The sequence below is a fragment of the Phyllobates terribilis genome, unplaced genomic scaffold (assembly GCF_046119375.1).
Source record: "Phyllobates terribilis strain yellow unplaced genomic scaffold, ASM4611937v1 Scaffold_4674__1_contigs__length_58322, whole genome shotgun sequence".
In the NCBI taxonomy this organism is placed as follows: Eukaryota; Metazoa; Chordata; class Amphibia; order Anura; family Dendrobatidae; genus Phyllobates; species Phyllobates terribilis.
The window spans coordinates 1-58,323 of NW_027367423.1; the positions used below are offsets into that span (position 1 = coordinate 1).

Here is a 58,323-nt window from a genome sequence, read left to right on the forward strand (position 1 = left end):
GGTGTAGATTAGTATGATATGCTCTTTATATAAATAACTCTTGAATAGCCTTGCTTTCCATACTCTATTGTGCTATGACTTGGTGCCATACCTGAGCTGTATTTACTTATGATTTCCTTGCATACATTTTACAGTCTCGCTAGAGTAGTTGCACATGTTTTCATAAAGGTTTCTTCTATCCCAAAATATTCCTCCTGGTGATTTTTTAACCCATACTACAAGCCCAAATGATGGAGGAAATCTACTGCCTTCTCTAGCCTCTTATAACACAACGTCCTATGAGTCGGTTTTACGTACATTAATAGGGCACTTCGTGTTATAATGATAAAACATACTCATATATGATATTGATTGATTCTATGTAATGGTCTTCTTGTGATACCACTTCAGGTATGTTTCCCATTCCTTACACACCTACACTATCAGTATTGCCACGGAGGGAAGGGTCCGTACAGAGGTATGTTGCAAATTCAGAACATTGAGCAGAGAAACATCTTCCTGACTCGGTAAGAAAAGGGGAAGAATCTAGAAAAGAAAAAGGCAGAAAATGTTTGAAATTTTGACAAGAAAGAAAATCCGGGAAATCTTGTTGATTTGACGGTTGTAGGGGCAATGATGGCCTCGATTTTCCGAAAATGATTTATCAGCCATTTAGATTTGAGGAAAGAATATGAGTCGTCTAGATGTATGCACCAACTTGATGATTAAAACCGGGCTTTGTCTCCCTCACAACTCAGAACCTCACTTTCTTCAACCCATAAATCCGAAATCTCTCTCCCTTCCAAAACCCTGAATCAATGGAGTCGATCAATCTCGACGAGAACACTAAGAAAGTCCTTGCGCAACTCGGTATGGACCTCTCTGTCGTTCTTGCCACCACCAAATCCACCACGTCCAATCCTAGCCCGGTCGCCGAACCCACATACAAACCCAAACCCCAATCTGGGGAGCACATAGACGACATGGTACTGGTCCTTGACGAGCGTTTTGAGATGTTGATTGAGCGGTTCGAGCGTATGAATGAGCTCGTAGTTGGGTTATCAAGACAGGTGGACAAGCTCAGTAGGAAGATTGTGAGCGTTCACAAAGATGTAACTGCCCTACGTGCCTCTCACCCAGACGAGGAAGCCCGCTCCGTCCTTGAAGATGCCACAGACTCTTCTTAGGACTCTTCTCTTAGATGCTACTGACACCATCATTATCCCTTCCCACAACTTCCTCCTCTTTTCTATTTTTTTACTATAACTTTTGTGAACTGATCTGCTCTACTTTGGTGAAATGTTATCTGTTTTGCATGTGTTTGAACCGGTTTTAATGGTTGTGATGTTTTGGCACTATTTCATATCTTTGCACTGTTACCGTGCTTGCTTGGTTATTCTAGACTTATTATTATAGTGGGTTTATGCTGTTTTTTTATGATGCCAAAAGGGGGAAGATATAGGGTAGTACTTTTTGAGGGAGAATGATTTACTAGGCTCTAGGAGATATTGATGTTAGGGGGAACTGTTCACATCTTAGGATGCCTTTTCTAGTCTTAGTCTAGGTGTAGACTTGGACGTATAGTTTAAAAAGTAAAGGGTGTTTGTCACCATCAAAAGGGCGAATTTGTTATGTTTTTTGTTTTGATGGTAACAAACATTCTGCTAAGGATGTTTCCCTGAGTGTTGTTTTACAGGTTACTATATGTAGAAAGTTTCCATATATAGGAACCTTCCATGTCTAGGAACTTTTCATATATGTTACAATGAGTAATTTGAGCAGAGTGTGAGCCAAACATAGGAGCGTGCTTGAGTCTATGCATAGATAGCATTATCTTAGAAGATCTGTGGAGCGAGCTGGCGAGAAGATCTTCAGTGTAATCAAATAAGAAAAGATGTACAAGTGAAGATAAATTTCTAGTAAGGAAAAGATCACAAACGCGCACAGCCTGACATAATCTGAACAAAAAGATCACAAGGGATACAACTGGTGTGGTCCCAACGGATTAATCTGTTATCTTTAGGAGCGTTTAGATTCTTGCTTCTATGTCTAGTAATATATGTGAACATTATATTATTAAAATGTTAGAAGATCTTTCGGTTACCATGTTTAATAATATATGTGAACATTCTATTATTAAACAAAGAGATTCGGCCAAAGCTAGGTTAATTGTCTTGGCCCACTATATATATTGAATTGTTCATCTTCATAAAAAGGTTGAACGTTGATGAGATATTCGAGAGAGCACTGTAGAGCAAAACACCTTTAGGTTAGCGTTTGAGTGAAAGACGAGAGGAGTGTTTTTGTAATCCAAGCTCTCATCTTGTAAGAAAACAAAGATCTATAAAGGTTATTTTCAAATCCTTCTAGTGAGAAACAAGAAGGTAGTGGTTTTACGCAGTGTGTAGTTTTCACACTGTGGCTTCCACTCTAAATACGTTGTTCAATCTTTTCGCAATTGTTATTCCGCTGCAAAAAGTTTCAGAGAAGGACTTCACCTTTTCCTGTGACGTTTTCACGACTAACCAATCCAACACTTCTAAACAAGATAATATGCGCTTCTTTGGGAAGCTACCCATCTGGCATTTGACAACTCGGAGGTGGACATGTTGACTAGGCGGCATGAATTCTTATCCTCCAGCATTCATCTGAATTAGTTAGGAATTTCTTTGCAATCATGTTTACTAGTAACTTAGGCCGATTTGATCGTAAAAAAAAAAGTTCAAGAACATATTTCCCCTTTCCATGTATTGGGTTGGCTAGTAGAAGGTCCGAGTTTGAACTTTTTAAGAATATAGCACACTATATAGCAGTGAATTGCTAGCAGATCAATCTCCTCACCACAATTTTGGAACATTAAACATCAAGCAAGACTGACCCAGTAAACACTAAAACTGGACAGATGGTGGAATAAAGAATAATCCTTAATTAAGATGCTTGATTACTTCCAAAACAAAAGGGGGCCCATTTGTTCTTCTTATACAGTAGATCTTGTAGCTAAGAATGTAGCTTGAAACACAAGGTTAGACTTTTTTTAACATAATCTGTTCATTAACTGTGCATGTGTCGATCAGATCAAGTTTGCAGGTGTATGGTTGGGGATTTGGATCCTTGTTTCACAAGGTAAAAAGGTGTTGAAAAAGACTTGCCACCAAAACCAAATATGAATTGCATGATTACATTACAAGGGAGTTGGAAAATGGCTGAAGAGCAGTTACTTTTTTGTACTTCACCATTGTTTAAGCAAGCAAGCATTTCCACTCACTCTCTTCACCTTCTTCTCCCTTTTAAGTCTCCAAATCCCTTCTCTCATTATGACTTATGAGCAACACCCATCTCTTCCTTCATGGGATGGCTAAAATCCCTCTTCTCTCCATTCAAGAAGCTCTGATTCGCCTCCACTCGACTCATAACAAGAGTACGTACGTCTTTTAACCATTTCTCTAATCTATTTTCTAAGTATTGTTGTCAGTGACGGATCTGGAATTTGAGTTCAGTGGGAGTTAAATTGTTATGATGAGTTTTCATCAAATCAATTCAGAATATAGGATAATGTAATGGGAGTCAACCAAGTCAGGATCTCATCCTAAAACCAATTCAGAATTTACCAAATTATATAGCATTTTCTTATTATCTTATCTTGAAATACAGCAAAGGGGATATACATTTTGTATGAGGATGTGCAGTCATGCCAATATGAAGATGTTCATGTTCTATGGTCACTACTCGTGGAGTCGCATGCACCAGATAGGAGGCTTATATGCAAATAAGCCCAAACATGTCATTACACATAATTTATTAATCGACATTTGTAAATATTCACCTTGCTACTATTTTTCTTACAGACATTTTGCTATATATACATTGCCTCCCTTTATGGTTGGTTAGTTGATTTGTCAAACTTCAAGAAACATGACAAGCAATTGTTACACGTTCGCCAATAGTCAAAATCAGATGAAAATAGCTGAAATTGAAGATAAATTCCAGTTTTTCTATTTAGGGCATTCCAAAACGTCTTTTGTGAGTAAAACTCCGCCTAGAAAAAATTCATCTACCTTCTACAAATTCCATCTTAATCTCTCAATTTTCAACTAAAAAAAATTCATCAACCCTTATTTCATTTACCATTTTATCTACTTTTTTTCAAGTACCACTTTCCATCTAGATGAAAAGAAAGTTCATATAAGTATACCGAACTTATCCAAAATCATAGATGACAATGAGCTTGTGAGAAATCTGAAAATAAGACGCCGATGTCCGTGATAGAACTTCATACTTTTCATGTTGAGCACTGTCATAACATTAATGACTCGTATATCATAAATTAGACCATACCATGCATATAAGAGAAGTGCAAAGTTTGTTATTTTTTCGTATTAAACAATTTTAACATCTTACATACCCAATTCATGAACAAATTCCTACTAGAATAAAGCAATCTATATGCTTCAATTTACTTGTCACAACGATGATGAACTACCTTTCGTTACACCTGCTAAACAATTCTTCAAGTATGTATATGACACAGAATCCACATTCGAGAGGAGCCCAAGAGGGTCACTGTTATCTGTAAAAGCATTACCATAAATATATTAGAACCAAAATTAAGTATATAATCTGCAGCAATATATATCACATCACATACATATCCTTGTTTGAGATACTGCAAATCAAGATCATCTTCAGAAAATCGCACACCTTTCCCCTGCAATATTACAGCGAAAATGATTTTTATTCTTACAATATCAAAATGAAAATGATGCAGCTATTCCTCGTATCAACCTTTTTTGAAATACAAGTATTGTGTGTGATGAGATGGTTTAACCTCAGCGGAGCTCGCGTCCATGGGCTCCACATCCATCTCCATAGTTGACAGCAATTTGGTTCTTGTGTACCTGCACTCACTCTAACCCACCCTGTTTTGTATATACTTTTACCCTGGCTGGTTAATCTATAGCCCTGTTTGTAAACAAATCAACAAGTCAAGATAATTGGAAAATGAGTAATGACAGAAAATTAGAGTATACCTTATGATGCTTAATATCCGTCGGTAGATTAACATTGAGAGTGCAAGAACTAGGAAAAGTTTTGTTTTCTATGTCAGATAAAACGGAGGTTATGATTGGTAAGCATGCCTCTGCAGCTAATTTAAAATCATTAACCGTGCTTCTACCGGAAAACCTAGATGATCCACGATACATAGAAACTGTAAATGTCAATTAACAGATAAGTTATGTCGAATTATTTCACAGAGGAATTAAAAATACCAGTCGTAAGACAATGCTATAGAAGGTACGTCGTGGATTAAGGCCTCTCGAGCACCAGCGACTGTACCCGAATACATACTGCCAGGTTATGATGCATTTATGCAAAAGTTAGAGACTCAAATAAGGGTTTGTTAATGGAAGGGAAAATCTACAATAGCATATAATTTAAGAAGGGAAAAGAGTGAGCTATGAACTAAATATAGCGGCAAATAAGCAAACACCAAGTTCAGAAAAAGAAAAAAAACAAGGGATGTATATATAACTAACACATGGTAGCCCCAGTTGCAACCCATATTTATGCCACTGAGTACCTGTAAAGAAAACATCAGAAAGAAAATGACAGACGTGATTTTAGATCACCTAAAAAGAATGGAAATAATAAATCCAATTCGACATTTATGGGTTGATATTGTCACACAGTAGCAAAGAGGACATAGAGGCAGTGCAGAACTTTTTTATCATTGTATATTTGCTTCAGGGTAATTTCGGTTACTGGTGACAAGCAGCGTAAACAGTTGGATTCTTTTTATACTTCTTATCACCACGATTTGTTCTGACCCAAAGGCAGGTACCGAATACAATAGCCAAACCTGGGTAATAATATAGCATGCTAGATTTTTAGGCATACACTAGTTTAAACCCGCGTGTCATGCACGCGATTTATCCAATATTTTTTATATTTAAAATTAAATAATATATAGATATATTATAGTTTTTAAATATATATCAATAAGTAATGCTAATAAAATATATTAATCACAATATAAAGAAATATCTTTCTCATAGATCACAAATAGCAATTGTGTTTATATAAGACTTTGTTTGTAATTGTGACTCTGTGTATTATTTATTTTAGTAATTTCCTATTTCTCTTTATAAGATATCTTTATAATCAAATATAAAGGATAATATAATGCTAGATTTTTTCCTTGTATAAAATAGAAGATTTTGTTTCCAATTGAGATAATAAGTTAAATGATATTCTCAAAAATAATAATTCTCTAAATTACATTGCTTTATTTTATTAAGTCAAAGTATACTAGTCATATAATAGCAACATGTCTGTCAAATTGGATCCAATTTGGCTATAGTCCAAAAATTAACAACGCTCTTAAATTTGACACATGTAAAAAACTGTTCAAAATTAATGAGAATATGACATGTGTCCAAATTAATGAGAGACTGTCACATAAGTTGGTTTTGATGTTGCTTTAGTATTATATAGATAGATTATTGATGAGTTACAAGGTGTGTTATTGCTTATTGTGCATACTGATACTGTCCATGTCACTTCATTTCTTTATCTAACCCAAAAGAGATTATATGTGATAAAGGTCAAACTCAGGGAGACTTTAGGAATATTTTAGTTCATATTACATATTTCTTTCAAAACATATGACAAGAAGTAATAAGCGGTGGGAATTATTGTTAATATTGAATCTCAAGAAGGAAGAATAATTAGAGGGAGGAGAGAAAAGATTAGAACATTACCAGATCCGCTTTTGATGGAAACAGAGCTCCTGATAGGCCCAAAGAAGTACAATCAGCAGGAGTGCTGCAAAGACATATCAGAATCGGTATTGCAATAAACCCAAACAGTGATGCAACATTTTCGCTCACATAAAGATGAAACTTTGGGGGATTTAATGTGACTCTAGATAACAGAAGATTTAAATTTCAAGATAAGTCAAAGATGAATTTCCATTTTACAAGAGTAGTAAAATGTTACAAGTTCTTTTCCAATTTGCCAATTTTTGTCAGAACAAGTCAATTGCTAAATCTGGTGATAGCTAAAACGAATATCATCAGTCTTGCTTTTCTCATTTTTAAGAAGATAGTCTGATTTGTATGCACAAAGGGACTCCACAATGCAAAATAAATTGCAACTTTTCTGCTAAGTTGTGAGTTACAAAAAATTCAATCACTCACTACTACAAGCATTGAACCATTCCAGCACAATGCAGAATGAACAATAACAAGCTAAAAAACTAGAAATTGGAATTTTTAGTTGACAGTACAAACCAGAAACTGCTGCTGCAACTGCACCATCAATCTTGACTTCCTGAACAGATAGAGGGTGTTGCCAAGTTATACTATGACTAGCTGCAGACTTCTCCCTGTAACAATTACCTTATTAGGTCATGGCATGGTGAAAAAATGCATATAGAAAAAATGACAAAGATAATCTTAATTGCATAAACGGAATTTAATTGTCCAAGAACTATATTTCAGCTTTCGAAGAAGAATATGCCAAACCACTGTATACATTGATCAGAAACCAATTAGTATATCATTATTTTCTTCATCAATCATATATCGACGAACTGTTAAACATGTACCAAGTAGAGCAAACTAAGATATTGAATAGCCCTAATTATGAAATAACTAATATTGCAGTTGATCTAGCTGTTACTAACTGAAGATCATATGGATTAGAACGACGAACACAGCATGTGACTTTCGATTGTTGCAGTCAATTGATAATTTCAGAGCTCGATATGGTCTTAGTGGAAAGTTCCTAGGGCTTGGAGGTAGAAATTGACCGAAAATACTGAGAGAGTAGGAGGGAAAATCACATTGCAAGGATGAAAATTTAAGAAACTCACGAATTTGGGGCGCAAACCTGCACGTTGTAGCGATTGGTGGAGACCAAAACGCAAACCAGGTGTAATAATCCGGGCGCTTCAATTCCGTCGTCGTTGGTCACCATTATCGTCGGCCGATCGTCCATTCTTCTTGAAAACAAAACAGGCGAGGCCGTACAAACAACATTACCCACTAGGCCTGTGTCAGCGTTTTATGTCCTTACTGGCGTCGGGTCGGAAAGGTCATGTTCGGGTTTGAGTGTTTTAAATTCTTGTTATTTCGAGTCACTTTATTTTGGAATTTTAGTTAAATTACAAATGGGTCGGTTATTAAAAGTTTAAGGATGTTTTTCGGGTAGAAATAACGTTTATGGTGTAAAATGAGAATTAATCTAGATTGTCAACTATTTTAAAAAAATGTAAGCTGGAGGTCCAAAATGCAGGTCAGAGACCAAAAAATGCATGTCAATAAAAATGGAAGCTGGAAGCTAAAAAATGCATGTAAATAAAAATGCATGCCGGAGGTCTTTTTATGCATGTATATTTTGCATGCAGTTTTAACACATAAGCATGCATTTTTCGCACATAAGCATGCACTTTCATTTTTAATCAAAATGAAAATTCATGTGTTGAAAATGCATACTTATGTGCGAAAAATGCACGTTTATGTATGAAAAGTGCATGTTAATGTGTTAAAAATGCATGTAAAATATAGATGCATAAAAGGGTCTCCGACTTGCATTTTTATTGATTTTGGGTCTCCGACATGCATTATTATTGGCATGCATTTTTAGACCAACTGGCATGCATTTTTTGGCCTCCGGCTTGCATTTTCTTGAAATTATATGATTATTTAAATTTGTTCTCATTTTACACCATAAGATTTGTTTGCATCTGATACTTTTCCAAAGTTTAATATCCAGTTGATTTAACATATTGGTTTATGTGGATATTTTTTTGTTTTTTAGAATTGTTTTCATTTGAAGACAGGTAGGGATTTGTTAGGCTTGAGTATTTATAAAAAAAATCATTATTTATAAAGAGGGTTTTAATAATAAGTTTTTTTAATTAAAAAGTACTTTTTATATTTTTTTAGATAAATTAGAGTATGGGAAGATAAATAAAAGTAATTAATTACATATTTTTTTGAAAAGAAGAAAAGTACTTTTTTAGAATAAAGTCTTTATAAAGAATAAATATTATTTACCAAACGTAGCCTAGATGCTCAACGTTTTTAACTCATACACCATTTTCTACCTGCATTTAAGATGTTTGTTGATTTTTATAAATATTTTCTACATGCATTTAAGATGTTTGTTGACTTTTATAAATATTTTCTACACTCATAATTGATATATGTTGGGGGAGAGGTCTGATTAATTGTATATTAGAACGACCAAAAATATAAATCAAATAAAAGATTTATTTTTGATATATGTTGGGGTAGAGGCAGGCTTCGTACAACAAAAATTATGGTAAGACGATAGTATTAATGTAAGCTATTAGATTACAGAAAATGGATGAGCAAATTCTAATTAAATAAATAGGTTGAGGTAAGTTGAATTACTTTTAATTTAAAAATAAATCAATAAGGAGATATTGTAAGGGAGTTTAAAGATTGGATAGAGCAAGATTCTACAAAAATGCTATGCGGATGCTAGGCGGTGAGGAGGGCTAGCGCCTAGACGGATCTGTATTATTACACTTATTTTTGTGTTTTGACACCATTTCCTTATATGAAAATTAAAAAAAGACATATTTGATTCATAATTGTCATAGTAATTCATAGTTTGACTATGTAAATTGCGATATAAGTATATAATATGTTAATTAATCATCCAAAATTTATAAACTTTATATAGTCTTCTTCATAAAGAAGATCTACAAGACTATAACAACAACAAAAAAAGCTACAATTTTCAACTTAGATTTCAACTAAATAAAATAGAAATATAATGTAATCCTCCCGTCTCTTCTAGGGCTGAGCACAGATCGGGTAAACCGAATTTTTTACCCGAACCAAACCGGTCCAAATCGAAACCAATTATTTCGGTTCGGGTATCGGTTTAGGAATCCTAGAAATTCGGTTTTTGGATCGGTTCGGATTTCTTCGGATCGGTTCGGATAAAACCGAAATTAAAAAAATAAATGAAATACTATGAATTATAATAATCACTTGAAATTTGGGCACACAATACTAGGTCTATGAATATACATACTTAAGTAGTAATTTGGGCTTAAATACTATGCCTTATAATATGTGTAATACTAAGAGTGTTACACATATTATAATGCAAATGGAAGAAGGTAACCTATCTTTATATTCATTTACTTATTCATTCTTAACAGTATTTTTTACATTTTGACGCTAATTAATAAGTAACTTTATCTTTATATTTCACGAATTTTGAGAAAAACATGTCATTACTTAGCTAGGCGAGTATGAGTGACTGGTCTACAGAATTTTTCAACAAACTAGAGGTTCTATCTTATCTTCTTGATTTACTTTTGATTTTCAAATCAACTACTTTATTTGTTAATGTGTATGTGTTCAACTATTTTTATTTATTTTACTTAAATTTTATAAACATCGTGCAATGAACTCTTGAAGTCTTACAATTGACAAGGAAACCTCATTTCATTGGAGTTGCGAAGAGAGAGAAGATTGATATTATTTAGCAAAATATTGACATTGTTTTGAACATCTATGCATTTTGTTTGGAATATGTTAATTTGTATTTGGATATGAACTTTGAAAGTTAAACTTGATATTGATAATTGACCATTTAAGTACTAATATGTTATTTTGATTTTTGAGACACCATTTATAAAATTTCATTACGATAATGACAAAGTTAAATCATTTATTAAATTTTGTTAAATAACAAAAGTGTTACACATATTGGACTGTTTCGATTTTTACCCAAACCGAACCGATCCAGAGGAGGACCGAACCAAACCGACCCAATATACATTGGATCGGTTTTCGGTTCGACTTTTTAAGGTTTCGGTTTTTGGTTCGGTTCAGTTCGATTTTATTGGATCGGTTTTCGGTTCGACTTTTTAAGGTTTCGGTTTTTGGTTCGGTTTCGATTTTATTGGATCGGTTCGGTTTTTGACCCATGCTCACCCCTAGTCTCTTCATTCTCATTGTCTTCCTCAATCTCAACATTAACCTCTCGCTCCATGTCTGAATCATCAAACTAAAACTCACCATAGATTTCAACTCCTATGTAGTGTTGGCCAATGGAACTTGAACTGTGTGAACCGGCATGGCATAGAACCGACGCTAAACCTTGAAACCGGCTAAGACCAAGGTTCAAAGCTAGGTCATGAATACCATGAACTTTCAAATCGGAGGTCCTATGAAGGTTAACGGCTCTGAATTGGCGGATCATTTAGATTTAAGTGCTTAGAATTTTTAAACTAAGTACTGAATTTTTTTATGTAAAATCAAGATTTTAACATTAATTATCTCGAGTAATTGCTTGAGGTTTTTTAAAATTATTTACGAAATTTTCAAATAAGTACTTAAAAATTCAAGGTTCCAAACTAGAACCGGAAACGAGATAAAAACTGTTGGAAATCGGTTGGGCACCGGCCTGATGAGCCGGCCATTTGAAAGTTCAAATTAAGGCCACATTTGGCAAAGAGTCTTTATTACTTATACAAACTTTTTTCAAATAAATACTTTTCTTGTTTTCGATAAATGTATAATTAATTCACTTTTATATTTTCAACAACGCTCCTACCTTCCTAAAAAAATACACGCGGTTCTCTAAAAAATAATTTTTAACCGAACACTCTTTTTTAAAAAAAAAACTCTTTACAAATAATAAAGTCTTTATGAATACTCATCCCAAACAAATCCTAAGGTTCTAAATTCAACTAAACCTTGAACCGAGGGTTCATGAACCTGAACCGGAACCGGTTGTTCTTGAACCGGGGGTTCATGAATTGGGGCCAACACTATTTCTAGGCGGCCGATCTTTTTCTTGGGGTCTAGAGATTTCTGCCCAAGCTAAAACCTTCAACCTAGCACGCTTTTTTAGAACACTGGGATAGAGGATGCAAAATATCCTCGACTTTCTAAAAATATCCTCTTCAATTCAAATGATTATTGAAATATTGTCCATGGTTTTATTGAAATATCATCTCACGGTTTTAGGACATTGTTTTACAAGATTTATGCCTCAATCAAAACGTTTAAATCAATGTCCACACACCATGAGATTAGTAATCAGGATATTGGTATCAAAATATTTAGAAATATTCCAAGATATATCAAAATTCAAGCTATAATCTTTCAAATGTCATGTGATTTTTTTCTCTAAGGAAGCATTTTTATGAAATATATGGCAACATTTTATCAGCATTAACACTTTTAGGATGTGTTTCGTATAAATTAGATATCGGGTTGGAATGAGGAATCGGGTTGAGGAGGTATCATTTTGGAACTCCATACATACATAAATGTGTTTGGTATTTTTTTGGAATGATATCCATCCTATACCATTATTAAATAAATTATATAATTGAAAATTTTCAAGCATGGAGTCGAAAGTTCAATCCTCTCAGGGAATCGTATACACTTCACCAATCTGGAATCGTATAACGAACATCCCCATGATTTTGTACGAAGAACTAACCCTACTTCATGGGAAAACACTTAAAGTTGACCCGAGAACACTCTTTGTGAATTGGGGTAGATTTGCTCGGATATATGTTCAGTTTTTTGCTCGGCTTGCCTTCCGAGGGAGTATCCAAAAAATGTTGAGTGTAAATGATAACACATATGTCTGTCTAACGTTTTCCTTAGATGCAGGCTGGAGAAGTTCGTCCATTAATTCAGAGATTGTTAGATGGCTAGACGGACATGGCAGGTTTTTTCTACGGACAAGTGATAACTTTGTGTAGGCCAATTTTGCCTAGTGGACCGTGGTAATCACGTCCGTTTCGGCTCCCGCATTGAGTGCGAGAATTGGGAGCAAATTTTTATCACTACTCTATGGAGCCTATGGAAATGGCTTAATTGATGCGTGTTCAATGTTAAGGATTTCATAGCAAACAAAGGTGAATTTGTGAGGAATGAGATGGAGGAAAGTAAAGAGTGGTTATGAAGGTCGAGTTGGTCAAAGGACCAAGTCACTGGTCACAAACCCATATATTTTGGTCATCGCTGCCGCGTCATTGGTGACCATCAACAATGGATCACTTCGTGATGGTAAAGCTTCGATCGGAGGTGTTATTGAATATTATCAATCGATATATGTGTTGTTGTTTCAACCAGAATAGACCACTAGAGGGCTTGCATTGATAGATTCACAATTTGCGGTTTTGGTTTTGTCCAAACCTAATAATAGTCAATCCACTTCCAAGCCTCATCTTCCTGTGCCACTTTCAAGCCTCATCTTTGTGGCACACGAGTAGAAACAGTTAACTACAATGAAGTTGAGTTAAGTAAAAAGAGATGCACGCACATTTTAAATGAAATATTACTGTATTACACTGGTTATCAAGTACAACAAACACTTGAGTTATTTTGCATATGAGGAATCCTGATTACAAGCGGGTGAAGCATGTCTTTAGAATGACTAATCTGCAAATCACCAAATTAGGAGTGTAAAATGTTAGTAAAGCAACTTGCGCAAGAATTTGTGTGCATACATATACTGAGTTCGTGTTCGTGTACATGACTCAGTGAAAATCACGAAATGTAATTAAGAGAAGGACAAGTACAACGCATTGCTATACATTATCCAAGATGCTTACCAATTAGAGATTAATTTTCTGAACACCTGGTAACCAATTATCAAAGAACGAGTAACAATCTGCGTCAGCATTCGAGAGGGCGTGAAGAGGGGTCACTGCTATCTGACAAAATCATTAGTTTAAACAACATTAGCACTTCATATTAACCTGTTCGAAACAAATTTAATCCGAATGAAGTAACATACATAGCCTCGTTTCACAGCATCACCATCACTACACTCACTACCATTCTCATCAATCTCGTGTCCAATCGCCTTCAAAAATTAACAACAATAATTACTATTATAATACAGTATCATAATGCATAAAAACATATTTTATATTACCTTTCTCCTGAATAGTCGTTGACCAGTTGCAGCAGCAGGTACATCTTCTTTAGACATAAATGAGTTAACATCATTCGTCATCGTTGATGCCATTTGAATCCCTGAAGTACCATCTGTAACATCCATCCAGTCCATCTTGTAAATACCCTTACCCTGTTTCGTTAGCTTATACCCCTGCAATATATATACAAAAGTCAATAATTATAATGCCCCATGTTTTATTATGGACAATTTCCTGCAAAAACTAATCTTTTTTTCCTTTTGTCTTGGAAACAAAACATAAAAAGCAATAATTAGTCGTAGTAAAAACTTATTAGACCACCTATAATGCTGATACTCCAAGTATCATAAGCCATTTCAAAAAAGGAAATTAAAATAATGTGCAAGATCATAAAAAAGATTACACATTTAACTCTATTTTCCACTCATTTATAATTAAAAAATAACCTCAACACTTCAAAATAATCTTGAAAAAAAAGGAAAAGATATAAAAAGCTAATTATGATACTTCACATTACTATCACCATTGTAGATGTTCTTAGTATTTACCTTGTGATTCTGAACATCTGCTGGTATATCTATATTCAAGAAGCACGTAGTTGGGAGAGTTTTGTTTTTAATCTCAGAAAGCATAGCGTTTATGATGGGTAGACAGGCCTCCGCAGCTGCTGGAAATTCGTCCACAGTGCTTTTACCCCCAAACCTAGCAGCTCAAATGGTAAAAAAGATAATAAACTAGATAAAAATCCGTAAAGAATTTATAAGAACAATATTTGGGTATATATATTCCAACCAAAATAAGTGTATCCAGATCAATGAATTCATGCAGAATAGACAAATCTCTTAGCTTCAGTTGAAAGAGCTCAATATCAAATCGCATTCAGAGATCAGAAAGTTTTTCATACCAGTCATATGATATTGCCATGGATGGTACACCGCTGAAAAAGGCTTCACGCGCACCAGCAACGGTACCCGAAAAAACACTGTAATCCATTCACAATAATCATGGTTAGAGGAAGGTTTTTCCCTCTGTAATGCAAGTTTATACAGCAATTTACTTACACATGATAGCCACAATTGCCTCCCATATTTATTCCACTCAGTACCTACAAGTAAAAACTGTTAGTTATTTTTGTTTCCAGTTTCTAGAATTTGGAGCTTAGTTTGGAGAAACGAAAATTACCAGATCAGGTGGAGATAAAAACAGAGCTTTTGAGAGTCCTAACGATGTGCAGTCTGCTGGTGTCCCTGTAATTATAAACACAGACGATTTACAGAATGGCCAAGTAGAATAATTCAGTTCAATTGTTAAGAAATACAAACCTGAAATTGCGTAGGCTTCTGCTCCGTCTATCTCCACTTTCTTGGCGGCTATGGGGTGCCGCCATATGATACTGTGACTAACTGCTGATTGTTCCTGTAGAAAGTTGCACTTACCCGTCAACATACATCACAGAAGAAATTAAGACGTGAACCAGAAGATAATAATGATTCACTTCAATTATTAAGAAATATGTTTTGTTTAGCTCTCGTTGTAACTTGTAAACCTGTACTAGAGGGGGAAAAAAGATAAGTGTAGAGGTGAAAAAGCTACGATCCTTTGAGAACCTAATTTTTTTGAACTTTCATTAGCAGAACTCACAATCTGACGCCAAGAAAGAGAAGAATAAAAGGAAAAGTGTAGGTACACAAAATCCGGAACATTTTGGAAAAACACCTACGGTTAATAAATACAGCAGCATAAACAGCAGATCAGAAATGAAGAGGATAATTGCTTGAATTTAAGAAGAAAAGAGAGAAGAGAGTAGGCACTGACTGATCAGGGGCGCAAAACGCGAACATTGTAGCGATTTGTGGAGACGAGAACACGAACCAGGGATCGTAACCCTGGGGCATCGATTCCGTCGTCGTTAGTCACCATTATTGTCGGGCGAGCTTCCATTTTCTTATCAAAGAATGAGAATGTCGCGAAGAAAGAATATATTACCACAGTTTGTAGAGTACATACAGAGCTGCAGCTTTACCAATATATATAGTATGTACACGCGATGAGCGCTTATTTTGAAAGAATACGTCTCTTACCAAATTAAACAAATAAGTAATTCTTTATTACTACTCCCTCCGTCCCAAATGTTCTTCCCATTTCAATTTTACTTATTATTCACACTTCTACACAATTTTATTGATGTCTCTCTATATATACGGAAAAACATAGTCATGTATGATCTTGTTTTATTCGTCCCAACGAGTAGTTTAACTACATATAATTTTTTTATTTTTTGATGATATACAATTGGAGATATTTAAGACGCAAAACGCATCTCGGCAATGAGCCAGAAGGAAATGAGAACATCATTTTGGGACAGAGGGAGTATGAACCAGGAAGAAAGAGAGGAAAAATACTCCCTCCGTCATTTTTATATTATTTTGTTTAATCAAAAACACGGATTTTAAAGAGAAAAATGAAGATTAATAATTGTGTAGGAAAGAGATAGAGAGAAAGAATAATGATTGAGTATTGAATGAAGATGAAGTAATATTTGGGGAAAAAATTTGTATTGGAAAGAGTGGAAGTGTATTATAAATTAATAAAATGGTTGAAAAGTAGTTTCTGTAAATAGAAATGGGAAGATAAAAATGGGACACCGGAAAAAGAAAATGAGAAGATAAAAAGGGACAGAGAAGTAAAAAAAAGAGAAAAAAGAGAGATCAACTTTTAAAAATGTTAAGTTATTATACAAGGAATTACATAAAGTTGGTTGGGAGTCTAGCAACCAACTACGCTTCTACAACCTTATTCACAACAAAGTTCAATCTATGAAAAATGAAAGAACGCACATTAGCACTAACAATATTGCTCTGAGCAACCCGAGTGACCCTAGTAAGAAAATCAATAGCATCACTTTCTAATTCTCCAAAGGTAGAGAAAGCAAATACGATAAACTTATAACCATTCTCCATACACTTATCCTCATACTTCTTCTTTTTCCTAGCGACACCAGAAGAGACAGCAACCCCAGGAACAAAAGCGGGAACCCCTACCCCCGTAAAGGGGGAAACGCCAGTAACGTCCAAACAAACGTCCTTCCCATTGTTACTCAACATCAACCTCTTTTCTCAACTTCAATAATGGACAATATTTGGCGTCTTCGAATTCCTCCAAAAATTCAAACATTCATTTGGAAGGCTCTGTCTGATTATCTCTCAACGACAGGAAGAATAAACCGATTTATAATCATCATCCCTTTAGAATGCTCCCTTTACGGAGCCCCTTCCGAAAATAACCTATCATCTATTTTTTTGAGTGCCCTTTCACTTTAACAAAACAAGGCCCGGATATACTTACACAATTGCTTGCTCCTCAAGTTTTCATGATGATCTACCATCTTTTCTAGTGAATAATAAAAATCGGAACAAATGTGTTTCTTATGGTACTATATCTGGTTATATCACAATAACAACATTTTTAGAATGATAACTCATCTCACATCCTCGTTGATATGGCTTTCTTCCAATATGTAAATTGGGACTCAATCCTAAAATCTGAATGTACAAAACCGCCTCACATTGTTAAAAACGCTTGAATAGAAAAAACATTAGATAGATAAGACATCCTCTAGGATGAACTAAGGTCAACTTTGATGCTTCAATTACTCCACGGGGGAATGCGATCATTGCATTTATAGTTAGAAACTCAGGTGGTAAAATTTTGTTCCTTGCCCAGAAAGCAATCACATGTACAACACTTCAAGGAGAAGCCTTGGCAGCTTTGTATGACATCAAGGAAGCAGCTCACATTACTAAAGTTAATATTGTTCTTGAAAGCGATAATCTTTCCTTGATTAACACAATAAAGGACATTTGACACGTACTTTGGCAGATCTCTACTATTGTATCTGACATCAAGCAATCACTTTTATTGTTTACATGATACAAAATATTCCACTGCTACCATGAGGCAAACAAGGGAGCGGATTTGTTAGCCTCTTCTGAGTGTGAATCAACTGACATTTACATCCAAGATCAAGTTCAGAATTCATCATCTATACCTGACTTCCATGTCAGGATGACGAGGCACAAACTCGCTGATTTCACGGCTGCAAACTGTTATTTTCTTGTAAAAAAATTTAACGTCATCTGAAGCGATGACGTGGGGTGGCCTCCGCCGCAAGAAGGGATCCCAATTTTAGCCTTGTATAAAAAAATAAGATTACATATATTTAACAAAAAAAAGTAATATTACATATATTTAAGGTTTCTAATACTTATATAAGAGTTACAAATATTAATGCATAAGACAATTCTAGGATTACATAGACTCATCTAATGTTTATCCATATAATGATATACATAATATTATAACATTTTATGTTTGCCATTTTTTTTATAGGGTTCTTAATAGAATTTTATGAAGAGATTTCTAAATCCTAAGAAAAATAATAAACTTATCAAAATAATAATAATAATAAATTAGAAAATTTTAGTTATTTGAATGAAGAATACAACGAATTTAACTATCACTGATATATTAAAATTCCCATGTTGAAATCATCTTGTTAATTTTAGGGAATTTTTTCTTAGATATATTTTTTATTAGATCCACTATTATCTCTCCTCCTCCTATTGGCCTAGTCTTTCCTTTCTTCTAATTATTGGATTTTAAAAAGATCTCATATTTTTAAAAACAAATTATTAAGGTATTTACAATTTAATCTAATTAATAATCTGATTTAAATGATTCTTATAAAACTTACTTAATAGTTATTATATTAGCAAATCCTTTTTTAAACTTAGATTTTTTATTTTTAAAATTAGTTACTATACTAACATAGATTTAAACATTTAATTAATTTTTTATACAATATATTTTCCCCCAAAAATAAAACCCTACAAAGTGCATTTCATGATTTTTTTAATTAATATGTTAAATTGAGTCCATTATTCTGATACTTTTTTATAAAAAAAAACTTTTTAGTAAACAAAATATTTTATATTAACAAATTTCTATTGATACTAACTATATAAAAACAACAAAAGTTTAACTACATAAATGAAAGTTAAAGGGTGAACTTTATTATTACGACTCACAATCTATTCAAAATCTAAATGACCGCACTTGGATTTCCTACATTATTATGATTATATTTAACATATTTTAAATTAGAGTAGTTTTGTTCATCATTTTTACTATTTTTACGGTAATTCTTCTTGACGCACTTTTTTGCTTTCTAACGCAGTAGAGGAATCGGCGGTTCCTCGTACTTAGAAACCGCCAGTTACTGTCTACAGAAAACCGCCGGTATGTGATTGAATCCAACCGCCGGTAGATCTAAAGGGGGAACCGCCGGTTGTCGTCTAGAGAGAACCGCCGGTTATGGGCTGTTAGAAACTCTCGGTTCATTGTAAATGCCAATTGGAATAGGATAAATCACTTTTAATTACTTTTTTACAAAATATAACACATATGTAGTCCTTTTAATTAAATTTTGACAAAAAAATATTTTTACAAGCCTGTATAGTAAGATAAGTAACTATTTCATTTGGACAAAAACTAGTATGTTTTACAAGCCTATAACCATTTTTCAATTCATTAAGGTGGATATTGATGAGGTTTGTGAAATGGATATATCATAGTTAAAATAAAGAAACAATACATATAACTAAAACGAGCAAATACAACACTTATTGTCAACAACAGTCAAAACATACACCAAATCCAAAACATACACCAAATCCAAAACATACACCAAATCCAAAACACAAAACCGAAATTCAAAACATAAACATATACGAAATAACTTCATGCTCATCAATGGTTTGACTGGTTGTAGAAAGGGCGAAACTCATCAACTGACTTCCTTACTGCCTCATATACCTCATCTACCCGCTCATATGGTGGTTGATCATCGTAAAATGGTAGAATGTACTCGTGTACTCGGCTGGCACTCTGCTTGACAAGTATAAATATATAGGATCTAGTTGAATAAATAAAAATTAAAAATCGCAATTTAAGAGTGAAAATTCATATTATTACCTGGTATGATCTCACATCGGGAGAAGTAATGTAAGAGTGCATCCTTTGTAAGAACCAAGACATGTAAGGCTCCTCGGACTCCCATGGCACATTAGCGGCAACACCTAATTCCTCGATGGATAAGGTATGCCATCCTTGAGAACTCCATATCCAATACCCTTGGTCATAGTCCACCTTGTATGCCAATGTCTTGGGTAGTCTATGAGCTCTAATAGGATCAATCACCGGCTTTGGGATCCGTTGCGTACGCCCAAATTGACTCACCACCCGGTATGGCATGTACGGATCTGTGTGGTGCAGCAATGTCAGGACCCCATGGAATAGGGAGGGACGTAATGCCGTGTTATTGAAGTCAAGCTGACCGTACGTCATCCAATCAACCTACGCATAACATACAAATTAAATTAATTTAGCATTAAGTGTGATTAATAAGGTAATAATTGGAGGAGAAGAATGTACTTACATCACGAGCGGTCATCCTGTCGAGGATTGCTCGATACCCCCCTACTACTGACGGTCTCTCAGGATGGTACCATTTAGATGCCCATGGCTTTGGAGCATCCTGGCTCCATCCGGGTGATTGAAGAGGCCTGAACTGTGGAAAGTACTGATATATCCAAGCCTGGTATTATGGTCAAAAACAATTGAAAATTCATACATGGTCATAAGCATTTGTGAAATGAATATAATGTTTTGAAATAGAGTTTACCTGTAGAAGAGTATAGCACATCGATACTTGTCGACATCCAGTCCGTGTACACTCGCCCAAGAACCGGTACAAGTGGCATAGGATGCCTGTCCTCCAAGCTAATTTGTCAACCTTATCGAGAGGGTTGACGTACTCGAAATACTTGAGATCGATCTTCTTTGATGACTTGTCAGGAAATATCGTCGTCGACATCAAGAAAATCAAATACGCCGTTGCCCTATCGGTTAAAGTCCACTTATGCACCTTCGACACGTCCTTCATCATGTCGAGAAATTTATCGGACCAAATCATCCCCGACGGTGCAAGCTCTGGATCTATATTAAAGTACTCCAAAGCCTGTTGTACCAGGTAATCGTGCCTAGCCTTGTAGGTCCCTAAAAGCTTGAGTTGTAAACTGAATGCCATGCTATTACCAAATATGGGCACATCCAGATTGAGATGAACGTCATGGAGAGTGACCGTCATCTCTCCAAATGGCAAGTGGAACGAGCTCGTCTCCGGTTGCCAACGTTCGATGAACGCCTCTATCAACTTTATGTTGATATCTGTATACATCAAATCCGGTACGTGCCCAAAACAAGACCCGTAGACAAATCCCCCCATAATTTCTTCTTCGACAATTTCCATTTCAGGAGCATGTGTATTCGACGTTCAAAAGTCATAGTTTGTCTCTCCTACAATCACACATAATTATAAAAATAACTAATATAAATTCAATGACAATAGAAGGATTTAGAAAATTACCTTGTTACGATATATGTCGTAAGCTACATGATTCTCAAACCCTATTAGCAATTCCGGGTTCGTTGGTCCTCCGTCCACCCCTTGTAATAACTTAGGGATATATTGTTCATTTGCTCTTCTTGGTCGCGCCCGAGACGAAGAAGCTTCCCTAGTATCCTCCTCTGCTCTCTCCTCAACCGGTGGTTCCTCCCTTTCATCCGGTCTCTCCGTCTCCCTTTCTGCTTCTTCACTTCCATGTACCCTATCCTCCTCCCTCTCAGCATGATCTTCTGGATCAACCTGTCCTCATTCAGAAATAGTAAAATGCATAAGTGAGTAGTTTTGAATACATTTACGTCATGATATAAAAGTTATCATTTGTCTTACCTCTGTAATACGAATACTGGAAGATGTGCCTGTTGGGTTGAGTAAATCAAAAGGCACTGAGTAATGATCGCCAGACTGTGAGACAAACTGTGGATTGGGAGATGAATACATGGGATGAGGAGGGTAAGGGATTTGATGCTGGAAAGTGGGAGAAGGATAAGATGATTGACTCGAATAGTACTGTGGAGGGGGCGGGTAGTACTGTGGAGGAGGCGGGTAGTATTACGGAGGGGGGGGGGGTAAAAGTGGCCTGGAGGAGACTGGTAATGATCCAGGCGGTGGAGTCTGGGGAGTGCATTTTGAGGCTATCAAATGAGTATGATAAGGGAGTAGACCCCAAGTGCGACAGGAAATGCAGCTGTATGATTAGGAGCAGGGATGGCCTACCATGTGTGCACGAAATGGCTCCATATGTAAGGAATGAAATACCATTACCTCTTTCAAGTGTGCATCCATTCTGGAGGACTCTTAGCCTGCAACAAGATCCTTTAGATATTGATGTACTACAAGTCAGACGAGATGTGTACAAGAGCAAGATGGATGAGTTCGCGCACAATGATTTCAACAAACTATCTCTCGAAGAACAAACCAAGTGTCTATACGAGATGAATAGGATTGCACACCCTGAACAAACTGATGTGCATGACTTTGCAAATGTCAAACACAAAGGTAGACCTTCGGGTGCAAGAAATAAAGCAAAACCACCTCCACCACCATTCGGCGTGACCAAGAGAGTGCCATCTCACTGGGAGCATGTTGAAGAAGAAGTTGAGGATATGGGCACACCTCCCAAGAAGCAAAGGAACACACATAAGAAGACGGTCTCGGAGGAAGTTCCTTCACATTTCCCTAACCATCTAAGAGTTCCCAAATTACAAACTTCCAAGACGTATTTCAGGTACTTGCCGAAGTTTTTGATACAACATATAGTGGGGTGGTATGAAATTGTATCTGATGGAAATTGTGGCTATCGAGCTATAGCATTTAGTATGGGTGACTCAGAAGAGAGTTGGGTGAACATAAGAGAGCTCATGATGTTTACAACCAAGACAGAATGGGATGTCTTAGAAAGGACGATGACATCACCTGGTACTATGCATGCTATGCTATTGAAGCTTCATTTCTTAGATCGGGATTGCTTTGCCCCCAACTTGGTTCGAAGTTCCAGATATGGGTATAATTGCAGCAACTGCTCTTAACATGATATTAGTAATCTTTAATAAGGGTGACAGCTCTACATACCCACCAATTAGGGCAAGGCCAGATTATGTGCAAGGACAAATTCTCCAAATCGTATGCCTTGGGCACGTGAAAGAAGAAAATCATTGGATTGCGGTAATATTAACATTCTAAATTGGTACATTTTTTCATTCACGATTAAATATCCTAATTGGCTATATTTCAGGTTCTTCTTGACGACGAGTGCCCATTGCCCCCAATTACTTGCATGTGGGGATATCATCGCGAAGAATCGGCTTTACAGTTGATCGCTCCATATATGTCTCGTCTTCAATCTTACATTGATAAACTTCATGCACATTAAATTCAATGTAATTTTTTGTAAAATTTTTAGTAATAAAATCAATTACTTTGTTGCCAAAAAAGTGTTATATAAAATCAAAATATACCGAAACATGGTGATTGACCTTAACATTCATCTCAATTTACTATGTAGTTAATAAAAATGACTAATAAACTTATTGAAAAATGTTAGTGTTATAGGTAAATTACATTGCTCTATATATGGTTAAACGAGAGATGAAACCACATCGATATCATCTTGATAATGCTATAGGCTAGCAAACATTTTATTTTTTGTTAAAATATAGTATAAAAGACTATATATGTCTTATATATTGTAATAAACTTATTGAAAATTGAGAAAGTGAGGCCAATTGGAATATAAGAGGAACCGGCGGTTTCTGAAGCATGAAAACCGGCAGTTCCCAGGGTGCGATAACCGGCGGTTCCTAGGGTGGCATAACCGGCGGTTTGTGATGCTCAATAACCGGCGGTTGGTGGTGTGTAGTAACCGTCGGTTTCTTACCTGCGTTAAAAAGTAAAAAAAAAGCTGCGTTATTTAGTAACACCCTATTTTTATTAATAATTATTCACAATTACATCAAGATTTCATCACTAAAGCAAATCTCATTTTTTAAAAATAAATTTCATAGATATGTTATAACAATTATATCTAATTAAGATAAATATAACGCGTTCTATATCTATAGCTTGTATATTTTTTTGGAAAGGATATAGCTTGTATATTTAAGTGCATGTATGAGACATATGTTAATTAAATTTAAAACAGAGGAATAAAAGTTCTCAACTCTAAAATTGTTTTTACAACATTTTTTGAAATTCAACTTGACAACTGTTTTTATTGACAAACCCCATTTGCATCCTTGTATGTTCTTCCATTCCGTCTTTTCAATTTTGAATGCATATAGACTACGCACATGACATGACATAGATAGTTAGATACAGTTCATAAATATCAACATTAGGTATTTAGGTAGAGCACGGCTATACTTTCAATTTATTTTATTGGATTAGTGAATAATCGAAGAAACCTCAATTTGTAAGTCTGAATTTGACCTCCACGTTCAAATCAAATAAAGAGAAGACATGACAATAAAATTGTAACAATTATGAAGCAAAAATATACCAACAAATATAAGTTGACATGAGGTAAAATGGATAAAATAAACTCCCTTTATATACAAATACGTGTCATTTTAAATTAATTTTCTTATATATAAATACATGTCATTTTATTAACGTTTTCTTACTTTTATTATATTTATCTCTATACAATTATTAGATTAAATCTATTTTATTTCTCTTTTTACTTTTCCAATACACTTTATTAGGATTATTTACAGAAGTAACATTCTACCTTAATTTGTATGAATTTTTGTCTAAAGAAATATATTTGTATCAGGATGGAGTAAAATACAATGACAGATAAATTTAAAGAAATTATGAAAATACTAAGAAAATGGGATAAAGAAAATAATAGCATGAGACATAAACCATATTAAAAATTCCCAGCGTCATGTCATGTTTGACTAGCTGGATTGTAAAGACTGAGCAATATACATCTCATAACTTGTTTGAAGCAGACAATATTGAGCATATGATATATCGCCCCCTCTCTTTGAAGGCAATACCTACCACCTAATTAGAAATAGTTTAGATCAAGATCACAAGTACTTGCACATAAAAAATGTCGTTACATATACATATAAAATCAAACAGATAAGAGGAGATGGTGTTGTTGATGAATCTGAATAAATTTGTACATCAAGATTCAAGAATCAACGTTGATCCATTCATCTAAGGTCGGAGTTGCTACCCCAATGTTCTTCATATCAAAAATGTTGGCTGGTTCAGTACACAAAAGTATGTCAGATATAAATGACGAACACTCAACCGTAAATCAGTACAAACTGTTCATAAAATCATCTATAATTTGTTAAATTAGTGGATCAAATTTGACATATAGAAACGTTTAATTAGAAAATTTAGCTAAAATTATTATATAATAAGAATAAAAAGCGTCAATAAAAGTGGATGAGGTCTGACCAGCATGAATTTCTGGAGTTGCAGCTGCTGTGGCATCAACAATTACACTGACTGAAGAGAAATCCAATGCTACAGCATCAAAAACTGTTTGCCTAATGCAATTTGGTGTTTGAACACCTACACAGTCCAAAAAAATATTCAAGTTCAACCATGACAGCAAATAGAACGAGCACACGAAAAAGTTAATACATTACCAGTAACAGCTAAGCTATCGATCCCAGCAGTGCAAAGCAAAGAGTGAAGGTGTGTAGCAAAGAAGGCACTGAAACGCGTCTTCACTAACTTATAATCTCCCTCGCAAATGATAAGCCCATCAACTAGCTCTGAGCCAACGCTTCCCTTTGCAGTCGGTCCTGTCTTCTCTGTAGAGTAGTGATGCCGGCGGAATAGTTCTACATCTCGTCCTAATGGATCGTGCTCCCTTACAACCTTGTTACATATATTTTTTTAGATTTTAGTTTCCATCTAAAGAATGATGCATACAATAGGTAGGTACAGACAGTGAGTGTATGCTACAGGTCAGGGATTCGATTTCTCATGGCAACAACCTTCCTGCCTTGTTTATGGAGGAGATGGGTTGGGCTGCAAACCTGATGCTTCTAGTGCCAGGTCCGGCCCAGTTATCATGGGCCGGGCCCAGGACTGTAAGCCATGCAGCCCAACACATCTCCTCCTTGTAATTAAATTTTGGTTATAGGTAGGTACAGACACTGAGTATATGCTAAAGGTCAGGGATTCGATTCCTCCTGGCAACAACCTTCCTGCCTTGTTTATGGAGGAGATGGGTTGGGCTGCAAACCTGATGCTTCTAGTGCCAGGTCCGGCCCAGTTATCATGGGCCGGGCCCAGGACTGTAGCCCATGCAGCCCAACACATCTCCTCCTTGTAATTAAATTTTGGTTATAGGTAGGTACAGACACTGAGTATATGCTAAAGGTCAGGGATTCGATTCCTCCTGGCAACAACCTTCCTGCCTTGTTTATGGAGGAGATGGGTTGGGCTGCAAACCTGATGCTTCTAGTGCCAGGTCCGGCCCAGTTATCATGGGCCGGGCCCAGGACTGTAGCCCATGCAGCCCAACACATCTCCTCCTTGTAATTAAATTTTGGTTATAGGTAGGTACAGACACTGAGTATATGCTAAAGGTCAGGGATTCGATTCCTCCTGGCAACAACCTTCCTGCCTTGTTTATGGAGGAGATGGGTTGGGCTGCAATTCTGATGCCTCTAGTGTCAGGTCCGGCCTAGTTATCATGGGCCGGGCCCAGGACTGTAGCCCATGCAGCCCAACACATCTCCTCCTTGTAATTAAAGGCAGGAAGGTTGTTATGAATAGAAATCGAACCCTACCTTCAACATATCATCCTTATTTGGACCAGGGTTGCCTGATTCTCCCAATATATGGAGAATCGCGAATCGATACTCACGTTCTGGAACTTGATTCTTAGAAGTTCCGGTTCTCCAAGTTCGGCGAATCGGGCGAAGCAAGGATATAAAGGACGAAACGTGTTCCTTTTTGTCATAAATTGTGTTCCTAGCATACATGAACTTACTATTAATGCATGTTAAACTAATAATGGATGAAATGTTTGATTGAAAAAACGAATGAATTTATAAATAGTAGCGAATCATGTTTCAAAGATGAACGAATCACGTTTCAAAATATAACGATCCAACACTTTGTGATTCTCTGACGAATCGATTCTCCAAGAAATGGAGAATCGCGTTCACGTTCCGGTTCTTCTGCGAATCAGGCAACCCTGATTTGGATACATATGTCAACGGTTGAGAGATACTATGGATTGTAACTTGTACTAATGAATCTGTGCATACCAATGCATATCGAAAGTGTGAAATCAATTCATGATGTTGTCACAAGTTATCCATCTAACCATTTTACTAACTTCATATTCTACCAGCATGTGTTGTTTAATCAGGTGAAGTTACGAATTTGACAACATTCTTTTGTGCTCAAGTAATAATAACCAAAATTTAATGATACTCTTGTTGATTCACACAAAAGAAAATCATCTTAAGAAACACTATTACAATTTTTCTAGGTCATTTCTTGTGTTTGGTTTGAGTATCAATAAAACCAACAGTCATAGTATTATCTGAACATTTCTAGTTAGCCCCACCCTCATCATCAAATCTTGATACTGAAGAACATACCCAAAACATATCAATTGAGTTGGTCATAACAACATCAATTGAGTTGAAGCACAGTTTTTATGACAGTCTATCAAAAACTCCCTCATCTCTAGGGTTCTATTAAACAAGAAGATTTGATTCATACTTGAAGTGATCAAGAGTAGAAAAAGATACCCAAATTACGAGCATCCCACGCTGACGAGCAATTTCTACAGCCTTTACAACATTGGGAACTATAGCTGCTCCCCCAGCAACATGCATCGGACCTCCAGCAAGTATGAAATCATTCTGAAAAAATGAATTCATAGAGTTTCATCTCTTAATTCTATTAAAACAGGAGGAGATTAGGAAATCAGCTATATTACATAAGCGATAAGGAATTACCTGCATATCTATAACTAAAAGAGCTGTTTTCTTCATTTTTTCAGCCATCAGTTGTTCTGTGTGATTAGAAGAAAATGAAATCACTTCACTGCTCAACTCAATGAGCCAGTACAGAGACAAGATAAGCAACTTTAATGGGCTGGGCCGGACTGGGCCGTCTTCTACAAATGAACAGATTTGGGCGACGTGGGATGCGAAGCAAAGTGCTCCGAATTTGAGTACAGAGAAGAAATGGTAGAGATGGCGATCGATGCCAATCAAGGATGGTTAGTTATGTTTCGACTGGAATTGAAAAAGCGCAGTGGATGAAGCCATGCTCCATGCCATGGTTCACGACATATACTTTTTCCTGTTAAAGGCCCATCCACCGACCACTGTCCCCTCCTTTTTATTTCATTCCTATTTTCATTTTCCCCAAATTCCTCCTAGGGTTTCTCCATCCCACAGGAGGAGGGAGGGGAAGAGGAAAAGGGAGGGGCTATGGGTTCCAAATCCTATCCAGGCGAGTTGACACTGTCGCCGCCGCCGGAGCTATCGCCGAGCTTTGAAGAGTTTCAGAAGCAGGCCTCTTTAATGACGTCTTGCACTCTTCTATGGAAGGAGCTATCGGATCACTTCACTACCCTTGACCAGGATCTTCATCGGAAATCCGAATCTCTCAAGCGGAAAATCCAAGCCCTAGATGATGAGACCAAAGAGTGTCTGAAGGCTCTCGAGAAGAGGGAGGTCACTATCGACGGCTCCATCAATCTAGCAATTGGAAGGGCGGAAAAGGTGAAGCGCTCCGCAATTAGACTTTTGGACGGCGAGGGAGAGGTCGCTGATGACGGAGAGGTGGATGATGGCGAAGGATTGCTTCTTAACCTGCGAGGCTTTTGCATCCGGATGGATCACGAAGGTTTTTGGAGGTTCGTGACCGCCAGGAAGAAGGAACTGGGGGTGCTTAGGGCGAAGATACCGGTAGCCTTCGTAGATTGTGTTGATCCGCCGAGGTTTGTGCTGGCGGCCATATCTGAGGTCTTTCCGGTCGATCGGAGACCAGAGAACAGTGACAAGCTGAATGATTTGGGGTGGGCTTGCGTTCTACTACTGGAGTCGCTAATCCCGGTGGTGATTGATCCGGTGATCGGGAAGGAGAGGTTGCTGGTAACACCGAGGGTGAAGAAGCAAGCCAACGACATAGCAAACACATGGAAAGCAAGCTTGGAAGAGAGAGGCGGGATTGAAAACGTGAAGACCCCAGACGTTCATACTTTTCTTCAGCATTTAGTCACTTTTGGGATTTTCAAGGATGAAGATGTCGATTTGTACAGAAATCTCGTCATTGGTTCCGCTTGGAGGAAGCAAATGCCAAAGCTCGCAGTTTCACTTGGGTTGAGCAATAACATGCCTGGTAAGCTTAAAAACCTCTGACATTAATGGTGACTGGTTTACTCATCAAGCTTTCATGTGTGTGTAGAGATGATTGAGGAGCTAATTAGCAGAGGGCAGCAAGTGGATGCAGTGCATTTTACTCATGAAGCTGGATTAGTAGATAAGTACCCACTTGTACCCTTGTTGAAGTCTTTCCTTGACGATGCAAAAAAGGCTGCAGCTTTAATTCTCGAACATCCTAGCAATTCTGGAAAAGCAGCTGTACGTATCTTCTTCTTCTTCTTCTATATTCTCGTACTAGGATGTTATTAACCTTAATCTATGATTGGCAGTACCTCGCTACTCGTAAAGAACAGTCTGCTATCCGCGCGGTTCTCAAGTGCATTGAAGAATACAAGCTAGAAGCTGAATTCCCTCCAGAGAATCTGAAGAAGCGACTTGATGAGCTCGACAAATCCAAGGTTGAGAGAAAGAAATCTATACAAATCCCAGCTAATAAACGTACACGAATATGCAACAACGGTCGCCATGCAAACAACACCTACGTGTCATCATTTCCAGCCACTGCTACCACCTTCATCCCTTCTCCTCCTGTGTACAGTAACCAGAGCCCAACGTACCATTACTCTCCAGAAATTGTTGGATCGTATGGCGGAGGTCCACTGAATTACCAAGTCTATGGTTATCCTCCTCACACTTATTACTGATTTATAACGTGACGGTTTCGTTTGACAGTCATAACAACTGAATCTGAGTTTGATGGTGAACTGGGAAAACCCATGCGCTTGTGACCAACAATGGCTCTGTGCTGTGAGGGATTAGTCCTTCTGCCCTTTCGGTGGTATGGTATCTATATCAATCTATCTGTTGTGTGTTTAAATTTTGTGACGAAATGTAAAAAATTGTTTGCGGTTGTCTAATGTGTGAATAGAATAAAACTGATGTTTGTCGATTTTGTTTTGGTTGGGTTTTGGTCTTAGCATATCTAATGCATAATTCCATACGCGTGATCAAGAATGAGGTTTTGTTGTATTGAGAATAGTATTTGATATTGGAAGTTGAGATATAAATATGCTGGTGTATTATTCTCTTATTGTAAATGTTTTAGGAAGGGGTGAGCAAATGGATATATGATTTGGTTCGCCATATTCGTATGCATATCACCCTTAACTCCTTGTAGAAAAGTTATCATAAGATTTTAGAACTGAAAATAGATGAATAAACAAGTAGATGGAGGTTTTGGTGCGTATAGTCTATTTCGTGTGTACGTGCGTATATGAACCTCTCTGTGTAATTTAATGAACCTCCATGTCTTATGTTTTGAATTACATATCTACTATGAACCTTCATTTCTGAAATTTTAGGTGATTCAGAAAATAAGACACGTAGTTCATTAAATTTCAGGTTCATAGTAAATATGTGGTTCAAAACATAATACATGGAGGTTCATTAAATTACACAGAGAGGTTCATATACGCACGTACGCATGAAATGGGATGTACGCATATGATCATGTCCCTAAACAAGTAATCTTCTTTAAAAATGGAATATCAAAATAATTTCATAATTTTCATGATATAATGTACAAGTTTTGTTAGGTGAGCTGAATGTTGTATGAGAAATTTAAGATGGTTTTATTTGTACTATTTAGCATATTTGTATAGGAGTTTTGAGTGTTTTTAATAGAGTTGTAATGATCTAATCTTGAAATTCGAGAACTGCATAATTGATGATTATTTTATATAAGTCTAAGAGCACTTCGTTGTTGAAAAAGAAGTTGAAGGAAGGAGCTACAAGAAATGAGATGAGTCGAAGTGTTTCTGAAGACGGGGTACACGTTTCTGGAGTAACATTGTGTAGACGTAGCTTCCAGAAGAAGAAAGACGCCATCGTGAAGATTGCGCACTCGCGCCCTATCTGTCATGCCCCGCGATATGGAAGATATTGAAGAAACGACGTACTAAGTTAGTTGGAGAAGATAGAACCACGCGCCCCATGAATCATTGAGGAAGTCGAAGATTCAGATTTTCTTATTTCGCCTTAAGATATCTCAATTACTTATCTAGTTAATTAGTTTTGAAATATATTATTAGTTTCTGATTTATTTAGTTTTAAATATTATATTAATTAGTTTTTATTTTATCTTTTATTGTAAGATTGAATATGATGATCTCTACTTAAAAGGGAGTTCTCCTAGGAGATCAGTATCTTAGTTTTTATAGTTTGAATCATTTAGTTTTCTATGTCTATGAGGAGTTAAGCTCGCATTTGTTTCACTTGGCTTTGAAGTTTATACAAGTTTTGGTATGACAGGTATTCTCTCTATCAGTTCTTAATTCCAACAAGGTTATTTTGTGCTTCTCTTGGTCATAAAGTTGATTGTTTGTATTGCTTCTCTAGATCGATCACATAGTTTGGTTAATATGTTGCATATTATTATCCTCGTAATACAAAACCATTTATGATAGTTCTCATTGCGTGCATATTTAGGTGGGAAGTAGCATGATTAGAATTTGTCAGTTTTGATTGCGTCTTATTTCATGTACCTTCTAATCTTATATCGAGATCTTAGATAAGGATAACATAGAATTAAGACTGATAGGTTTAAGAATACAAGGATTGGAAGTATAGTAAGTATGAATGTATGTGTTAAGTTGAAACTAACCACAATCATAACATAAAAATCTAATCTTTAGTTTCATTTGTTGCTGATTAACAAAACCCATGATAAGCTTCCAACTTTCACTTGCTATTCTATTTCTCTCTTTGGGATCGACTCTTACTTACCGCTTACTTCTGTATTTGGTAGTCTAGGAAAAATATTAATTTGTCGTGCGTAACGACCGCGTGTCGATATTAATTTACCACTTACAAAAGTATTCACCTTTAATTTCACCAATGATTTCATATTTACCTCTTCTATTTCCATATCTAATGTCATTGTCTCCATTGAATAACGTAGTTCTAGCGTCGATGATGCCTTACTGTCATGTCTTTTTCCAGGTCGTCGGATCTGGGTTCTTTGCCACAGATTCTGGTGTCATACCATCACCCACCACATCACCAGTTCGAGAGAAGTGCAGAGTTTTGTATTGAGCACATCTCATTATGTTCCCTGAGTACCAAGGAGTTTTCATAAGTGACACCAGAACGCACTTGACTTCCCCATTGTTGCACCCCTCTCCTAACGCTTAGATAAAGCGTCTCATTTTCGGTCTTCGATAAATTCTGACATTTAGTTATTTCTTCGCTTCCAATCCCCTTTCTCTAGATGTTTTCTATCTTTTTCTTTTCCCTTATCTTTTGTGCTCAATATCTACATTGAGCACAATGCTAAAATTAAGTATGGAAGGAGAGATAGATTCATTATTGTAAATAATTCACTAGATTTTTCGTAGTTTTGTTGAGTCAACATTTGATATTCATAGTTAGATATTGTTTCGGTTTATTCTTGTTGCATTTGTTGATTATCGAGTTTGTAAATATTACTTCTGCTTCAAAAAAATAATAATAATAAGGTCACAAAAAGAAAAATAATATCAAAATCCTATGATGATTTGGTAATCAACTGAGACGATTCATGCAAAAAGCAGGTAACCTAGACCGGATATATACTGGTGAAATACGAGTTTATGAAAGATGTAAAATTATATGAGCCCGATACTAAAAGAAGAGGAGTGGCTAGGTAAAATCCTAAACACCTAGAGAGAGTATAAGAGTTTTGAGAGGTTTTAATAGAGGTGTAATGATCCGCTCGACATACGAGAAACACATAATTGAAGATTTACGTGAGTTTGAGAGCACTCCATTGCTAAAGAAGCTGAAGGAAGGATCTACAAGACATGGTCTGAGTTAAAGTATATTTCGAAGATGAAGTACTAGTTTATGGAGTAACATTGTGGAGACATAGTTTCTAGAAGAAGAAAAACACCACCATGAAGATCGCGCCACCCGCCCTATCTGTCGCTTCCCGCGATCTGGAAGATAATGGAAATGGCGTAATAAGTTAGTTGGAGAAGATAAAAGAAGAAGATTCAACTAAAGGCATGTTGCGCCCCATGATCCATTGAAGAAGTCGAAGATTTAGATTTTCTTATCTCACCTTAGGAATATCTGAGTTATTTATCTAATTAGTTAGTTTTAACATATTTTTTAGTTTTAGGTTTAGTTAGTTTTATATATTATTTTTTATTTTTTTAAAACTTGAATAGGATGAATCTCTACTTAACCATAGTTCTTCATAGGAGATCAGTATTTAAGTTTTCATAGTTTGAATTGCTTAGTTTTCTATGTTTATGAGGAGCTAAGTTTGCATTTATTTTACTTGACTTTGAAGTTTATAAAACTTTGGGTTTCGTAAGTGTTCTCTTTATCAATTCTTAATTCCGACACATGTTATTCATACTTCTCCTGGTTATGAAGTTGATTGTTTTATATTACTTATCTAGGTTGATCACTTAGTTTGGTTAATATATTGCATACTGTTATCCTGGTAATATAAAGCCTTTTATGCTAGTTGTGGTTGCGTCCATATATAGGTAGGGAGTAGCATATACATTGGAATTCGTCATTTCTACTTGCGTCTTATTTCATGTACTTTCTAAATATTAGAATAGGATATTAGGTCTAGATAAGAATAACATATGAGTTAATACTGATAGGTTTAATAAATACAAGGATCAAAATCGTAACAAGTATAAACAAACCTGTTAAGTTGAAACTAACCAAAATCATAACATAAAAATCCAATCTTTAATTTCATTTGGCGTTGATTATAAAAAAACTGATTATGTTATTGAAAACTTCCAACTTTTACTGATTAGGGTTTAAAATCACCAACGGGTGACCATTTCACCCGTCACCTTGACACGAGTTTCGGGGATGAAAATCTGAGATAAACGGATGACGGGTGAACGGATGGTGGATCGGATGTGGTTGATGGAAGATCATCCACCACCTTCCACCCGCCACCCGTATATATTTTTATATATAAATGTATTTTAATATACTACGTATATTAATTTTTTATAAAAACTTATAAGCCAAAACTAGGATTTATGTTCTTTGTATGAAGTGTGAGCAAAGTAACAAGGAACAAGACAATGGGATAGAAGAGTTGTCTATTTTTTAGTCCTTATTTATGTAATATTTTTTACATTATCGACATCATGTAATATTTTTAAGTGTTAAGAATACGAATTGTCCCGTGAATGATTTGGATTGTGAGTTTGTAAATGATTTTAAATTGTCTATGTGTAGTTGAATAGGTGAATAAATGGATGCACTCGTTTCACCTGTGGATGATGGGTGGACGAATGATGAATGATACTTTAACCGGGTGGTGTGTGGGTTGGATGATAAAAAAAAGGTGGGTGAATGATGGAAGTGGTATTTTCATCTATCACTCGACCCATTTTAAACCCTATACTTGATATTCTACTTCTCTTCGTGAGATCGACCCCTTGCTTACCTGCTTACTTCCCTATTTGGTAGTCTAGGAAAAACATTAATGTTCCGTGCATGATGACTGAGTGTCATGAGTCGTGCTAGGAGTTGAGGAGGGCATAACGACTAGACATGGTCCAAACGGATTAAAGTTTTTAGTGAAAGAGATTGTAGAACCGAAAACTTTGAAATAAAACAGGAGTATTTTTGAAAATATTTAAAAAATAAAAAAAACTAATTCTTTTCCGTCTAAGACTGCTAATTTTGTGTCCGTCTAAACGGTCATTTTTCAAAACACCACCTAAACAATTCCGATTTTAAATTAATAGAGCCAACAATCCACCTCTATCATCCGATTTTCCCACTTTTTAGAACACAAACTATATAACTACCAACTGGATGATTTTTCAAGATCAGAAGATCTGTGTCAAGGCATGCTTCTCTTCTCTCAACACTCAATATAATACAATGGTGGATCCAGAAACTAATAGAAGGAGATGCAAGAATTTTCATAAAATTTAAAATATAGATCTCGTGATATATAATAGTTCTAAAAATTATGATAAATTGTATTTGAAGAGTTGATTGTAAATAAGTTAGAAAATAATAAATCAAGACATTGTTGTTGAGTGTTTAAACAACAAAGGAGATAAATTTGTTATATAAATTTGTCTTCGACTTAGTACTCATGAGATCTATTTGAAATTTCAATTATTATATTCTTAATTCAAATAACGAATTTATTCTTATTTTTAATAAAATTAAACAAATTATATAATTCAAATAAATACACAAATATCAACCAAATAAATTTATATAAACACAAATTATTATTATTTTGATACAGGGCTAACACTAGTGTGCAGTCTAGGGAGGTTGCCACCCCGCATCATCGAAGAAGATGATGCGACTGAACTTAGAGTAAAGATGATGAGTGGGTGTCCTCGAACAAGTAGACCCGACGCTCATCATCCTGATATTACAATCAGGTAACCGACCTAGATCAGAGGGTAGGGTGAATGTCTTTATCATCTCCATACAATCGTCCATAGCGCTATTTGATAATGCAAGGGTTTGAGCATCTTGACTTGCTTCTTTGAAACAATGGAAAAGTTTGAACTTGTTGAACTGTAAGAGCAGATTGTTAATATCTTGAATTACCGCTGAAATCTGCCAAGGCACCATCCAGATACGATTCATTTCATTTATAAGTTGAAGGTTATCTCCCTCAAGGATAACGTTGTCATGGTGTGCGTTGGAGCAGTATTGCAAAGCTGTAAGCACAGCTTTTGCCTTAGCCATGGTGGGGAAACAAAGTTGTATACGATATCTATGGACTTGTCAAATGTCACTATTATGGTTGCGAGCTACAAAAGCAAAGTATGTTTGCCCTTGAGGGCTGACAAATGCATCAAAATTAACTTTAATCCAATTTTGTTGTTGTTTTTTCCAGTAACTATTTTTCCTTCTAGAGTGGACCATTGAAGTGGAATGTTTCTTTTCAAAAGAGTCAGATAACGCTGTTCTCCAGTTCGAGAATTGAAAAAACGCTAAGTCAGAAAGAAGATGTTTAGGTTGGGTAGTGTGTTGGACTATCTTGCTCTCTCGGAGAAGCCAAATGTTATACCATAAAAAGGAAATTTCTTCACATTTAGTATTTGTCTCAAGAAACGTGTCCAAGTTCTCAGGAAATGAGCCTATAGCCGTAATGTTATAAATGTGATTGATACGTTGTTGGAATCGGTTAATCATGGTTAATGTGTATGGGCATTGAAAGAAAATATGATTAGAAGTTCCGAGAGGGGATCCACATAGCGAGCACTCACTGGGGACTGAATTGACGAACCTATTCAGCCTCTCCGTAGTTGGGAGGCAATCAGTGGCTGATTTCCAAAGAAAGTTTTAAATTTTAGGAGGTATGTGTAGATTCCAAATACCGTGCTTTCTCGTACCAAAAAGATTAGATTGCCTTTGGGAATGGTTGTCATGACTTGTCATAAGGGTTGTGGCTGATTTCGTTGAGAAATCTCGTGATGTTGTAATAGTCTAGATAATATGGTCGTTAGATGGGGAAGAAGTGATACATAAGTTCACTATTAAGTTAACTATATGGGTTGACAGTACAGTTGCTACTTTGAGATGAATGTCTTGGATGGAAGGATCAAAGTAAGAACGAATATTTGTATCAGGAATCCAGTTATCTATCCACAAATTAATGTGTTTACCGTCGTCAACGATCCACAACACACCTTTATTGAAATTGTCGCAGATGAAGCAGGGGCGAGAATTTCCATGATCGGTTTGCCTTTGTTTTATACGAAAAGATATTTTTTGTACGTAGATTTTTCTAAGTTATGATCCATACCCGTATGTTTTTGGGCTCAGGCAATATTTTCCAAAGTAATTTCATTTGCAGAGAGCTGTTAATACGAGCTGCTTTTGCAGTCCTATACCTTTAAGAGGTTTAAACCTAAAGATTTTATCCCATGCTAGAAGAGGAGGTGCAGTGAAATGTTGCTTATTCCAAAAGAATTTCCTATTAATCTCATCAATTTTGTTACAAACGCCTACAAGAAGCAGAAAACTTTGTATGAGATAGTTTATTTTTTTTATTGTAGATTAGACTGAATGAGAGTTGTTCTTCCCGCTTATGATAGAGAATTTGATGTCCAAGAAGATAACTGTTGTTGCAATTTTGAAATGGCATAGTCAAATCAGGAGTTTTTAATTCTACATGCTATAACTGGAATACCCATATATTTTTCCATAGACTTAGTAACGTGGAGATTGAGGATGGATGCAAGCCGAGCACGAGTTTGTTGGCAGAATGTTAATCGAAGTTTGGAAGGAACTTTTATGGAAATTGATTGTAAGTCCGGAAAGTCTAGTAAACCGTTGGAAGACACCGTGAATGAATCGTATGTTCTTTTCTGTGGCATCTGCAAAGATGATTGTGTCATCAACAAATCTGGGAAATGGGATGATGGTACCATGTTTAGTGAGTTTAATTCCCACTCTGCGATTTTGTTTGTCATCCTCAATTTGCAATGCACGTGTTAGGGACTCTAATGCAAGAATGAATATTGATGGTGCTAACGGGTCTCCTTGTCTTAACCCGCATTTGAATTTAAACACTAGACCTGGAATATTGTTAACGAGAACTGAAACAAATGTGGAGCGAATACAATTCATTACCAACTCAATCCAAGAGTTGGCCCCGTTTGGTTACTCTTAGCGGAAAGGCAAAGGGAAATGAAACGAACTTAGATCTTTTCATGTCTAGATACAATGATCACAAGTTTTTAGTTGAGTTAATGTTTAAAATTTATATGTGAGAAAGAGGGGGGAAGGGAGTGTTTCACCTCTTTTGAAACCCCACCTCATTATTAAGGAAACAAAAACCTTTGTTCATGTGAGTAGCAAGACTACTTTGTATTGTGTCACATGCCACAAAATTACTTTAGAATATGGACAATAACATCAAAATAGTCTAGATTCGTTTCCTTTTCGTTCACGTTACCGGAAGATGTAACCAAACGGGGACTAAATTTCAATCAAACACTCGCATCTAAAAGAAAGCATTGACAGTTTATGGTGGGCAATACTTAAACAAATAACATTTAACAATCTAAAATTAAATTGCTGAGATTAGAGAACAAAATTAATGAGATTGTGACTCGTGGACGTTATGTGTTGCAGAGAATCGGCGGCGTCAGTTGCAAGTGACTTCAGCAAGCGTGAGTCAAGCTCACCGGCGCCGCTTCTCAGGAGTAGTCAACTAGTCACGCACGACGTACTCCTGTACTCGACTTGACAGTCGCAGGCGACGACCCAATGCGGAGGGCGGCTGCAAGAGGGTTGAGGTGAGGGTTTGTTATGAAAAAGAATTTGAGCCGTTTAAATTTTTTAATAAAACACGTCGTTTTGATCAATCTGAAACTATATCGTTTTAACACTTCACTTAAAAAACCCCTAAATTTCTAATGTCTTCCTCTTCTACGTTTAATTTACAGAGGCCTCCATTGATAAACTATTCCTCGCCCCTCCATTTTTGAACATATACTAAGTAATCCGGGAGGAAAGCAGGGGGCGTTGGACCATCCAAGCCCCTCCCTAGATCCGCCACTCACATATTCTACATCACAGTTTCGAGTCTGATGAATCTCAACCAAAACAACAACGCCAATCGCTGAAGCCTGACGATCCGGTAGATGCCCGCAACTTGTTCGATGATATGCCTCTGAGAACCTTCTCCTTTTCCACCCTCCATCTGAACCTCCAATCCTTAGTGTTCATGATGCTAATACTTTTCAGAAGATGCAATTTCATTTCTACCGCTAGAATCAACCCTCGCGCTATTACATGTTTGAATACATTCCGACTGTTTGCTTCAGCATCTCTGAATGAAGACAGGAGCAGTCACTGTAAGAATCACCCTGACGATTTATCGTTTCCTCCTCTCGTTCCTCAAGATCAGTCCCCTCTTAGTAGCACCGAGATCAAGGTATTTGATTCCGACACTTGGGAGCTTTCTTCAGGTCTTGCTTTTATGTCAAAGAGCTACAGTTACAGACATCAGACGAATTCATTCTGCAGAGACGAATTCAACGATGAAGTGTGTAATAACCGTTCGGAATTCAACAACGAGCTTGACATCGACGAGATCGAAGACATGAGGATTCGCGACAGCCTGTTTTACAAAATCGACCGCGGATCCAAGGAGTTTGAAGAGTACCAATTCGACTACCATGGGAGAAAACCTCGTTACGACAAAGGTCCAGAAAAGAACGAACCCCCTTCAAACAACACAAACTCTGTCGAAGAACAAGTTTCTAGGGTTATCAAAGAAAACTACATCGTGTGCAGTTCAGATGATAATAATCCAGTAAAGAAACAAAGGAAGCCGACATTCAATCAGGTTAGTGGACCGTATTTAGAGCCATTCTGTTTGGATGTTTACATATCAAAGCAGTCAGTTCGTGCATGTATAGTTCATAGAGTGAGTAGCAAGGTTGTTGCTGTTGCACACTCCATTTCAAAGGACATGAAATCTGATCTGGGTTCTACTAGAAATGCATCTGCTTGTGCTGCTGTTGGTAGAGTTCTTGCTCAGAGAGCTTTGGCGGATGACATTCATGATGTTGTTTTTACTCCAAGGAAAGGTGAGAAGGTGGAAGGTAAACTTCAGGTTGTGCTTGATTCCATTAGAGATAGTGGTATAAACTTGAAGGTGAAGATGAAGCAAAGGAATGCCAAGAGAGCTGTTGTTTATAATATGCCATAGCACCATGGCTGAGTTTGGTTTATGAAAAACTGGTACTTCATATATGTCTGTGCTTGTTTCTTTTATTTGACTGTACCATGAACCATTGTAGCTATATCCATGTTACAATTCACTAGCAGAAGATTTCAGGCTCGTATACGGTTAATTAAATAACTATAAATGATGGTTTTTGGAGTTTTTAATTATGAAAACATTTCATGCAGTGGGCAGTTTAACTTCTTAGTGTGACCATGGACATACTGTAAGACCATAAATATCCATCCCCACAAATCTCACCTCACCCCACATTTTTAATATAATATTAATTTTTCTACCCAATCTTCCAACCAACCCAATCACAACAATAAAAACCACATTTATTCATGACTGTTGGATCGGTGAGCTTCTCCACAAAGTAAAGCTTTGGAAGCTTAGAACTCGTATCGATTGCGGAAGAGAGAAGCTAGACTATAGAACGAATCAAGAACAATTTCTGTGTAAGTCTCTCTTTGATGTATTCAATCTTTCTTTGATGTGTTTACAAAAGGACGACTATTCTCTCTCTTTTGTCTCACACAGCATAAAGCAATACACTCAAAAGCTCTGAATTACAACTCACGATTAACTTCTATACAAGCTTAATCCTAAGCTATATATAGAACATCACAAAAGCTAGCTAATACATAATGCGGAATTAAAACGTGCTTATTTCCCATTGGCTGACAAGAAGGACTTCGTTGGGCCATTAAGCGCTACTTCACTTCACCCAATCCCATCTTGACACGTACTTAGCTTGCTAACTGCTTCTGACGCGCGCGCTGCAACAACCCTGTGCAACTTGCACTTCAAGAATTTATTCAACACGTGCAAAACTCTGATTGCTTGGTTTCTCTTCGCACTTGCTTAATTGTAACGCATTTGAGTCTTCTACCAGATTGACTCTATTTAGCTTGATAACTCCAGCGTCCTTAGTCTCGCTGAACGTGATTAACGCTAAATGGCTTAAGCGACCTTCAGATCTCTTCAAGCTACCTTCAACACTGTATACACTTGAGTTCCAATTAAAAAGTCTAAGTTTGATATCATCAAAACTAAGAAAACTAGTCAAGCTACCTCAGCTTAACTAACAATGACCTTTAATGTGACCAACAATTCAATATATTTTTATTTTTCACTTTCTTATAATTATAACATAGCTACAATATAACAATTCAATATAATAATTATATTAGACATAAAATCTGAAAATTCATTTAAAAAATTATAATACCAATTTAACATTACATTAATGAAGTTCAACCATGAACAACTAAAAACAAATATTACAATAGAAAATTTATTTTTATAAATTTTGTTATATATTGTATAATTTAGTATTATAAAATTTATTTTTATAATTTAATTAAAATATATAAAAAAAATAAAACCAATAGGGGTGACAAGTGTCACCACCCTATTGGTTGGGGGTGGGCGACCTTGGAGGTCTGTGGTGGGGGTTGGGTTGACCAGCTTGGTCGCCCAACCCATCTTTTATTTTTTTTGGTGGGTCCCACACACCTTGGCCCACCCACCTCAATGGATATTTGTGGTCTAAGAAAACTAATTTTGGAAAGGAAAAGATTCATTCTTCCCAAGGAATTAAATAAGAAACCTTCAACAAAAAGCAATTAGTTTTAATTATTAACTTCCTACTTCTAGTTTAATCAAGTGCAAAATAATTTTCCGTGCGGACTATGATAGTGCACCAGTGACCATTGCACTATGTGGAGTATACTTGGTAATGCACTCAAGAGTATACCTATAGTGCACTTGGTAGTGTACTCAAAACTGAAGAGTACCAGTGCAGTAATGAGAAGTGCCTAGTATACTGATGAGTGCACTAGTAGTTCATTGAAGAGTGCACCTGTAGTGCACTCGCAAATACACCAGTAGTACACTGATTAGTGCATTTGGTATGTTAGGATAATTTCCTATTATGTGTTATTTGGGTTCAGACTTGTAATTTATGTATTGGGCCAGTGATGTAGTTAGAGGCCCAAGTGGGTGTTTGCTCAGGTAGAAGTCCAGGAGCTTGCTAGCCCAAAAGTGGAGCTCGTCCGGTTCACTTAAACTCCCAGTTCAGAGCTAGGATATATATATCCTGGTTTTTTAGGGTTCAAACCCTAACCCTCATTCTTCACTTGAGTTGTGCTGTTTCCTTGAGAGCGTTTGGTGTTTGTTCTTGTGGCGATTCCTGTTCTGGTGTTCCGATACGAAGCTGGTGAAGTTTCTCGCTTTGCCTTTGAGAGAAGAAGACGATGGTGGCTTGTTCTTCTCCTTTATGGTGGTGTTTCCATCTCTTTGGTGGCATGGCTCCATTGAAGGGTTGGTGAAGCTCTTGCTGGCACACTTCGGCTGTTCACCTCGTTGGGAAGTTGTTCTTCCTTTTAGATCTTGTTGTTCTTGATCTTGTTTACTTGTCTGAGCTGATTCTGAGGTTGCTCCTCTTATTGTATTTGCTTGACTGTGTGCATAGTGGAATAAGCTCTCATCCTGAGGCCCACAGACGTAGGACATTTGTCCGAACTGCGCAAACAAATCTTTGTGTTGTTTGTGTTCGTATTTTGGTAGATCTGAACCTGTGAATCTCGAAATAACCTAATTGAAACTCAATCTCACAGATTGGTATCAGAGCCAGGTTGTTTTGCGACTTGCATGCGTTTTTTCCTTGTTCTTTGAGACTTATATTGGCTTGCATGTTCATTTCTTGCTTTTGTGTGGATCTGAACTGAGTTGCATGTTCTTTTGATAGTCTCTGAGATGTGGATTGGCTTGCATGTTCTTGATATTATATGCTCTGTCTTGATTCTGACCTTGATCGCTTCCGCATGTTGTATTGATCTGGTTGTTTGAGGTCCTTGTGGATTGAATCTTGACTTTGTGACTTCACCTCTGGTGTTGGAGTCATTTGTTGAGTACACTACTGTGGTGTTACTTGATTTGATTTTCAGATCTGAGTGAACTTTTGTGTTCACTGGATCTTGGAAAATCACTTTTTGATCTGAGTTTGTGCTTTGGATCCCTGTTGTGTGATTACTTGTGCAAGCTATGTCTTGGACTATTTCTGGTTCCTTTGTGTGTGTGATTGGTTCGTTGTTACTGATGTATGATAAGAACTTGATTACTACACTAACTTGTGTAATTGGCCAGGTACTATGGCCGATAACAACATCAGGATGAAGCTGTTTGATGGCAACACTGACTTTGCCATGTGTCAGGTCAAGATGAAGGTTGTCTTGATCAAAGAAAAATGCCACAAAGCTATAACTGGGGACTACCTTGCAGAAACTTCCCATGCTAGACGCCTTGAGATAGATGAGCAAGCCCATTCCGAAATCATGATCAGGTTGGCCGATGATGTGGCCCGACAAGTAGTACAATACACTACTACTAAGGATTTATGGGAAGCTCTAGAATTTTTATACTTGATTAAGTCATTGCCTTCTAGGATTTCATTATTGTGTAGACTGTTTACATTTAAACTAGACATTAATCACACTTTAAATGATAATTTGGATAGGTTTCTTAGAATGACACAAGACTTAGCTAGATGTGATGATAAGATAAAAGGATCTCATGAGACTGTCCTATTACTTAATTCTTTACCTACTCAGTTTGATAACTTGAAAGGTGTGATTCAATTTAGTTCTGAAAATTGACTAAGTTAAAGATCATAGAAGCTATAACTGAGAAGAATGAACTGTTAAAGGTTTTTTAAGACTAAGAATGACAAAAAGTTTGAGTCTAAACCTGAGGTCTTGTATACTGATAACAAGAATAAAAAGAAACAGAAGTATAAGAATGATAAGAAAAGGACTTTAGCTCTTCTAAAGAGTCTGAGCAAAAGAAAAAAGATCTCTATTGCAAGAAGGGTGGTCACTTCATTAAGGATTGCTATAAAAAAAGGACGAGTCTTCTAAAACTAATAACAATGATAACTCTGCATCTATCTTAGAAACTCAGGAATTCTATGATTGTGAATTGCTCATGTGTTTTAATGTGCCTATTAGTAATAATATTTGGATTCTAGATTCTGGATGTACCATGCATGCTACTTCTAATAGATCCCTGTTTTAGCTCTTTACATGAAACTAATGGGGGAAATGTTATGTTGGGAGACGATAGTACCCTTAGGATAAGAGATATAGGAAATGTTGCTTCAGAATACATGATGGTAAAATAAGGAGTTCTCCAAAATGTTAGGTGGATACCCAAACTTAGGAGAAACTTACTCTCTGAGTCTGTGTTTGATAATATGAAGTGTCAAATTAACACTAGTGATGGAATTAGAGATATTCTCAAGGATGGTAAGACTCTAATACGAGGAATCAATAAGGCGGGCTATACCATGTTATAACTACACCTGAACTAAACCTGACCCAAAACTTGTGATATTTTGACCCTTGATCAAACTAAACTATGGCATAGTAGGATGGGTCACATATGTTCTAAGGGTCTGAATTATCTGTTTAAACTGGGCCTAATTAATAAGAAACCTAGTGATTTGGACATGTGTGAAGATTGTATACCTGGAAAGAAAACTAATGCTCCTTTTCCCAGGTCAAATTATGTGGCTAAAAATCCTCTAGAATATATGCACTCAGACCTTTGGGTCCTGCTCAAGTAAGCACTATAGGAGGTAGAGGTATTTCATGTCTTTCATAGATCGTTTTTCTAGGAAAACTTGGATATACTAGCTTAGAACTAAGGATGAAGCATTTACCACTTTTAAGAACTAGAAGCATGCTGTTGAAAACCAAGTAGATTGCAAATTAAAATGTCTAAGAACAGATAATGGCCTTGAGTATTGTAACCAAAATTTCACCAATTATTGTCTTGAAAATGGAATAAAAAGACATCTAACAGTGCCTGGAACCCCTCAACAAAATGGTATTGCTGAGAGGATGAATAGGACAATGTTAGATAAGGCTAGATGTATGTTAATAAATTCTGGCCTTAAACATGTTTTTTGGGGTGAATCTGTCACTACTGCATGTTTTTTAATCAATAGGTCTCCTAGTTCTACTATTGAATTTAAAACACCCCAAGAATTATGGTCTGGACACAAACCTGATTTGAGTCACTTGAGAACTTTTGGATGTGTTGCTTATGCCAAAGTTTCTCAAGGTAAACTTGAACCAAGGGCTATAATGTGTCATGTTGAATTACCCTGAGGGAGTTAAAGGTTACAAACTCTTGGTAATCCAACCACATGGATTTAAGGTCATTACATCTAGTTGAATTTAATGAAAATAAATTCCATTTTAAGGATAAATTGACTGTGGTGAATGAGCAAGCAAGTACCAATGAAGATGAAACCACGGTGGTGAGATCATCCAGGCAGCCTGATGTAGAGGTAGTCCAACAACTCCCACAAGATGAGGAGTTTTATCTTGCCCTTCACTCCATGACTGAGAGTGAGTCAGTTAATGAGGAGGAAGAAGTAACCAGAAGCTCTAGAGAGGTTGATAACCCAGAGCCTGGAGGTGTTGAAAATGGCAATGTGTCACCATTAAGGGAGGGTAACATGGAAGATAATGGTAACAGTGTATCTTCTATCCCTTTGTCCTACTCTAATTCAGATACTGTCTATAGCAATAATAAGCATAATAATTCTGCTAATGAGCATGATAAGTCTGATAATAGTAATATGAATGACTTAAGTGATTATCAATTGACTAGAGACAGAACTCCTAGGATTAGAGTGCTAAACAAGTGGTTATCTTCTAATAATGTTGAACATGTCATTAATGGAAATAGTCAATTTAGTAGAGTATGCTTTTACCTACTGCCTCTGATATCCATGATAGATTCACACCTGACACTTTTGAGCATGCTATAAACTATAAAAATACTAAGGAATGGATAAGTGCTATGAATGATATGAGATTAGTTCCATGAATGTTAATAAAACTTGTCTTTGGTTCCTAAACCTAAAACGCTAAATTAATTGACTGTAAATGGATATTCAAAATTAAGGAAGGAAATAGCATAAAGGATCCACCTAGATACAAAGCTAGGTTAGTGGCCAAATGATTTACCCAAGAAGAGGGGATTGATTATAATGATATTTTTGCCCCTGTAGTCAAGTATAAGACTATGAGACTGCTATTAGCTATATGCATTGTTTATAATTGGGAATTAGAATAAATGGATGTTAAAACTGCTTTCTTACATGGTGATTTAAATGAAACTATATATATGGCTCAACCTAAGGGTTTCATTGACAAATCTAGACCTGACTATGCATATTTACTTAGTAAGTCTATATATGGCCTTAAACAGTCACCTATACAGTGGAATTTAAAATTTGATTCATGCATGAAAAAGTTAGGGTTTCATAGAAGCAGTTATTACACTTGCCTTTATTTTAAGAATATTAAAACTGCATCTCCCTTGTATGTGTTGTTATATGTTGATGACATTCTGTTAATATGTAACTCTAAGGTTAGTATTTCAGGAGTTAGAAGGGACCTTAAAATGTATTTTGATATGAAAGATTTAGGCTCAGCTCAGACGATTCTAGGTGTTAGAATTATAAGAAATGGGCAAAAGAAACTCATGTGGCTTTCACAAAAGGATTATATACATAAAGTCCTAGATAAATTCAACATGAATGATTCTAAACCTACTTCTATACCCTTAGGAGGGCACCTAGAGCTAAACTGAAATTGATTAGATGGCTAAAATCCCCTATGATGTGGCTGTTGGATCTGTTATTTATACTATGTTATGCACTAGACCAGACCTTGTATTTGCTGTTAGTCTGCTTAGTAGATTCATGTCTAACCCAGGTGAACTACATTGGACTGCTATGAAATATGCTTTGAGTTATCTTAACCAAGAACTTGTGTTTATGTTATTCTAATCATGCTAGTGATAAAGAATTATTTGGATTTGTTGATAGTGATTATGCTAGTAATAAGGATACTAGAAAATCTACCACTGCTTTTGTTTATACTTGGGCTGGTAATTGTATATCTTGGAAATCACAACAACAACCTATAGTTGCTTTATCTAGTACTGAAGCAGAATATATTGTAGCTAATGAGGCTGCTAAAGAAGCCATTTGGCTTACTGGGTTACTTAATGAGATTAAGTTTAATTCTTATGTTCCTGTTTTGCATATTCAAAGTGCCTTATATCTTTGCAAGGATCCTGTTTACCATGAACGGTCAAAACATATAGATGTGAGATTGCATTTTACACGAGACTTAGTTGATGAAAAACAAATAATTGTTAGAAAGGTTAAGGGTGACTACAGTCCTGCAGATTTTGGGACTAAGATTGTTACAACTGATAAGTTTGCATTTTGTAGGGATTTCCTCCATGTGTGGGATGTTCCTTAGGGGGCTACATAAACTGGTTTGATGACGGAGAGGGCATATTCCACTCCCTGGTCTAGGCGATGGTTGTGCGTGTACAACTAAGGGTTAGGGCTTTGCACATATAGCAAATTAGGAGGGCAATTGTTAGGATAATTTCCTATTATGTGTTATTTGGGTTCAGACTTGTAATTTATGTATTGGGTCAATGATGTAGTTTGAGGCCCAAGTGGGTGTTTGTTCAAGTAGAAGCTCACGAGCTTGCTAGCTCGAAAGTGGAGCTCGTCTGGTTCACTTAAACTCTCGGTTCAGAGCTAGGATATATATATCCTGGTTTTTTAGGGTTGAAACCCTAACCCTCATTCTTCACTTGAGTTGCGTTGTTTCATTGAGAGCGTTTGGTGGTTGTTCTTGTGGCGATTCCTGTTATAGTGTTCCGATTCGAAGCTGGTGAAGTTTCTCGCTTTGTCTTTGAGAGAAGAAGACAACGGTGGCTTGTTCTTCTCCTTTGTGGTGGTGTTTCCATCTCTCTGGTGGCGTGGCTCCATTGAAGGGCTGGTGAAGCTCCTGCTGGCACGCATCGGTTGTTCACTTCGTTGGGAAGTTGTTCTTCCTTATAGATCTTATTGTTCTTGATCTTGTTTACTTGTCTGAACTGATTCTGAGGTTGCTCCTCTTGTTATATTTGCTTGACTGTGTGCATAGTGGAATAGACTCTCATCCTGAGGCCCGCAGACGTAGTACATTTGTCCGAACTGCGGAAACAAATCTTTGTGTTGTTTGTGTTCGTATTTTGGTAGATCTGAACCCGTGAATCTCGAAATAACCTAATTGAAACTCAATCTCACATGGTAGTGTACTGAAGAATATACCAATAACATACTGAAAAATGCACCATTTTTAACGATTCTGTACAATCCGCACGGAGGATTAGTTTACGCTGGAAACATCTTATATTAACGTGTACTCGTTCTATTTGACACCTGAATCGTCTTATCTTTTTCAATTTCAATTATACTCCTTTAGTATGCTTAGCCTACTTTGTGATCCGAACTACCAAGATCAGTCAAAAATCGTAAAGAAGTCGAGTGTTTAGAAAATCTGTTATTTCTCAGTTGAATCCCAAAATATACATTTGAGGGAACTGCTTGATGGTGAATGTTGATCACGAAGAAGATGGATGTAAGTAATAATTATAGATGCTTCTGAAGCGAAAGATGAACGACCTCAGATCTCTAGAAATTGATGTATTGTAAGCAGAACTGTTCATTAGTTCAAACGGTTCGAGAAACTTTTGTACTAGCTCAGCTTGTTGAACTGCTACCCTGATGTGATTATGTATATCAGAACCTTTCTGCTCAACCACATTAATTAATACTGTATATATAATATATTTACCCGGATTGGATTGTCCTAATCTCTGATTATAGATTAAGCATACAGGAATCAAGCTTGAGCATATATGCAAGAAAAGAGGAAGTAAACACACCATCAGATTCCGGAAAACTGAACAAGAACCAACATTTTACAACACAGAGTATAGTAATCAGTCAGTCATTAGCGGTGACTAATTGCAGAGAGAGGAGCTCCTCCTCAGGGATGACTCTGATATGGCAATCCGATCTCGGATAGGCGGCGCAGAGCAGCGCGTAGCCACGCTCAACCACATCATCGCTCAACATTCCGTCACTCTGATCAACTTTACCGCTAATGAGCTTAGCAGGGCAAGTCATACAGACTCCAAGCTTACAATCATGGGGGACATCCATTCCACTATCTAACGCCTTCGATAATATGCTCTCATCGGGATCCACTTCTAGCTCAGTCGACTGCCCTTCGTGCTCGACCACCACTTTGTAGGAGCACACCATGGCGGACCATCTCTGTGTAAGGCGACTAGAACTGAGAGGGGTTTTGAGGTTGAAAGGGAGGGCTGATGATGGGTGTTTTTGTTTTGTGTGGATGATGAAGGTGGGAGGAGGAGTTGTGAGATTCAGTGTTGCCATTTCTGGGATTTGGAGGATTAGGAGGATGGAGAATTCAAAGGCGGACAGGAGATTGTGTGGTTGCTAGTTTTTCATCGGATAGATTTGGGCGATGGATTGTTTGCTTCCTTTTGGGCTTAGCATGGGTTGTGGTGTGTAATTTGGGCTTCAATTCTCTTCTGGGCCTTTACCAGCTTTTTCAACTACTTACATGTGTGTTTGGTGAAATCTTAGTAAAAACTTTTTTCTAGATAAATGTTTATTTCCGGATATTTTAAATTTTTAATTGTTATTGAATACAACTTTATATAAGGCTGTGTCTTTATACACTCCATTATTTGGCTGCGTACACTCCAAAATCAAAACGCAATATTTTTGCGTTTGTAAAATTATCGCGTTTAGTTGTAAATTTGGATTCGGAGGAGGCAGATACGAAAAAGACGAAACGCAGGTATTCCGCGTTAGCGAAATACCTGCGTTTATATTTTTTTTTGTATGTAACGCAGTATTCTTGCGTTAGCAGGAATACTGCTAACGCAGGAAAAACGCGTTTGGCTGGTGCTGTTTCACACCAGCCAAACGCAGGATTCCTGCGTTAGCAATTTTCCTGCTTACGCAAAAATCCTGCGTTAGCAGGAAAACTGCTAACGCAGGAATCCTGCGTTTCGTGTTAAATGTAACCGTTTGAATATGACCGTTGGAAAACGCAAATTTTTTTGCGTTTTCAACGGTCATATTTTACGAAACACTATAAGTACATCTCCATAATCCTTTAGGTAGAACAAATCATTTTGTATGCACAAAAAATGTCTACTAGTCAAGAGAAGATAGTAAAGTTACGGAAGATTATGAGGAGTACGTTGATCATTTGCCCGATAATGATAATGAGTTTGATCATTTGCCCGATAGCGAAGACGATGATGATTTTGACGTTGATAATTTTCCGTTTAGTACTTATTTTTCATATATTTATACATTTTTATCCCTCATTTGTAGTAGATACAATTTGGTAAATATAGTTAGATGTTTGATTTGAATGTGTATATTTAGACAAAAAGTAAAATTTGGAAAATGTTTGAAAATACAGGGAAGATATTGTGGAAAGGAATTTGAGACTAACTTGAAATGAGAAAGTCGAGATGATTTGGTTGATTGGGTAAAGAAAATGGGGAAAGAGTTGATGATGTGTTTAGTTATTCAACGAAGTACCATTAGATATGTTAGCTTGGTTTGTGAACATTTTGGAGAGCAAAGATTGAGAAAGAAAAAAAGTGATTACGTAGATGAAGGGGAACGGGAGATTGTTGTGGAAACTCGTGAAGGGAAGAAATCGGGGTGCACATTTAGGCTTGTAGGTGTAGCGGAGAAGAAGAGTAAGCATAAAACAATTGACCGCAAATGGATATTGCGCATAGTGAGTGGTGTACACAACCACAAATTGTTGACTCACTTTCAAGGGCATGCAATCATCGGTCAATTAACCGAGCAAGAGAAGATATTGGTGCGGAGCTTAGGTGAGTCATATGTTCCCCCATCTGCTATATGTAATGCATTGAAAATCTCATTTCCGGGGAATGTCACTTCGCCAAAACAAGTTTCAAACTATCTACAAAAAGTGCAATTCGTGAACCGTGGGGATTTGACGTTCACCCAATGGACGCTCAATTTCTTAAAACTACGCAAATATGAAGTGTTTCCATTGAGGGAAAATCGGACCAATGAAGTGGACGTCTTATTTTTTGCACACGTTGACTCATTGAAGCTTCTTAAGAGGTTCCCGTATGTTATCGTCATAGACGTCACATACAAGACAAACAAGTAAGTGATACATCATTTATAGTTTATTAGAATTTATCAAATTTTGGATATGTTCTTATGTTTCTTGTATTTTAACGTTAGGTATAACATGCCTTTGGTAGAGATTGTCGGTTTTACATGTACTCACAAGACATTCAACATCGCATATGCGTTTACCAAGAAAGAAGAGATTGTTCATTACACTTTCATCATGAGAAAGCTTCGTTATTTGTGCGAGGAAGCCGGAGTCATGCCAACGGCTATAATGACCGATCGAGAGAAATCACTGATCAATGCAATCCATATTATATTTCCGGAGGCTAAACACTTATTGTGTTGGGTTCATATAAAGCACAACATTGAAGCTTATTGTTCCCCTCTTTTGAAGAATCCTGAAGCAATAAAAGCTTTTTGTGGACAATGTTGGAGACTCTTTTGCTCATATACGGAGGAAAGCTATGAAAAGAAGCTTGAGGAGTTGAAGAATTCATGGAATCCCGGGTTGGTTAGATATGTTAGAAGTGGTGGCTAACACCTTACAAGGAAAACATAGTTAGAGCTTGGACTGACCACCATCTCCACTTTTTCACAAGAACAAGTAACAGGTATCGTAATTGTAAAACCTTATATATATTTTTAGACGATCCATAAATTATTGTCTTTATTATTGTTGATTGTTTTGAAAAGGGTCGAGGGTATGCACAAGGTGTTGAAGAGAATTGTGGATTCAAGTATAGGCGGGTTTAGCAGGATGGTGGTCCGAATCGACTCCGCGATTGACAGCCAAGTTTGTAAGATTAAGGCAAGCATGGAGATATCACGGATCAAGATGCCCACACAATACAACAAGATGAAACCACATATCAAGATTGTGTTTTCTAGACTCTTTTATAGAGTATCAGATCGGGGCTTGATGACCTTGTATCATTTATACGAGCTATTAATTGCGGGAAAATTTAAAGAAGAGTGCGATGATTACTGGATGACAGAGTGTCTTGGCCTACCTTGCCTTCACACAATTGCTAGAGCTATCATTAAGAGGAGGCCAATCATGCCTTCCGAGATACACCGCTTCTGGAAGCAGATTGATTGGGATAGGATAATCCGTTCTGACGCCGACAATGTTACAGGTGATGATGTCAATATGACTGTTGGAGAGATGAGGTGCAACGAGTTTTCCCAAAAGTTTCAAAGAGGTGAGCTAAAGAAATCAACAATAGAGCATATGGGTGATGTTTTCACAGACTTGGAGTACCCTAACGAGACAACCTTGTTGGAGCCCACAATGATCAAGCCAAAAGGAAGACCCAAGGGGTCCACCAAGTGGTCCACGAAGAGAGATCCGAGTGGGTTCGAGTATGCGAGAGAGGATGTGGATAAGATGGAAAAGGCAAAAGAAGTAAAGAAGGGAAATAAAAGGGGGAGTCAAGTAAGAAGTCAAAGAAAAGAGAAAGAAGAACATGATGATGTAGAGGGGAGTCAAGTTTATAACGATCATGAAGAAGTATCAGGATCACAATCTGTCGGGGAACCGATCACTCATTTGGGGATGGACTTTGGAGTCAACAACATTGATTACTTTTGGTATCCGTTCATTAAGGAGGTGAAGGATGTAGCTGGAGACGGACATTGTGGGTATCGCTCGATGAGTGTACTTTTGGGTGGAAATGAAGAAAACTACAAGAGGATTCGACTCACTTTGGCATCTCACCTGGTTGCCAACAGATCATTGTATGAACCCGCGTTAGCAAGACTAAATCCCGGAAAGTCATATGATAGCTACGTAATTTCAGTGAACTACATGTTGAGCCCTTGCCCACAGAGTTTCTGGTGCGATATGCCCATGGCCGGTCTGGTATTTGCAACAGTTTATCAAGTAGCTTTGGCATTCTTGTCTTGGAATGGTCCGTGCTTATGCTTGCCAATGATGACATCACAATCAAGACTGGATGGTGATGGACTTCGGATATTGGCAATGGCTCAAGTAGGCAAACAAAACCACTTCATACCGGTATGTCTTATTTTTTCCAGGTTTATGCTCAATTGATCATATTAACATATTTGAACTACCTTTCACTTTTTCTTATTGTAGATATGGCTTACTGATGGAAGTCCTCTCCCCCCGACTCCATATGCATGGCATCAATTCAAACATATAAGTGTAGAAGGTTGGGACGAAACATTTGCTTCAAGGATTTCAATGTTTAGGGACTTTCGCGTTGCATATGGTCGATCGGCTCATAGTTTGGTTTAGGAATCATGTTCATTGTACTTGGTTGAAGTAGTTTAGTTGGTGGAAATATTTCAATGTTTAGGTGATTGAGTTTAATTTGAACTAAAAGGCAAGAAATGATATATATCCAAAAAACATATCCCGAAACACCAATACATCCAAAAAACATATACACAAATCACTGCGCGTCCGCCTGCCGCTATCCCCGCCTACCTCATGTACCGAATCATGAAAAATGTGCTCTGAAGGCTCTGTACGAGGGGAAGATGGGGGGACTAAGGGCTCTATAACCTGTCAACTGTAATGCGAAGTTCAAAAAATCAGACTTCACGTCATCCGGTAAATCGGATCTCCTCGCCTTATACATCTGGATCTTCGCACCAACAGTCTGAGCACACTGTGTTAAAGAAAAACAAAACATAAGTATTAAATATGTCAAGTAAGCGTAATAATAAAAAATAAATTTATGCAACACACCGTCGTAGGGTCTGGAGGTAACGGTAATGGGTGAGGTCCTATGAAGGTTCGGTAATCGACGTAAGGATGTGACATTTGCTTCCACCAGTCTAGATACTCTGGATGACACTCCCATGGTGGTCTGGCCTCTGGAAAATCACTGAGCACTATCAACGGCATTGGAGTGTCTCCCCACTATAGCGCATCATCAAGGTAGGATAATGTCACCGAAGATCGTAATGAAGAGGTACGTGTCACTGTAAGGGGAGCGGGTGGTGCGTCAGGTATGCCTTGCCTACGACCAAACTGGCGCAGTACTCTATCGGGGAGATACGGCTCGTGAATTTGATCGTACTCGATCACACCTCAGAATCTCTACGGAGCGAAATGCGGGTCGTCAAAATTGATCTCACCCCACGGCGTCCAGTGAATCTATATCATGGATATACATCAATAAAAGGTAAAAAGAAGTAACAGAAAAAATAGATAACAAGATACATATTAATATTAGAACTTACATCAACAACCGTGTACTGATCAAGAAGTTGGCGTAGTTTGATCAACCGCTTCGGATCACTACCTTGAGGGGCCTCGACACCATCTCGTGCAGCCGCGCGAGTATCCATCTTCTCTTTGATATCGAACGAAGCATGGCCTCGTAAGGTAGGAAAATAGTGCCAGATCCAAGACTACGTAGAAATCAAAATTAGACTTGTTTAACTTAAAATAAATGCAAACTCCAAGAATCAAAATAAACGTGTATACCTTCAACAGAAGCATAGGACCGGAGATGGAAGCAGTTAGACCTCGTGATGCGAGTCCTAACTATCTGTACAGGTATGCTAGGGCTCCAGTCCCCCATGCATAATTGCCGGTCTGGTTGTGATCGAGGAACATAGAGATGAGCTCTGGCTTGCAACGCATCCCAGACTTGTCTGTAAACAGGGTGCTTGATGCTAGAATCGCTAAATATAGCGTAGCGATATGATTCTCGTTCCTGTAAAGAACGAGATTCATAAAATAGTTCCAAATAAAATTACATTAACTATTTTACTTGATTCTATAATTTTTACCTCTCTGCGGCTTCACATAAACTCTTCAGCCTGACCTTCATAAATTCGCCGGTTTTGAAACCGGAACCTATTATTTGAAAAATTAGAAATTGTGTTAAATAAATTCTTTACAAAGTCATATATTAGGTCAAATAGATTTTACCAGATCCAAGTAGTCTCGCGGTAGGAATATCCACCCCTAAAACCTCCGCCAAAGACTCCCACATGATATCATCACTCAAAGGACAGACCACGACGCTTCCATGAATAGGAATCCTAAGTATATTCACGACAACGTGCAGTGTAATGGTAAGCTCACCCCCGGGAAAGTGAAACGAGTTCGTCTCCGGGTACCATCTCTCGACGAATGCCGAAATAAGAACCATGTCTGTCCTTCGAAACTCCAAATCTCTCAAGCTAGTCAGCTGGCTAGCTTGTGCCAATGACCACCATGATCCGGGCTCGTCCGTCCGGAAAGCCTCTGACTCTGAGTAGTGGGGTTTGCGAGGGAAAGTTCTAAGGACTCTCCTCAACTGGAATAATTGAATCAGGAGTGTTATGTTTTGTATAATATTTATAAATGTTCTGTTAATTATAATACATACCGGATCTCTGGTGTTAGATGAGGGGAAAACTACTCCAGGAACCCTATCTGGGTTGACACCTGCCTCCACTTGAGTCGCCGTCCACAACAGGGGTGCGATGTGATGCGTATATGACTTAATCAACGCCGACGAACGAGGCCCTCCAGGCATCCAGTTCCCTTCCTGACCAAAAGGTACGGGACCGACAGGTGGGTCTACAACCGGGTCAGTAACTGCAGGCCTCTGAACCTCAGGTGGAGAAGTACTAGAAGGTCCACCTGTCTCGGGAGTGGGGCGCACCTGTGGCTCTGGTAAAGGGAAAGTAGTGGGGATAACTGTGTCGGTAGTGGAAACCGGCACTGATGTCTGAGTCGGCTCTGAGGTCTGAGTCGGCTCTGATGTCTGGGTCGGTGGAGGAGGGGAAGGCGGCTGGTCCTCCATGTCCATATCATCATCTGGGGCAACCCATTCCTCGTTGTAGGCCGAGTCGGTCGCTTGTAGAACATCGGAGATATCGTACACCTTCTCCTGATGTTGTTGGCGATCATCAACATCATCGTACATGACATCGTCGTGCTCAAAAGAAGGTATCGTATCTGTAGCTAAATCAACATCCAACTGTCTGCTCAAATCGGAAGCCTCGCCCCGTCGTGCCGAAGCCGTGATCCCTCGTGCAGCAATATCACGAGGACCAGCACGTTTTTCCTAACAGATCCACCTACCGCCTCCGCTATCCCCTTCATTAGAAATTGAAGTTACTATCAATATTCTAAATAATAACTAATTAATAACAACATATTATTTACAACTAAATAATAACAACATATTATTCTAAAATAATAAAAACATATGATTCTAAATATACCGTAGCCAAGTTGATTGGCGGGTCCGTCGGTGTTTTCGATTTCTGAGTCGGCTTCCTCACCTTCGGTGCCGTATTTTTCTTTTTCGGAGGTGCTCGTTTTCTTTTCTCCTTTACCGGGGCCTTGGTTGCGGCGGTGATGGTCGTCGCCGTCGTCGGACCGGCCGTTGAGATTGGTGCCGTAAGTCCGCTCCGAGGTCATCGGACTGCCGCCGGAAACAAGAGCAATGGAGGCTCGGAATCGGCCGAAACTGCGTCGGACCGGGCGGAATCCACCGGAGGAGCGGCGGGAGGGCCGGAATCGACGGGGAGAGCGGCGGGAGGGCCGGAATCGACCGGAACTGTGGCGGGAGGGCCGGAATCGACCGGAACTGCGGCGGAATCGGCCGGAACTGCGTCCGAATGAGCGTCGATCGCCGGCGTCGGGAGCACCAGAGGAGCAGCGGTAGAGACGTCTTCCATCGAGGAGTGAAACAAATAAATTTCGCGTTCGTAAAAAATCTGCGTTCGTAGGGAGCTTTCGATTGAGGAAGGAGAACAAATATATGGCGAAGAAGGACTAGGGCCGGCGTTTTATGGAGGAAGAAGGTCACTGTTGAACGCAAAATTAATGCGAACGCATTAATCTTGCGTTTGACTCTACCAACCAAACGCGTAATTAATGCGAACGCATTAATCTTGCGTTTGACTCGCCCGTTTCCTGCGTTTTCCTCTACCAACCAAACGCGCAATTCTTGCGTTCGCCCGTTTCCTGCGTTTCGCTCAGGTACGAAGACTGTACTTCCAAAGCACCCCTAAGTATATAAATTGACTGAAAACGCAAAAAATCTGCGTTTGCAAAAATCTTGCGTTTTATTTTGGAGTGTATGAAGAATTTTTTTGGAGTGTATATAGCCCTTTCGTTATATAAATTAAGGTGGATTTCTCCTCACAAATCTCTCTACTAAAATCAGTGGCAGAGCCACAGGGGGCCCGAGGGGTCACCTGCCCTCCGGTCCTCCGACGGAATCATAATATGTATATATATAATTTTATAAGTTTGTAATAGATTAAACAGTTTAACCAGAAAGACAAATAAGTTGTCTTGGTGTAGTGGTTAATGTATAGTAATTTATGTCAATTTCTTTTTTTCTCTTTTTAATTTGTGTATATATAGTATTTCTAATTAATAATTTTTTCATACTCGAATGTTTTTAACTTCTATTTTAAGCTATTATTATTTTTGTATCTTTTATAATTTTATGTATCATATATGTTGTAAATATACATTACTTAAGTCTAGTTTTTGTATATTGATTTTTAATAAAAAAATTAACTTAATTCCTAGTATATAATATCTATATTAATTCAAACTTGTATTCTTTATGTTCTTCTCATTGAATTTTCCCTTTATTGTAACAATATAAATTTTATTTCAACTTAATCTACATAGATTAGTTTTCAATTAAAAAAACAAAGATGAAAAGAATAATTTTGTATAAAGATCAAGTTTTAAACCGTTGAGTTTTTATTTCTTTATATATATTTGGCGTATCTTAAGCTTGTTTATTTACTTTCAAATATGATTAAAACAATCAAACAATACTTTATAATTATTGAAATAATTATAAACAAATCATAACATTATAAATGACTAATAAGAACAAAAATAAAAATAACAGTCTCCCCTCCAAGAATAATTTTCTGGCTCCGCCACCGACTAAAATTGCATAGAGATAAATGTGGTAAAACAAGAAAAACCTTGATAAAATAATAACTATTTGTATCCAATAAAGTTATCTTAAAACGACAACTATTTGTATCCGGAGAGAGTATTAACTTTCTCTTTTTTAATGTGTCACATTGTTTATCGTGTTCAAAAATATTTTCACTAAAAGTACAAAAATATATATAATGCCTCTATAAATAAGATACCAAACAAATCCTTAGTAATAAAGTTTGACATAAGAGCAATTTGGGCTTTATAACCCATTTTCTACATTTCCCCCCTCAAAAAGGTCCAGT

At 37.1% G+C, this 58,323-nt stretch overlaps 6 protein-coding genes across 6 annotated transcripts; 2 read left to right on the forward strand and 4 right to left on the reverse strand.

Annotated features, from left to right (window-relative positions):
• Nucleotides 1–4,059: 4,059 nt before the first annotated feature.
• Nucleotides 4,060–7,977, reverse strand: LOC141249503 (5'-nucleotidase SurE-like). Its single transcript, XM_073669648.1, is given in 12 exon segments — nt 4,060–4,070; nt 4,172–4,270; nt 4,460–4,546; nt 4,678–4,684; nt 4,805–4,866; nt 4,869–4,938; nt 5,007–5,160; nt 5,247–5,324; nt 5,514–5,557; nt 6,738–6,801; nt 7,265–7,363; nt 7,853–7,977. Coding segments are annotated over 12 exon segments (900 nt in total).
• Nucleotides 7,978–13,606: 5,629 nt separating this feature from the next.
• On the reverse strand, nt 13,607–16,344 carry LOC141249504 (5'-nucleotidase SurE-like). Its single transcript, XM_073669649.1, is given in 10 exon segments — nt 13,607–13,705; nt 13,789–13,857; nt 13,930–14,103; nt 14,479–14,632; nt 14,835–14,912; nt 14,992–15,035; nt 15,113–15,177; nt 15,253–15,346; nt 15,746–15,874; nt 16,333–16,344. Coding segments are annotated over 10 exon segments (918 nt in total).
• Nucleotides 16,345–23,752: 7,408 nt separating this feature from the next.
• Nucleotides 23,753–27,952, reverse strand: LOC141249505 (uncharacterized). Its single transcript, XM_073669650.1, has 8 exons — nt 27,905–27,952; nt 27,695–27,808; nt 25,565–25,799; nt 25,371–25,487; nt 25,108–25,169; nt 24,895–24,962; nt 24,175–24,233; nt 23,753–23,829 (listed from the first exon to the last, which is right to left on the reverse strand). Exons 1-8 carry the CDS (start codon nt 27,950–27,952, stop codon nt 23,753–23,755), a joined length of 780 nt encoding a protein of 259 aa, XP_073525751.1.
• A 432-nt stretch (nt 27,953–28,384) lies between these two features.
• Nucleotides 28,385–30,069, forward strand: LOC141249506 (uncharacterized). Its single transcript, XM_073669651.1, has 4 exons — nt 28,385–29,297; nt 29,364–29,539; nt 29,611–29,959; nt 30,014–30,069. The coding sequence occupies exons 1-4, from the start codon at nt 28,385–28,387 to the stop codon at nt 30,067–30,069; spliced, it is 1,494 nt and encodes a 497-aa protein (XP_073525752.1).
• Nucleotides 30,070–39,020: 8,951 nt separating this feature from the next.
• On the forward strand, nt 39,021–40,007 carry LOC141249507 (uncharacterized). Its single transcript, XM_073669652.1, has one exon. It carries the CDS (start codon nt 39,021–39,023, stop codon nt 40,005–40,007), a length of 987 nt encoding a protein of 328 aa, XP_073525753.1.
• Nucleotides 40,008–48,900: 8,893 nt separating this feature from the next.
• On the reverse strand, nt 48,901–49,356 carry LOC141249502 (uncharacterized). Its single transcript, XM_073669646.1, has one exon. It carries the CDS (start codon nt 49,354–49,356, stop codon nt 48,901–48,903), a length of 456 nt encoding a protein of 151 aa, XP_073525747.1.
• Nucleotides 49,357–58,323: the final 8,967 nt, after the last annotated feature.

What these genes read in the sequence shown, in the direction of transcription:
- LOC141249505 (XM_073669650.1), bottom strand. Translation starts at nt 27,952, where the DNA reads ATGGCTGAAAAAATGAAGAAAACAGCTCTTTTAGTTATAGATATGCAG. An exon ending in TTTTAGTTATAGATATGCAG is followed by an intron (nt 27,809 to 27,904) that starts GTAATTCCTTAT and finishes TCATTTTTTCAG; the next exon opens with AATGATTTCATACTTGCTGG. An exon ending in AACTCCAGAAATTCATGCTG is followed by an intron (nt 25,170 to 25,370) that starts GTCAGACCTCAT and finishes GTACTGAACCAG; the next exon opens with CCAACATTTTTGATATGAAG.
- LOC141249506 (XM_073669651.1), top strand. Translation starts at nt 28,385, where the DNA reads ATGGGTTCCAAATCCTATCCAGGCGAGTTGACACTGTCGCCGCCGCCG. An exon ending in GTTGAGCAATAACATGCCTG is followed by an intron (nt 29,298 to 29,363) that starts GTAAGCTTAAAA and finishes ATGTGTGTGTAG; the next exon opens with AGATGATTGAGGAGCTAATT. An exon ending in GCAATTCTGGAAAAGCAGCT is followed by an intron (nt 29,540 to 29,610) that starts GTACGTATCTTC and finishes TATGATTGGCAG; the next exon opens with TACCTCGCTACTCGTAAAGA.
- LOC141249507 (XM_073669652.1), top strand. Translation starts at nt 39,021, where the DNA reads ATGCTAATACTTTTCAGAAGATGCAATTTCATTTCTACCGCTAGAATC.
- LOC141249502 (XM_073669646.1), bottom strand. Translation starts at nt 49,356, where the DNA reads ATGGCAACACTGAATCTCACAACTCCTCCTCCCACCTTCATCATCCAC.